This window comes from Schistocerca americana, chromosome 4 (genome assembly GCF_021461395.2).
Source record: "Schistocerca americana isolate TAMUIC-IGC-003095 chromosome 4, iqSchAmer2.1, whole genome shotgun sequence".
NCBI classification, from domain to species: domain Eukaryota; kingdom Metazoa; phylum Arthropoda; class Insecta; order Orthoptera; family Acrididae; genus Schistocerca; species Schistocerca americana.
In genome coordinates this window covers 265,695,447-265,767,535 of record NC_060122.1, presented here as the reverse complement: position 1 = coordinate 265,767,535, position 72,089 = coordinate 265,695,447, and the positions used below count along the sequence as shown (strand labels likewise).

General features: G+C 43.1%; 1 protein-coding gene across 1 annotated transcript; it reads left to right on the top strand.

The window, feature by feature from the left end:
- Positions 1-15,967: 15,967 nt before the first annotated feature.
- LOC124612821 (senecionine N-oxygenase-like) lies at positions 15,968-71,720 on the top strand. Its single transcript, XM_047141241.1, has 9 exons — positions 15,968-16,042; positions 16,145-16,290; positions 19,333-19,445; positions 25,678-25,816; positions 38,972-39,090; positions 43,219-43,396; positions 53,377-53,527; positions 55,424-55,587; positions 71,248-71,720. Exons 2-9 carry the CDS (start codon positions 16,213-16,215, stop codon positions 71,548-71,550), a joined length of 1,245 nt encoding a protein of 414 aa, XP_046997197.1. The 5' UTR covers positions 15,968-16,042; positions 16,145-16,212; the 3' UTR covers positions 71,551-71,720.
- Positions 71,721-72,089: the final 369 nt, after the last annotated feature.

Here is a 72,089-nt window from a genome sequence, read left to right as displayed (position 1 = left end):
ACATTCATGCCCGAGGCAGGAGTCGAACCTGCGACCATAGCGGTCGCGCGGTTTCGGACGGTTGCGCCTAGAACCGCTCGGCCACTCCGGCCGGCGTAAAGCTGATAGAGGAGATGGAGAAGATCCAACAAAGGGCGGAGCCTTTCGTCACAGGATCGTTTAGCTGGAGAGAGAGCGTTACAGAGATGCTGAACAAACTCTGCTGGCAGACGTTACAAGAGAGACGTTGTGCATCACGGAGAGATTTACTGATGAAATTTCGGGACAGCACTCTTGGGAAGGAGTCAAACAACATATTACTTCCCCCCACATATATCTCGCGTATTGACCACGAGGAGAAAATTCGAGAAATTAGAGCCAATACAGAGGCTTACGGACAATCATTCTTCCCGCCTACTATTTGCGAGTGGAACAGGGTTGAAGGGATCATATAGTGGTACTGAAAGTACCCTCCGCCACACCCCATTAGGTGGCTTCAAGTATGATGTAGAGTGGATTAGGGAAAGATGGGGAAGGGAGACGGGAGTGCCCTTTCAAGGAACAATCCCGGAGCGCTTTAGGGAAATCACGTAAAATCTAAATAAGGATGGCCGGACGCGGGTTTGTACCGTCGTCCTCCCGAATGTGAGTCGAATGTGCTAACCACTGAGGCACCTCGCACGGTTCAATACCCATGAAAAACTGGCTGTTATAGTTGTAAAGGCTACCCAGATAACCCAATGTGGGCACAAAGGTTAAAGCATCACTTGATGCACCAGTTAACAAACTCTTCTCTTCAGGTAAAATGTTCAACATTTACAATAGGACAAATACATCTAAAACTTAAATACCACTTTAATCCTACTCAATCAAGCTGACTGCTTCAACTGAGGTCACTAACTGGGGAAGAGCGCTTTCATGCTCGGCTTTATATTGACCTCCATGTGAGGGCGCTGTTGCTCTGAGACAGTGGACCTGTCTTCACAATGCCTCCCATTCCTCATTGCGGCGAGCAGCGAGACATCGGTAATGTCGATGATGTCGATGTGACTCACTGACATTGGTGTGGCATTGTGATCTCTGGACCACAAAAAGCGTTTAGGAATTAACTGGAGGAGGTTCGTGAATTCCCCTACCCTTGTCTTTTGACCAAAATAAGAAGCCTATCCATCAGTCCCCGACTGTAAATGTACGCTGTTGCCATACTGTCATTTCTTCAGCGCCATTTCATTTATCATTTCTACAGTACTCTTTCGTCCACGTAGTATAACAAAGAAACGACAACTTTCCAACAGATGTTTATCGCTAACAAGGTCTTATATGGCATGATTCCGCCTGGTTCAAACATCTGCCGCCCACGCAGCTCGCTAATCTTCTGCAATGGCGTTACTGTTGCCGCTTCACTACGGTATTGTTGGATATCAAAGATTGTCTAGCGAATGCTGGGGCAAATATTCTATTTGCTTGAAGACTTCCGACTGTAGATGATATCTGCCGGCTGACTGAACTATATGGTGAGTCTGGAAGAGTTGGACACTAGCTGAGACGGACCAGTGGCGTATATCACAAATGCGCCGCTACAGAGACGCTCTCGCTGTTCGCAAGAAAGCTATTTTGTGAACAAACGTGTTGCAAAAGTGACGCCGCAATTTTGGCGTTAGTTCTGGAGAAAGATCACGTTCCCTGTTCCTGTAAGCCGAAAAGTTTTATCGTGTGGTTACATAATTTTAGCATTAACACTTAGTCTGCACAGTTTTGGTGCCACCGAGTCCGCTACCTGCAGACATAGGTCGGGGTGGTCCATCTCAAACAGGCAATCGCAAGAGGTAGATCAGTGTTATTTGGGATAGGTGGACCACTTGTTTCAATGTGGAATAGATGGCGCACAATTAAATTTTTCTTCAAGGCATGTGGATTAATCTCAGTGAAGACGGCTGCAGTCTCGGACGCTCCTTATTTGTCGGAAGATAGTCCGTGCCAAAAACCGGAAGACCAGAATCTCACACACACAGACCTAAAAACCTCTTCAAAGTTCATCAACTGACGTATTTTTGATCTCAAGCTCATCAGAAGATTGGAGTTATCTGCTGCCACAAACAAAAAAAGTTGAAAAACACACAAATTTTATCCTGGAACAAAGAAAGTGGTCCAGCTTTCCCGGGCTTATCCTACAGCTTCAAAGAATTCAGAAACGCAAGGTGATATGGAAAACAGATCTCGTTTGTATCATTTCACTTCACCTGATCTTAATTACCCGTCAGGAAATTCCTTAAATGAAAGCTCTGTATCTAACCTGAAAAACGTCCAGCCGATTTTGGTATTAAATGTGACGTACTGATACAGCGCAGCTTGTTAACTAAAGAGCTGCTTCCAAGTTCCAGGTAAAAGAGGTGATCAAGAGCGTTGACAGCGATTCATGTTTAGATACTCTGAAATTTGTTTTAAAGCATGAGTTGCAATACACACGTTCAGACATTAAGGACACCAGTAACTACAGCACCTTCTGAACATAGTTTCAACAAATTATAGATGATAGAAACTACTCGAGATGGAGTTGAAAGCAGGCTGCCAAATTTTGTCAGTAGAACAGGACATAGCTGCTATTCCTCGCCACAACGACACGATCAATCACTTTACTCCGCCCAAAGTATGGAAATGCTAAGTAAAATTACAATAAATACAATTCCAGGAATAGAATGTTATCTCAACTCTCAGTTATAACCCTGTTTCTTTTATTTCTAAGTAATAATTTATGCACTACCGATAAAGAGCAAATAAATTATGTTCTTCATTATATTTCATATTAACACCAATGTGCAGTAGCCGCCCAAAGCGATAAGATACACGTTTATATACTACCAATATTTTTAGGAGTTCTTAAAATTGGTAAATTGTTTACTATAATTATACATTTAATTTGTTGTGTGGAATAGTTTTAATCATTGTGTTTAGTTCAGTCCAGTCATTTTTTCAGTAGTGAGTCATTTGTATAAAAACCACTTCAAAATTATAAAATTTGTTTACTCTGAGTAGAAAGCATTATAGAAAGGTAGTTGTACGGCGGGAAAAGGTGTAGCTGAGAGAGACGGAAGAGAGGGTCCAGGGCAGCTTTGACAGTTCTTCCAAGGAACCAGGATCACCTCGGTACGATACTGAGGCAGTGAATTAGAGCAGGCAGTTTACAGGAGTACCGGCCATATTTCACAAATTTTTGGATGGGAGAAAATTTCATTGGGCGGTGTTTACATTTATCCAGCAACTTACTCGTACGTTATACTTGTAAATGCAAACAAATGTGGTTGATGACGAGTTTGGTGAAATCCATAGTAGCGTAAAGAGCTTGGGAAAGACAAAGGTTATAATACGGAAATCGGTCTGCGGTGGATGTTGGTTGTAGTTTGTGAAGACAAAAAAATATTATTACTACGTGATGATTGACTGAGAGACCGTTATTATAATCCCTGACGAAATAATGATTTAACAGATAAAAATTGAAGTTCTTTTCTTTGACTTATAGACTCTGGTTTTTTTAGTGATTCCAAGCTGAGAGCAAACAGCATTGTGGCTAATGTATATTTCAGTTACTACGGGAGAAAAATAAGAAAGAGGAGATGGCACGACGTTCTTTACTGTCACTTGTTTCGTGAGCAGCAAATATGATTTCAACACTCGATCCGTTAATTTCCGAAACTAATCCGTGTAGTGGTCTTGACAATAGTATTTCTTTTGCATTCTGTTTTGATTAAACTTGAACGTACGTAGTTTAATCAGTAGTGTCTTATAAATAATTCGCACGTTCCCTTACAGCATTCGGCTTTCCGTCAGTTCATCTTCTGATAGACACCTAAGTACGAGTAGCATGGAAAAGTCGAAACCAGAAACGAAAAGCGATTAATGCTGTCAATGATGGCAAGGAATTCGGTTGTCATTTAAAGAAACATATTGCTGACTGCTACAAATTAAACACAAATGTGAACTGGATACACAGTATCGCCACTTTAACAACTGTTATGTATCACATGTGCGTCATCCTTCTTATCTACTCAGGACGCAGCTATGCTTAGTTGTTATTACAAATCTTAAGTGGTTACCGCTATCTCTTCTCACATACACAACGCAGTAGACAGCTTTCATCTTGACGTAGCTACTGCCAATTACTAGATAAGCTAAAAAACGCACGGCCACTGTTATCTAGCTTCTCTGCTTGTGCAGCCGCAGAAATCTGAAATACTAACGATATGCCCGTATGTGTGTGGCTTAAAAGATCCCTTCGGATCTTCATAAACGTCTGTCGAGAGAGTAGAATTGTTATTATGTAATCAAATGGAAAATTTTCATCAGAAAAGTCACGCGATTGAAAACAGAGATGATTGCGACCTTAGTAGGGAAATGATTTAAATTAGCTCACCTAGGGTCACGTGATAAGGAACAAATAAGATCTACAAATACAACAAGCAAAGAAAATTCTCACAGTTTCCTGCAATATTTATGCGATTTTGGTGCGCTCTAATACCATTAAGTAATAACAAAAATGATAAATCATGTGTTATTAATACTGTCACGACAAAAGAGGTACGTTTCTAGCAGCCCTTCGAGTGGGAAACTGTCCATAAAAGATGGAAGAATCAGCAATTACCAGGGGCATGAGGACGCAGAAGGCAGTGGAAATCACTAAACCATTGCATTAAACACACAAGAGATGTATCCACAAGACGTTGGTATGGAAAAGAAAAAGGGTCATGACGATCTCTCCATTGGCAAAAGTTTCCGAATTTTTGCCGCTTTTGAATCTCACGGAGGGGACTGCCAAGGGGGATGTGACCATGAGAAAAGGACTGAATAACCGACGAAAACCTAACGTTCTTCGAATCGTAGCGTGTAATGTCAGGGGTTATAAAGTGGCAAGGAAGCTAGAAAATCTGAAAAGGGAAAAGCAAAGACTCACAATCAGTCTAGATACATTGGGCGTCAGTGAAGAGAAATGGAAAGAAGGCAAGGATTTATGATCAGATGAATATAGGATAATATTAATAGCAGTAAAAAATTATTTATCTGGAGTAGGACAGAGAGTGAGTTACTGGGAACAGTTCAGTGTTAGGGTTCTTCTCATCAGATTCGACAGCAAACCAATACCGACAATACAATTCAGGTATTCATATGTATGTCTGAGATTGAAGATGGAGAGACAGACGAAGTATATGAGGATACTGAACAAGTGGTACGTAAAGGGAGGTGAAAATCTAACAGTCATGGGGGATTTGAATGCGGTTGCAGGGAAGGAGCAGAAGGAAGGCCAACAAAAGCAGTTCAAATTTACTTGCCGAGATCGCGAGCGAAAGGTGAATTGATAACGGAAGTATGTGACAATATTGAACGGGTAATTTAGTACGTAAAGGGAGATGAAAATCCAGTAATCGTAGAGGACTGGACACGGTTGTAGGGGGAAGGAAAAGATGAAAGCGTTGTGGAAGAATATGAGCATGATATTATAAATAAGAGAGGAGAAAGGCTAACTGTGTTCTGCAATAAATTTCAGTTAATAATATCAAATATGCTGTTCAAAAACCACAAAAGGAGGTGATATATTTAGTAAAGGGCTGGGGATTCGAGAAGATTCCAGCTGTATTACACCGCGGTCAGAGAGAGCTTCCGAAATTAGCTACTGAACAGCAAGGCGTAACGAGGGCCTGATATAAAATCTGATCACAATTTATATAGTAATGATGAAGAGCAGACTCAAATTTAAGATAATCTTTGTAAAAGGAAGTGGGATACTAAAGTACTGACGAATGACGAGTCGCGTTTAAAGTTCGCTAAGAATGTGGATACTGCGATGAGCAATACCATTGTGTGCAGTTCAGTTGAAGAAGAGTGAACATCTCTGAAAAGAGCAGTCACACACTTTGTAAAGACAGAATTGGAATGAAAAACACAGCTACTAGGAAGGTAACTGTGATGAAGCCTTGGGTAACAGAATAAATATTTCAATTGACTGACGAAAACGGATGTACAAAAATGATCACGGCGAGACAGGTACACCATCACCGTATAGGTCACTCAGGATTGAAACAAAGAACAAGTGCAGGTAAGGCAAAGTGAAACGGAAGCAGGAAAAATGTGAAGAAATCTAAAATGAAATTATCGTTGGATGAACTCACTCAGCATACAGAAACGCCAAAATAATCTTCGATGAAATTAAAATCAAGTGCTGCGGCGTCAAGAGTGCAATGGTAATATCACTGTTAACCGCAGAGAGAGCCGGGATAGGTGAAAAGGAAAGCCTCTGTGAAAAGGACGAATTGTCTGATGACTTGACGAAAGAAGAAATTATACAAAACATATAAGATAGTGGGGATTCAACAGTAGAATCAGAGTTTGAAAGAGCTTTGGAAGACATGAGATTAAATAAGGCGGAAGGGATGGACAACATTCCACCAGAATTTAAAAGCATTGGGGGAAGCAGCAACCGTACCATTCAGATTGGTGTGTGGGATCGAGGAGACTGGTGACATACCATCAGACTTTCGGAAAAATACCATCCACACCAGTTCCTAAGATAGTAAGAGAAGAAAAGCGTGAGAATTGTAGTACAATCATCTTAGCAGCTCTTACATCCAAGTTGTTGACAAGAATAATATACAGAGGAATGGAAAATAAAACTGAGGATCTATTTGATGACTGTAAGTCTGGCTTTAGCCAAGGTAAAGGTACCAGAAAGACTGTCGTGACGCTGTGGTTGATAGTAGAAGCAAGAATGTAGAAAACTGAAAGACGTTCATAGATCATGTCGACGTGGAAAAAGCCTTCGGGATGTAAAATGGTCCAAGATGTTCGAAATTCTGTGAAAAACAAGAGTAAGCAACAGCGAATGACGTGTAATATACAATATGCACAAGAACCAAGACGGAACAACAAAACTGGATGACAAAGAATGATTTGCTAGGATTGAAATGTGTGTAAGACAGGGATGCAGTCTTTTGCCTCTGCTGTTCGATGCAAATGTCGAAGAAGCAGTGCCGGAAATAAAAGAAAGGTTCAACAGTGGCATTAAAATTCAGGGTGAAAGGATTCCAATGATAAGATTCGCTGATGAGATTGCTATCCACAGTAAAGATTAAAAAGAAGTACGAGGTCTGTTGAACGAAGTGAATAGTCTAATGAGCATAGAATATGTACTGAGAGTAAACCAGAAAAAAGCCAAAGGTAATGAGAAGGAACAGAAATGAGAGCAGTGAGAAACGAAACATAAAAATTGGTGTTCAGAAAGTAGACGAAGTTAAGGAATTCGGCTACCTTTAACACATGATGGAATAAGCAAGAAGGACGTAAAAAGCAGACTAGCACTGGCAAAGAGGGCATTGATTGTGAAAATAAGCCTATTTATATCACATATAGACCTTAATTTGGGGAAGAAAATCCTGAGATTGTACGAGATTTGGAGTACAGTTTTGTATGGCAGAGTATAATGGACTGTGGGAAAATCGGAAAAAAATAATTGAAGCGTTTGAGGTGTGGTGCCAAGGAGGAATATTGAAAGTTAGGTGGAATGCTAGAGCAAGAAGCCAGAAAGTTTTCCCCAGAATCGGCGAAGAAAGGAATATACCGAAAGTACTGACAAGAAGATGGGATATGATGTTAGGACATAACAGAGTTTGGAATATGTCCAACAAATAATTGAGGATGTAGGGTGCAAGTGTTACTCTTAAGATGAAGAGAAATTCGTAGCGAGCCGCATCAAACTAGTCAGAAGACTGATGACTCAAAAAAAAAGTCTCAGCTTTTCCACGTTACAATCTTCTGGTCGCACTTACAATCGACTTACATAATATAGAGCAGCAAGGCATTTTCACAGATTTTTTTGTCGAGAGCCTTTACCGCTATCTGTGGCAAGGAAGTAGCTTGCAACAAACACTCACGACCCAAACATTATGACCACTTCCCACCACGTCGTTGGAGCTGCCTGGTGGCGTTGCGAGCACGTAACAAAAGTATATAAGCCGAGCAGATATGGACGGGTAACACCGTAGCGAAGATATGGGCTGAACATAGGGAAATACATTGAGATAAACAAGTCTGACAAAGGGCAGATTATTATAATGAAGAATACCTCAAAAATGACGAAGCTGGTCGAATGTTTACATACTACTGTCATGAGCATCTACAGAAAGAGTTAGAAGGGCAGTGAAAGTACCACTAAGCAGTAAGTAGTTGGACGTCCACGACTCTGCACAGAACGTGGGGCTTGGTGGCTTGTCTGGCCTGTAAGGTAGCATAGATGGTGATCTGTGGCATCTCTGCCAAAAGAGCACAATGCTAGCGCACGCACGTGTTTTGGAGCACACCGTTCATTGTACGCTGTTGAACATAGAGCTCCACAGCAGACTACCCTTACGCGTTCGCATGCTACGATTGCAGTGGGCACGTGACTATTGGGATTCGACTGTCGATCAATGGAAACGCGTCGGCTCTTCGGGTGAATCACATTTTCGCTACACTAGGTCGCTGGTCATCCCATAAGTGGCATCGTCGAGGTGAACGGCGGCTCGAAATGAGCAGAGCGCCACAGACGCTGGCTGGTGGAAGCAGTATTAGGATATGGCAGACATTCTCCTGTGCTTGCAAGAGACCTGTAGACACACTGACAGCTGCGAACCACCTGCATCTCTTAATGCTTTACGTCTTCCCCGACAGTGACGTCATCTTTCTGCAGTAAAATTGTCCATGTCTCGGAGCCAGAACCGTACTACAGTGGTTTGAGTGGCATTATAGTGAACCCATGCTTATGCCTCAGCGACCAAATTCGCCTGATGTAAATCCTATCGAAGCCATCTGGGCCGCTATTGAGCGCCATCACTGCGTACGCAAATCAGCGGCCCTTACTTACGTGAATTACATGACTTGTGCGTAGACACATACCTCCACAAAGCTAGTAACGTACTGTCGGATCCCTAATACGCAGAATCAGTTATATATTTAGTTCTAAAGAGGGACAAACAAGCTATTAAGCAGGTGATCATAAGGTTTCGGCTCCTCATAGCCTGTCTACACACCCAAATCGGTCATACCTGATGTCTCGCCAGCAACGCGTCATATCCGGCACCATAAAATCACAATGGAGGTAAGTAGTATCAGACATCCCCCAGGATCTGGTATTAGGTCTTGCTTTTTACTGTATGCCAGTGTGTGACATCAGCTTTGTCCTACTTGATGGGCTCCAGTTGTATCCGTTATTAAACAAGGCCTTTCTCAGAAATCTCATGCCGTCTGGCACTGTTTATCAAAGTCTGTGTTCGTTATATCTGTGATGTTCGACTCTTTGGTCCTATTTCACAATCGAAGGCAAAACTTACCTGGCAGCTTGCAGACAAGCGCAGAGATTTCATTACCCTCTGTCGTCTCTATTTTCTTTTCAACGAACACTGACGCCTCGACTATAACGCTCTGAACAATATGGCATTCCCACGTCAGAGGAAAATCCTTCCTGTCCCAATCCATCGTTCAGCTATTTTCCCGAAGTCCTTCTCAGGAGCCCGACTCTGGAGTAACTTCCTGCATCGTATTAGAGAGCTGATTAACATCTCCAGTTTCAGGAGACAGTTAAAGACATATCTACTAAGCAATAGTAATGGTTACTGTTGCCTCCGTACGCACTTGTTGGCTTTGTGTATCCTTCTTTCAAACCACATATATTCATTTCCCAGTATTTTTAGCTGGTACAGTCTCCTTAAATTTCCTTTCCTCAGAATCCGCTATGTCAGAAAACATCTATTTTATACACCTATAAACTATTTCTGTATATGCCACTATCATTACTGCCATTGTTATTGTTATTATTATTATTATTATTAGTGGCAACAGCAGCAGTAGTACAATTATTCCCAGTATTAACTCTATTAGTTCTTACGCAGTATCATTTACTCATATCGTACCGATAGGCGCTCAATTTTGAAGGCATTTGTCATATTAAAATGTTATTTCTCAGGTAACTATGACATGAAAAAGGCAATGTATGTGTGAAACCCTCATCGGATGAAAGAGAGGGCCTGATGGCCTTAATCAGATCAGGTGAAATAAATAAAAATAAAAAAAGTTAACGGAAACTGAAGATGATTTTCGCAGTCAGAGGTAAATTTTTCTAAGCTCTAATCACACGGTTGCCTTCCTGCTTTCTGTCACCATGGAAAGTTCAAATGAATCTTGTTGTATTCACTATAAGAATCATTCCCACAGTCTCCGATACTGGTACACGAAATCTTGTTAATTTTCTTATTTTCATTCTATTACGTCATACGGTGCTATGCTTTGGGCAGGACGCACAAAGAATGTTCTTGGCCCAGAAATGGGCTCTCAGGATGACTGGCGGTGTCATTTCGCGAACTTCGTGCAGGCTGCACTTCAGTTGTCAGTGCTGACCAATTCAAAAGAAATTATAATGCTGATTCAGTGAAAGACAGATGGAAAAACGATATAGACTTGCGTAACACCTCCTTGAGCATTGTACAGGAAGAAGAGCAATATTCAGCAGGTTTGACTTATAACAGGCTTCCAGTAGAACCCAAAGCACTGAGTGATAAACCTCAAGTATTCAGATCAAACGGAAAGGTTTCCTTGTGGCGCAATCCTTCTATGGTGCATGAGTAGTAGTTGAGAACGTGTCTCAGACATTTGTTATTGATTGATTGCAAATTTTGTGATCATCATTCTATCTGCTGACTCTTCCCATGATTAAGTATCTTTGGCTCGCATTGTCCCACGAAACCTGATAAATGCGTGACCTAAATAAAGAATGAATGAATACTACTCTTTGAAGAGTTGATATAATAAGGGAATGCCTCTGCTAAAAGCTGTTAATGCGAAGTAATTCCTCCAGAGTTGTAAGCCCAAATCCTCTCTTGAAGCCTAGCGGAGTGAAGTGATTGTAAAATGAGGTTGGAACGGAATGAAAATAAATGCGTGAACTTCATATCAACAACGACGTCATTAGAAATGGAGCACAAGTTTGTAATGGACAGGAATGAAGCAGGATATCGGTCGTATATCTGTTTTCATGTGGAATCGCCGCAGTATTTGTCTTAACCAGTTCAGGGAAAGATAAAAACCCTATTATGGCAGCAACACCCTGAAAGGATTCATCTGCTGTCCACTTTAAAAAAATGGCTCTGAGCACTACGGGACTTAACTTCTGAGGTCATCAGTCCCCTGAAACTTAGAACTATTTAAACCTAACTAACCTAAGGATATCATACACATCCATGCCCGAGGCAGGATTCGAACCTGTGACCGTAGCGGTCGCGCAGTTCCAGACTGTAGCGCCTAGAACCGATCGTCCACCCCGGCCGTTGCTGTCCACTTTGCTAGGTACAAATTCTAGAGAGTAGAGTGAACGAGGTAGTAACTTGTAACTCATTTATGGCACTAAGGCACGGAATTCGATAAACTGATTTTAAAACTATAGTAGAAACTCTGCTCATGGATCAGACTTTAGGGCTGTTCGATATGGACGACTGCTGCCTACAGGGCAGTACGAGCAGCGATCTACGACCGTGGGACATATGAACGGCAAGTCGCCCGTCCCTATAACCGATACTGAAAGTAGATGAATCCTGAGGGTGATATTGCCTATTTATGCAAGTAACTCTTTATTTGGCCTTACGAGGCAGAGCTGACTCGTTCCAGACCTCCCTGCCCCAGAAAAATATCTGTGGAGGCACCGGGAATCAGACCTCCGCCATCGAAGACATCGAAGCTAATCATTCGCCTATGGATGCAGTCAAAAGGAAGGACTGTTGTCGTTTAAATAATTCCCTTTCAGATTCATCGAGCCTTAATCAGCACATAATCGGAATTTAATGTTCACTGGTAGATAGACACCTTCTCTACAAAAAGTGAATTATTTAAGAACGAAAATTTTTATTAACTTGAATTGAATTTGGATTCAGTTAGTCTCTTAATATCAGAGCTAACGACCCAACTAGCCATCAAGAAACAAAACTGCAGTTATGTAATGTTTGTTACATCATGAGGGGTCAAAAGTCGTGGAATAGTGGTGTGCACGTATATGGATGGCTGTAGTATCACCCATACCCGGTATGAAAGGGCAGTTCATTGGCGGAGCTGTCATTAGCACTCAGATGACTCATTTGAAAAGGTTTCTGACCTGATTATGACCGCATGACTGGAATTAACAGGCTTTGAAGATGGAATGGCAGTTGGAGCTTGATGCAGGGGACATCCCATTTCGGAAATCGGTAGGGAATTCGGTATTCCAAGGTCCATAGCCTCAAGAGTGTGCTGAGAACATCAAATTTCAGACAATACCGCTCACCACGGACTACGCTGTGTCCGACGGGCTTCACTTAAAGACCAAGACCAACGGCGTTTGCGTAGAGTTGCCAGTGCTAACAGACAAGCAACACCGCGTGAATTAACAGCATAACTCAATGTGGAACTATGACGAATCTATCCGTTCTGATAGTGCGTTTAAGTCGGGCGTTAATGGGCTGTGGCAGCAGGTGACCGACACGAGTATCTTTGCTAACAGCGCGACGTCGCCTGCAGAGCCTCTTCTGATCTCGTGACCATATCGGTTGGATTACAGACAACTGGAAAACAGTGGCCTGGTAAAATGAGTCCGTATTTCAATTGGTAAGATCTGATGTTATGGTTCGAGTATGGCGCGGACCGCACGAAGCCATTGACCCAAGTTGTTGATAAGGCGCTGTGGAAGCTGGTGGTGGCTCCATTGTGATGTGCAATGTGTTTAGGTGGAATGGACAGGGTCCTCTTGTCCAGCTAAACAGATCACTGACTCGAAATGGTTATTTTCGGTGACTTGGAGTCAATATGCAGCCACTCATGGATTTAATTTTCCGATACAACTACGCGCCATGTCACTAGGCCACAGAGTTTCGCGATTGGTTTGAAGAACGTTCTGGACAATTCGAGCGAATGATTTGTGCACCCAAATACCTCGACATGAATCTCATCTAACATTCGTGCACAATAGCCTGCGCCGGCAACACTTTCTCAATTATGGACGGGCATAGAGGCGGCATTGATTTAATATTTCTGCTGAGAACTTCCAATGACTTCTTAAGTCCATGCCACATCGAGTTGCTGCAAAACCCCAGGGCAAAGGAGGTCCGATAGAATATTAAGAGGTATCCGAAGACTTTTGTCACCTCAGTATATGTATTAGTGCGTTTATTAAGTGGTACTCCTTTCTGGTATTGGAAGATACTCCCATGATTTCTGTAGTTCTGCGAAATGTTCTTCTGCTGTCCAACGTCACGCTTCTAAGTTCGTCGTAGTCTACAACTCAGGAATAGATTAGACTGATCTTAATGCACGGTTTGGAAATTGTCCATGCAGTGATAGTTTTGCATACTAGATTCTGGTAAGCATTGTCCGTTCTTGATAAACATCAAACAGGAGAAAAAGACTTTTGTGGTGAATAAACATTCTCCTAGTAAAGTTGAGACCGTGCGCAGGCTCTTCTTTCGCTACCAAAGTGCATGCTTTCGAAGGTCTGTTCTGATGAGCAATACGTCGGAATTCATATGTGCTGTATTACTAAAATAATATAGTAGTTACCTACACACATTAATAAATTGTATATTTTTCTATATTCTTCTTATATAGCAACAAATTTCGCTTCTCTCTCACTTCTACGATTTTTGCAAATCATTAAACTTTCTATCAAAACACGAGGATTGGAACCTTAATAATGGCAACTTTTTATTTAAAGACCGTACAAAATAGATAAGTGTTTCAAAATTTTGCTTACCTTCCAAGTAGTCACCAACATTGTGTATAACCCGTTGCCAGCTACGTGAAAGTCGTAGGATACTCTTAGCAGTGCCAGTTGTGTTGACAGTTCGAGCGGCAGGGTCTATTGCCTGACGAATTTGCTCTGAAGCGAATGCCATGAAGTATTTCTTTCAGTTTAAAAATCGAGTTGAACTTACGAGGGTTTAAGTCAGGGGAGTGTAGTAGGTGGTATAGCACTTAGAAGCCCAATCAGTCAAATAAATCAGTAACAGCCTGCACTGTACGTGCTTGAGCATTGTCCTGCATGGTCAGGTCCTGCAGAAAGTGTCATCACTTCCGTCTCTATGCTGTTCATTTTTGGAATACAACCTACGACCAGCTTAGAGACAGAGGTGATGACATTTTCTGCAGGACATCACAATCATATTGCGGGACAATGCTCAAGCACGTACTGTGCAAGCTGTTACTGATTTATTTCACTGATTGGTCTGCTAAGTGCTGTACCACCAACTGCACTCCCCTGACTTAAGCCCTCGTGAGTTCAACTTGTTTTGGACTGAAGGAAACACTTCACGGCATTCACTTCAGAACTGCTACAAATTCGTCTGGCAATAGGCGGCGCCGGTCAAACTGTTAACACAACCGCTAAGAGTATCCTACGACTTCCACATCGCTGGCAACGAGTTATACACAATGCTGGTGACTACTTTGAAGGCCAGTAAAACTTTGAAACACCTATCTATTTTGTACGAGCTGTAAATAAATAGTTGCCACTATTAAAGTTCCAACCCTCGTATCTGACTTCCAGCAGTACATTAACTTATCTTCAGACAAAAATTCATTGTATGTGAACTCCATCGGAGAACTAGCACCACAATATTATTTCATAATACATTAATCGCTTAATAACAAAATCCAAAGAGAAGCTCTGCGTACCACAGAGCGCGTAGCCTCTCTCTCGCACACAGAAATCGGAACTGTCTTTTATGTTGAAATTTCAGATAACATATTCGCGACTTGCGCGTAACCACGCCTGACTGGACTTTAATGTATATGAACGTAGCACTCGTACGCAAAAGGTGGTAAATATTAGTAGCGACGTAACAAACCACTTATGCTTTAGGCTCTTCGGCTGCACACATTCGAGGCGCTTCTGAATGTTTGCACATTCCATCTGTCCATCTTCCGTAATGCAGAATTCTCGATCCTTTCTTATCTCTTGGAATCAAGCTAAACGCTTGCTTGATTCACTAACAGCCATTCACCTCATTATACTTCCTGCCCACTTTCTTGGTCTGTCTAACAGTCATTCATCTCACTACGTGTACTGCTCACAGTCTTCATTATCACCAGTAATCCAGATTTTGAGCACTCAAACATCTGCCCCCCCCCTTCGGCCCTACAATTACAATCACAATTACGGCTTCCAGAAGCTCGATCCCTGGTCGTTCTAAGACGTTCACATTATATCGTGATTCGGAGTCAATGTCAAAATGCAGCTCCTCCTAGAACTGTCTGGTTAGGTCAGTTCAAGGGTTGCAGAAAGGCAACAGCATACCAACTCCAACAGGAAAACACTCTTGTGGCATCAGCCATCAGTTTCGGAACTCCCGATACTGATGGTTATACACATAACTTCATACTCTGTCTGAAGGCTTTATCTAAATTTTGATATTTCTGTAGATGGGCAGAGACCGAAACGCGTCAACGTATCACTTCTGAACAGAAAAGTGCATAATTATTTACTGTACTATTCAGCAGTGGTTAAAGATTCATGTTTACATAATCGTCCAACTTCTCCTACGCGACATCATATCGCACCTCAAGTCTATGTTAACTGATTCGAAAAGTTCAGGTCTGTTTGGGACGTCACCATGCATGTACAGTAGTTAGCGTATGTATGTGCGTAGATGCAAATGGTTGAATATCATTGTCGTCCGCTTGGAAAACAGCTACGTTGCCCATTCAGCGACGGAGTTTTGTCCAGAGGTATTCCGGCACATAAACAACCCATCCCCTAATCTTCCGCTTTCGAATCTAAAGTATGTCAGGCAGCAAACAAAAGATTATCACAGCAAGGATAGTGAGAGCAAAACAAACGTGCAGCTCCGCAGTCCCGCCAAGGTCAACGCATCAAACGAGAGGACTTACGTAACGTCTGTTATACAATCTTATTCCATAGCTCTCACCGTTTCTGCTACCACAGCGCATTCTGCTTCGCAGATAGGCAGACGGCGGCTGTGGTACTGCTGCATGACACGACATTTAAGAGAGCGACGACGAAATCTGCACGGTCAGTGTTTAGTGATCGACTTGCCCGAAATTTTTGAGGCCAGTGCACGATACTGGGGTAACGTCTCTAAAAAGTTCCTCGCCACTTGTCGTTACTGTGCAGAATCCCGGAGGATTCAAATAGACGAGAGGGGCAGCACAGTGCCAGACTAAGAGCGACTTTGGTGAAAGATGAGTGACGTCGCGGTTCTCGGAGCAGGAATCTCGGGCCTAGCGACCGCCAGACGTCTGAATGATGCTGGTTACCAGGTATGTGGAGTCTGCAGGCTCCTTTGAACTAAATAGCGTACTGTTTTCTTTCCTATCTCCGTTTGTATGCTCTACAAATCGTTAAACCGTGAGAGACAAAGAATATTTTCATTGTTCCACCTTTTAGGTTTTTTTCTGTTACCTCCACAGATGGAATGAGGGACGAATGATTCTACGAGCATGTGTGCAAACTATTATTAGTTTAATTTTATGTTTACCTTCCTTGTGAGATTGGTGTCTAAGACGTTGGAGAATATTAGTAGACTCCGCTCAGGAAACCGATTCATGAAACTTTCTAAGTAAGTTTAAGCGAGGAATAAGGCTTCATTCTTTGGGTGTTTACCGTTTGTAACTTCGTAGCGTCTCTTTTCTGCTCTTACGTTACTAAACTACGTGTCTTTAGTATTCGATCGACTCACCTTGTTACTACAACCCGACTTGCACCATTATAATAAAATTCAAAGATTTTTAAAGTAAACTTTAAAATTTGCCGATTTTTTCTTATGCTTCATTATGTGTACGAATGTCAACAAGCGTAATAGACGCCATATCAGTCTAAAGGCTTTCGTGAAATTTGTCACCTATGGTAAAATCTTCTTAGTCATAAGGCTACATGCGCAGCCATCCGTGAACACCACTGGAATACTGAAGAAGACCCCAGCGGTGTGCCGGCCGGAGTGGCCGTGCGGTTCTAGGCGCTACAGTCTGGAGCCGAGCGACCGCTACGGTCGCAGGTTCGAGTCCAGCCTCGGGCATGGATGTGTGTGCTGTCCTTAGGTTAGTTAGGTTTAATTAGTTCTAAGTTCTAGGCGACTGATGACCTCAGAAGTTAAGTCGCATAGTGCTCAGAGCCATTTGAACCATTTTGAACCCCAGCGGTGTGTCCCAAACGATGAGCGGTGAACAAATTTGTAGTTGAACATGGCGCCGCCTCACGACTCATAAGATTTAATCATCAATAATAACAGCTCCTCAATATTCATAGTTCCGTTTTACAAAGACGGATAAAGTGGCAAATACGGATCCATACACGCCGGTAGTAACTACTCTAACAGAAAAATAATCCTTAAGTTTTAAATTATTGTGCAGGCTAGTTGTTCTTGAACGATACTACTTATTACTTTCTGTTAGTATGCACACTATGCCCTCGTCAATAAATCAGGAATCACAACCTGTAGACAGCATTAATGTCAACATACGTCTCGTTTTATTAGTATTCTTGTGACCTGCTATTAGTTTGTTGATAGTGACAATTTGTTTCTCGTGAACGTCGAGTTGAGAAACCAAGAGTGTCGTGAAATCTGTCCATAATGTTTTAGTATCTTCCTTAAACGGTTTTTGTAAACAATGTCCCATATCGAATATAGGTATTTTTTGTTTTTGTTTCTTTTTTTAATATCTAATCCTAAAGTTAACTACACCAACATCCAAATCTGCAAACAACTGTAAAGTCCATAGCATAGGATATTTCCTAGAACACCCCATATTACATATTTCTACGTTCCATTCACGGGTGGAGCACAGGAAGAATGACTAATGTCCCTCTGCGCGTCGTAATTAAGCTAATGCTGTCTGTGTCCTTGGTACGGGAACGATCCACAGGGGGCTGTCGTATATTACTAAATTTCTCACTTAATTGCGGTTCTTTAAACGTTGTTAGTTGGATTTCGAGTAATAATGTGAGTCTATCTTCAAGGGCGTCGCAGTTAAGGGTTTTCGCCTTGTTCTTGACGGTCGCTTTCGTGGCACTGTCAAATAAACCTACGACAATGTTATTCTTGCTATACACATAATAACACTTGTTACATCTATTAGATTTTGGTCCCACACACTTATGCAATTTTCTAGAATTGGTCGCACAAGAGTTTGTAAGCAATCTACGTTGTAGACCGAAAATATTTTCCCAATATCCGACCACTGTGTAATTATTTCGCTTAATAGTCCCATAAACTGCTACACGCAGTGTTTATATGAGCTGACTCGTCGATACTGTAGTCAGATGAACTCTGTTTCTGTGTTTTGAGAACTCCACAGTCTCACGCTTCTGAACGTTTCAAGCAAATCACCACACTTCGCTTCTTTTTAAAATCTTAACGAAATCTGAATGAATATTTGTGCAGCTTCCTTCCAGACTGCTCATATAATCGTACGTACATCCACATCTACGTGATTACTCTGCTATTCAGAATAAAGTGCCAGGCAGAGGGTTCAATGAACCGCTCCACTCTCGAACGACGCGCGGGGAAAAACGAGCACTTAAATTTTTCTGTGCGAGCCCTGATATCTCTTGTTTTTTCGTGACTATCATTTCTCCCTACGTAGGTGGGTGCCAACAGAATGCTTTCGCAATCGGAAGGAAAAATTGGTGATTGAAATTTGATGAGAAGATCCCGTCGCAACGAGAAACGGCTTTGTTTTAATGATTGCCACTCCAGTTCACGTATGATGTCTCCCCTATTTCGCAATAGTACAAAACGATCCGCATTTCTTTGAACCTTTTCGATGCCATCCGTCAGTCACACCTGATGCTGATCCCACACTGCACAGCAATACTCCAGAATAGGGTGGACAAGCGTGGTGTAAGCAGTCTCATTTAGTAAACGTGTAGCACCTAAATGCATACAAGGCAAAAATTCTATGTTTCTTTCAGTATACTATTACCTTAGACCTGTGAATAAAGCGGGACCTCAAAAGAACGCGAATGAATATATTGAGAACGTTATTATGCAGCCTACAACTACGTACTGTATGTCATCGCACTCCACGTGGGAGTGTCTTACGTAGCTAGATTTGGACTTCTATAGGCAAGCAGATACCGATGTGAGGACGCTGTAATGTGCTCCATGTTTCTCCAAACATAAAACCCTATAATGTATTGTTATGCTACAAAAATATTGTTCCATTTTGTCTGAAGGGAGTGTAGAGTTTTCAGCCGTAGGTGTCTGTGCGTGTGTTTTTGTTTTGCTACCTACATTATGTGTTCATTGCACAATGAATAATGAGGAATGATGTACAAAGGATATTTCCTACTTCACTTTGCAGGTCACGGTGTTCGAACGATCAGATAAGCTGGGCGGTACTTGGGCATACACTCCCAGCACGTGGCTGGATGATGACGGCAGACCAGTGTACACCAGCATGTATGAGAACTTGGTGTGAGTACAAAAACACAACAAGAATGATAGTTTGCGTATCTGCAGTCGTATCACTAATCAGTGCGCAGAGAATCGTGAAATGTAGTTTAAAGAAATGTGGTTTCCTTTTGCATTGTATCTCTACTTTAGATTACCGTAAATTCCCATCTGCAACAATCCAGGGGAATCTTACGACCAGTTAGATGTACTTCTGCATTTCTTTTCTCACCATCGATATGTTTCTTTACTTCTGTGTGTACGCTAGTCTGAGGTTTCTTGTAATCGGAGGCCCAGCTATCTGTGATGCATGTAAAGGATGAATCAGCGATGACGTTCGAGTCAGGTAAGGGGTCACTGACACGAAAACGACAGAGTCGAAAGTTATACGCGAAAATCGTTATGGCAATGGACCTCTTCTACTCCAAGCTCTTTGCTTTCCAAATTTTTCGAGGATGAATTATGGACTGAAACAAGTAAAAAGTTTCTAATAAACATGGGCTCTGAAGTGCTTACGTTAAGAGCTATGTTCACTTGTTTAGTAAATGTGTTTCTCAGTAGCAAAGAAGAACTGGTTTTCATATCTCATAATGTACGTACTTTAAGCTCGAATTTACTGCAATTTTTTTCTTTTTTTGGTCAAAAGTACGATCACTCAAAATACGGAAAACAAAGCGCTTGCAGCAAAAGAGTTTCACCGTCAGTGATATCGGAACAATTTTGGGTTATACACTACTGGCCATTAAAATTGCTGCACCAAGATGAAATGCAGATGATAAACGGGTATTCATTGCACAAATATATTATACTAAAACGGACATGTGATTACATTTTTTTGCAATTTCGGTGCATACATCCTGAGAAATCAGTACCCAGAACAATCACCTCTGGCCGTAATAACGCCCTTTATACGCCTGTGCATTAAGTCAGACAGAGCTTGGACGGCGTGTACAGGTACTTCTGTCTATGTAGCTTCAACACAATACCACAGTCCATCAAGGGTAGAGACTGGCGTATTGTGACGAGCCAGTTGCTCGGCCACCATTGACCAGACGTTTTCAATTAGTGAGAGATCTGGAGAATGTGCTGGCCAGGGTAGCAGTCGAACATTTTCTGTATCCAGAAAGGCCCGTACAGGATCTGCAACTTGCGGTCGTGCATTATCCTGCTGAAATGTAGGGTCTCGCAGGGATCGAATGAAGGGTAGAGCCACGGGTCGCAACACATCTGAAATTTAGCGTCAACTGTTCAAAGTGCCGTCAATGCGAACAAAAGGTGACCGAGACGTGCAACCAGTGGCACCCCGTACCATCACTCCAGGTGATACGCCAGTATGGGGATGACGAATACACGCTTCCACTGTGCGTTCACCGCGATGTCGCCAAACACGGATGCGACCATCATGATTCTGTAAATAGAACCTGGATTCATCCGAAAAAATGACGTTTTGCCATTCTTGCACCCAGGTTCGTCGTTGAGTACACACACGCTCCTGTCTGTGATGAAGCAGCAAGGGTAACCGCATCCATGGTCTCCGAGCTGATAGTCCATGCTGCCGCAAACGTAGTCCAACTGTTCGTGCAGATGGTTGTTGTCTTGCAAACGTCCCCATCTGTTGACTCACTGATCAAGACGTGGCTGCACGATCGGTCACGGCCATGCGGATAAGATGCCTGTCATCTTGACTGCTAGTGATACGAGGCCGTTGGGATCCAGCACGGCGTTCCGTATCACCCTCCTGAACCCACCGATTCCATAGTCTGCTAACAGTCATTGGATCTCGACCAACCCGAGCAGCAATGTCGCGATACGGTAAACCGCTATCGCGATGGGCTACAATCCGACCTTTATCAAAGTCAGAAACGTGATGGTACGCATTTCTCCTCCTTACAGGAAGGCATCACAACAACGTTTCACCAGGCAACGCCGGTCAACTGCTGTTTGTGTATGATAAATCGGTTGGAAACTTTCCTCATGTCAGCACGTTGTAGGTGTCGCCACCAGCGCCAACCTTGTGTGAATGCTCTGAAAAGCTAATCATTTGCATATAACAGCATCTTATTCCTTTTGGTTAAATTTTGCGTCTGTAGCAAGTCATCTTTGTGGTGTAGCAATTTTAGTGGGCAGTAGTGTAACTTTCAACTTTGTCGTTTCCGGACCAGGATAGCTTACCTCAGATTGACGCATTCACCCTTCTCCATGATCCTTAGAAGTTTGCAACATCATCATGGAATCATCCTGTACATTTTACCTTCATTCTCTCCTGTTGTCCAATTAACCAGTCCTGCATGCTTAACAATTTTAAATAACACCTGTCCGATAGCGAGGATACTTTGTTTTTACTTTCTTCTTTCAGTACCTTTTTTCGTCTCTCCTAATAATATAATTCATCTGTCGTTATTCATTTTTAATATCTTTCTGCAAACTTGATTTAAACGGGTCTACTTTCTTCTTTCCAGCTTCTCAGTATCAAGCGAGTATTTTCAAGATCGTCTTCGTCAATGTTTAAAATTTGTAGTTTTTTTGAGGGTGGTTGGGGGGGGGGGGGGGATTTACCTTCAGCTTGACGACTGAGACGACATAATAATGAAACATGCTGAGGCATTATAACCGTAGCGGTATTTTCCTTACTGTTTTCCTAAACTCTCAGTACAGCTACTGGGATCGCGCTTCTAGTCCATTGAGTTTCATTGGAGTCTTTCGTATATTCTAGCTCTCCGCCTAGTAGAAATATGTATTCATTATTCACAAGAAGAGCTCTCCCACCACTCAGTAACGACAATTATTAACGTAGCGTGAGTCACCAGGAGATGTTTATTCAGCAGCTATCGTTCTGTCTGCTCGCTTCGCAATGTAGTTAACTGTTCTCCGTTACGTCACTCATGTTCACGAGGTCTGGAGACACTGAAAGAGTAGGCCGAGTTCACAAATGATCTCACACACTGCAGCAGATACAAGATAGTCACTAGGCTACGCAGAGCTGAAGCATGTAAAACGTTATACATTCTTAACAAGACTCCACTGTTTTCTTATGTCTTCTGAAAGTTCACTGCCTCTTTGGTTTCAGATTAAATTAAGAACTATATTTGATATATGCCTATCACCACATTAATTCGTTTCCAAGCTGAGAAATGTTATAGATAATCGTATTATCACCCATAATTCTCTACATATTTACCGAACTTTCTGAATGTGCTCTGGAGAATTCTCAAACAAACTGTATGATGGCTGCCACAGTAGAATTATTGTAATGCTTATCGAATAGCTACGATTTTCTACAGCACCTCAACGATTGAGATTGTCAGATGATATTGAGCACCAGCTTAGCTCATTAGTGTCTCAACCATTATTATTATTATTATTATTATTATTATTATTATTCTGTATTCTGTTTTCGCTTTTCTTTGTGCCCGACATCACTTTCATTCTCTGAGATCGGGCTCGTTTCCGCTCGTTAGACCAAGTTATTCCGTAATTTTTGGGTTTATCTGCCGGGCCAACAGTCCAGTTGTGAAATTTCTGCCTAAAAATTTTTGTTTCTGGTTCATCAAGTTGCGCTACTCTTGCTTCCTTCACATCTCCTTTTGCTGCACCGATCCATTCTGGAATTCCGATTTTAGCTTTACTGTAATTTCGTAGAGTTCCACAACTTGTCTGGTTAATCTATTCGTTTCCAGTCTTTTTTCGCGACCCCAAATTTTAACCTGCTCATTTTTATGTCCCAGCATATTTCCGAGTAGTATCTCTTTATTTGCTTATAGTCTGCACGTTCCTTCTTCACTGTAATTTACACATAACGATTTCATAATTACTTTTAGTTTCTGCTTTAAAATCTTTAATGTCTCTCTTTCTGTTTTAGTGAGTATTTCAACCCCTTAATGAAACTATCATTTGTTATTGCGCTGCAGTGTCTTTTTTGTTATAGACATCTTTCGTAAGCTTGAAAGGTGTTTCCATTCTCTGACACAGAATTTCGAAACTATTTCAATTCTGGAATCGTTTCGCCTAAATATTGCAACTGACGAACTCAGTCGATTTTCTCCTAGTTACTTCTTAGAACTTTGTATGCCAGGTTGTTACTAGATTTTTTTCGTTGATGTTTGGAGTCCTACGCATTCTGCTGTTTATTTAAGAATTTATGTTTACGTTTTTGCTGTTTGATTGTCCTAACATAGATAATTACTATTATTTTATACTTTTTATTCACAACATGCAAGGTAGTTTGTCTGAGATCTACCACATCGTAGTGCTTTGGTCTTTTCAAATCGGAGTAGAGCCAGGGGGGGGGGGGCAGGTGGGGGAGGAGGGAGGGGCGTTTTCACATGTGAATCCGTGGATGGCAATTACTAGTCTCGTATCTTGCCACACAACTGGGGAAAACCCTCAGAAACCTTTGGTCTGTTTTCGAAAGCGGAAAATTCTTGTAATTAGTTTGCATGGGGATCTATTGTGTCAAAGTGTATAAACCAAACTATTTGCTCGAGATGCACTGCAGTATCACCGAAAACTAGACAAAATCTAGGTTATCCAGTAATCAGGACTGCTGACAACCGCGGCAGAGGTCGATATATCGGTTCTATTTCAGGGCGCTCAGAGCGCAAGACCCTGTAGCACGCTATACGGTACAAAGTTCTCGGTCTACATTACTGTTCGTTCCAAACACATCAGCTTAGGAAAACAATTGCGTTCTTCTGCGAGTGGAAGTTTTAGCTTCGGTAAAGTGTTTTCCGTTAAGACCTGCTATATTTCAGGCGCAATTTGTCTCCAGCTTCCCTCATATTGAAAAATTATTGACACCGTTTTGGATAACTTATTGTGACACCTAACCAGTCTCTAATTCATCTAAAAGATGAAGGATATGGATTATGTCTGGACGGTGAGCAGACCAGCTGAATGAATCTACATTTCTTTACATTTCTTTATCACGTTGCTACAAGCTTGTCACAGTAAGATCCTGAAGATCAAGCTCTGTCACACCTTGACGGGCCGTTGTGTCACTGACGTCTTCACGGGGATTGCAATGGAAGTTCTTTACATCTGACAAGACCGTCTAACTTCCGTTCGTTCATTACGTTTTAGATTTCAGAGCCCACTGCAGTTAATACATTGAGCCTGCTAGAACGAGGGGCAGTCTTTGTGCTTCCTTGTCGTTTCCACTCCACCGTAAAAACACTCACAGAGGGCCTAGCTTATTCTTGTGAAACATCGTTGACGGGATACTGGAGTCTTTTACTCCCTTCATTCACAATAAAATGTATTTAATGGTGGCCTTCATCAGAAACAGCCACTACGAAAATGCCGCAGCTGTTAAAAAGGAATAAACATACCACTGATCTAAGAGCGAAACTCTATGTATATCTTTCCTGAACAATGGTATTTATAGTAGCACTTTCGTCGGTCTGTCCGTCTGTTAAGACCCCTTTTTCTCAAGGAAAGGGTTGAGTTATCAAGCTGAAATTTATGTCAAATACTGTAAGCTACTGTCCCTTGACAGTAAAAAAGTTTAAGCTTCGAAGTCAGTGCAGCCATTAGCTGCGGCCATCTATGTCACATATTTTGAAACACGCAAAATCACTCAATGGAACCTACATGGTACTTTCGGTTGCTGTAGATTCATGAAATTTGGCAAGCAGAAAAGTTCTCCGTAAACCGGAAAGTCGTTAATTTGTAATTATATCACATAAAAATATTTTTTGTCATTTGTTATCCCGTCTGTCTGTCTGTCTCTCTCTTAACACCCCTTTTTCTCAAGAAAGGGTTAAGGTATCAAGTTGAATTAATAACGTCTACGGCTCTTAGCGGTGTAAAACGTTTAAGCTTCTAAGTATATGCCTTCCAAAGAGGCCGTGCGGTTAAAGGCGCTGCAGTCTGGAACTGCAAGACCGCTACGGTCGCAATCCTGCCTCGGGCATGGATGTTTGTGATGTCCTTAGGATAGTTAGGTTTAACTAGTTCTAAGTTCTAGGGGACTAATGACCTCAGCAGTTGAGTCCCATAGTGCTCAGAGCCATTTGAACCATTTTTGAACCTTCCAAAGACACAGCCGCTTACGTTACGTATTTTGCATTCTCGCAAATTCATTCCTCAAACATATATATGTGAAATGTCTACATATATATAATTTAGCCATATTCACAATTTGTTTTTCTCCTGAAAATGGCACACCTTTTCTTAATCTGAAACCGCTGTTCTGTAATTATAGTGCTAGTAAGTAGCCAGATCTCACGTATTTTCAAACGCTGTTGCTGTTTCACAGCACCAACCTTCCGAAGCAGCTGATGACGTTTCCAGATTTCCCCTTCCATGATGTGGATGACTCATACGTGCGTTCAGAAGAAATACTAAAATATATCAACAGTTTCGCCGACAAATTTGGAATCCGAAAACTCATCAAGGTAAGTCGTAGATTTTGAGTAAATTAAAATTGACAGCAGAGGTAATGTAGACCCAATGTTTTCTTCATTGCTTTGTTTTATCTAATTTTCCAGCACCTAACGGCGCTAGTGTGTGTAGGGCTAGAAAACGGTTTTCTCAGCTAAACGTTCTTTAGTTGGCAGTGGTTTTCCCTAATAAGAGTCTTTTAAATATGTGTCTCCTATGTAGATCGTTCGTTGCTGATCACATTTATTTACATTAGCAAGAAGTCTCGTAATATATTTGCTTAAATTACAGTGACGTGAATTTTCCGAGCTAATAGATTGTGTAAACGGATGTTTCATTTGGTACAAGTCTAAAGCTACTCCTGGATGCTAGTAAACGGCGATAAGTACATTTGAGTAGTCCCAGTCAGGGTGACCTACGCGTTACCTCTAACGTACATTTGGTATCGGTATATGACTACTACGTGGGACTGGATACACCTCAGAAAACGTTGGGGCTACACACCATACGGACAATCCTTGCGGTTTTCATAGCCTCGTAGAGCACGTTGATATTACTGCGTCCCACAGTTATTTGCAGTCCCCCATCTCGGAAGAGAGTCGTCACGTTTACCCTACTGGCTAGTAGAAGAGAAACATTTGTTAATAGACACCATGTACTAAAATACATTTTAGGAAATGAAATGCAGACAAATATTAGCAATCAAAGCCATGCTGTCTTGATTTTCGCCCAGAATGCGTTAGACAGGGGTATTATTTGATGACTACACCTAACACCATCTGTCTGATATATGGTGTTTCATGATTTGCCTGTTTTATTTTCCATATTCTTCTCTCATTCAGTATTCGTGGCATGGTATTCGACACCACTTCCTACAACTGTGATGGTATAACACACGTCGAGCTAAATCTTCCTGGAAGCTCGATGCAATCTATCAGAATTATTTGATGCATAAATTCAACATATTTAAAGACTGTCACTTCAAAATACGCCACTCCATTACAGATAAATTCTCAATGTACCACAGGAGACCAATAAGTTTGCGTTTACCAACTGCGAGATTTTGTTTATTTACCAACAAAGGCACCATGGGTTCCAAGATTGTGTTAGTTTGTTGACTGTAATGCAGTGCAGCAGACATATTGCTGTGAAAAAAATTATTCCTTCATTCTTAAGTGCACTTTCTTAGTGTACTGGCCAAAATCATCTGGGATGTCGAAGGCAGTAACATTCCACGAATGCTCCAGTATTTCAACTGAGGAAATAATGAAGTGTCTCTCACGGGGACACGGGGAAAACAAGTTTAGCAACAACAAAATATCCCTGATTCGACGGCGCGAACAAAAGGCACAAAATACTGTGTCTCACTAGATACTGGTACGGAGGTTCACAATGCTGCTATCTAAAAATCGCCTGGCTGTTTCTAGTATGTAGCAACACCAGTAGTAGCTCGGTAGGAAAATATACTTGCAGGGAAATAATCCAACTTCCGAGACTGTCGCCAGGATTAGGTGCACTAGAGGCACAGAAAAGTCTGTCCTTAATGCAGAAAGTTGAGAGTAGCGGAGTTGGTCCCAACGATAGGCTTCGATAGCGTCCAGAGACGACGAGACGAGCAGCACCCACTCGGAAGCCAGAAGAGGCCCTAGAAAATGGAAGAAATGGCTCATTTAGTTTTTATCTCATTTATTTCATCCCCCTCGCTCCATATTGGCTGTCAGCAGTCCAATTCTCCACTGTTCAACCAAGCGAATTAAAAAAAATTTCAATGAGAGCTTGTGTTTTTTTGCTTTTTAAATTAAAATTCAAAGAGACAGGTAAAAAAGGGAAATATACACATTTTAAAGGTGAAATGCTGATAAAAACACTTAAAAAGTGATGGACCTGGACAATGGTGAGAGGTATTGTCGGAGTAAAAAGTAAGTTCCCTAGGGGTCAGTAGAGTGGGTAGTAAAACAGCGGTCTGTTAGGTATGAAAAACCAAACCATGAAGATGAGATGTAGGACCTGAACTGGATGGTGGAAAATATTGTCGTTGGGAAAGACAGAGAGTGGGGAGTAATGTGTCGTGTGGATAGGGCATTGGTTGCAAGAGGAAAGGGATGGAGAGGCAAAGGAGAGAGAAGCCTGACGAGGAGTGGGACAGGTGGGCAAGAGTTAAAGTCGGTGTGGGGGATATACGCTACTGGCCATTAAAATTGCTTCACCACGAAGATGACGGTTTACAGACGCGAAATTTAACCGACAGGAAGAAGACGCTGTGATATGCAAATGATTAGCTTTTCAGAGCATTCACACAAGGTTGGCGCTGGTGGCGACACCTACAACGTGCTGACATGTGGAAAGTTTCCAACTGATTCACAAACAGCAATTGACCAGTGTTGCCTGGTGAAACGTTGTTGCGATGCCTCGTGTATGGAGAAGAAATGTGTACCATCAAGTTTCCGACTTCGATAAAGGTCGAATTGTAGCCTATCGCGATTGCGGTTTATCGTATCGCGACATTGCTGCTCGCGTTGGTCGAGATCCAATGACTGTTAGCAGAATATGGAATCGGTGGGTTCAGGAGGGTAATACGGAACGCCGTGCTGGATCCCAACGGCCTCGTATCACTAGCAGTCGAGACGACAGGCATCTTATCCGCATGACTGTAACAGATCGTGCAGCCACGTCTCGATCCCTGAGTCAACAGGTGGCGACATCTGCAAGACAACAACCATCTGCACGAACAGTTGGACGACGTTTGCAGCAGCATGGACTGTCATCTCAGAGACCACGGCTGCGGTTACCCTTGACGCTGCATCATTGACAGGAGTGCCTGCGATGGTGCACTCAGCGACGCACCGCGGTGCACGAATGGCAAAACGTCATTTTTTTTTTATGAATCCAGGTTCTGTTTACAGCATCATGACGGTCGCATCCGTGTTAGGCGACATCGCGGTGAACGCACATTGGACGCGTGTATTCGTCATCGCCATACTGGCGTATTACTCGGCGTGATGGTGTGGGGTGCCATTGGTTACACGTCTCGGTCACCTCTTGTTAGCATCGACGGAAATTTGAACAGTGGACGTTACATTGCAGATGTGTTACGATCCGTGGCTCTACCCTTCATTCGATCCCTGCGAAACCCTACATTTCAGCAGGATAATGTACGACCACATGTTGCAGGCCCTGTACGGGCCTTTTTGGATGCAGAAAATGTTCGACTGCTGCCCTGGCCAGCACATTCTCCAGATCTCTCACCAATTGAAAACGTCAATGGTGGCCGAGCAACTGGCTCGTCACAGTACGCCAGTCGCTACTCTTGATGAACTGTGGTATCATGTTGAAGCTGCATGGGCAACTGTACCTGTACACGCTATCCAAGCTCTGTTTGACTCAATGCCCAGGCTTATCAAGGCCGTTATTACGGCCAGAGGTGGTTGTTTTAGGTACTGATTTCTCAGGATCTATGCATCCAAATTGCGTGAAAATGTAATCGCATGTCAGTTCTAGTATAATATATTTGTCCAATGAATACCCGTTTATCATCTGCTTTTCTTCTTGGTGTAGCAATTTTAATGGCCAGTAGTGTATATCACAGCGGATCTCATTGTCTGGGAGACGGAGTTGGTTTGAGTTGGGTTGGGATGGATTATGTATTTAGGTATGGAGTTGTAAGATGCTCTTTATATTTTTCTCTTTCTAAAATTGAGCCCAACTTTACAGAACTTAATATGAATTGAACTTTAACTGATCTGGATGCAGCTTGACTTTGTATTAAATACTTAACAGAAGTAAGTAATCAAACTTTCCACTTACCTCGCGTCTTGACAACACTGTTGCAGATTTCTCGAGAGTACAGCGGCAGACAGCATACAGGCAGCAGCTAAGCTAGATTTCTGTTTCTAAATTCATGTTCGAACAGTAGCGGTAATGCGTAATAATAAACAGTGTCTAAATTCGCGTTCGAACTGTAGCGGTAATGCGTAATAATAAACAGTGGAGAGGGTAGAGTAAGTATTCTTACGAAATGTTAAGCCAAGACAAAGATTTTAGACTGAGTAATACTTCGCGTCATCTTCACACTTAACATTAGTCTGAACAATACTACGCTTAACAAAGTGAACACTTACTGCTGATAATACTACTACTGCTTTGGCCACACAAACAGCAGTCGGTCTTTGGCCTCACCAACCAGCCTGCTGCAGCGTCCTCGGTCCGTGTATTCTTTTTCAGACAGCCCTGGCGTACTCATATCCTCTCTGACCTGATCAATCTATCGGAGTCGTGGTCTTTCCCGTGGTCTTTTGCCTCTATCTCCCTCCACTACCTGCCTAATCATCTGGCCTTTTCGACGAATTACATGTCCATACCACATACCACCTCAGTCTTCTTTCTTTGATCACCACCACGATGTGCATCGACCTGTATAGCTCCTGCAATTCACAGTTCTTTCTTTTCCTCCATTCATCTCCATCCCTCACTGGCCCAAAAATCTGTGTGAGGATCGCATTCTCAGATGTCAGGAGTTTTCTTTCCATCTTTTGGGTGATGGTCCAGGTCTCTGCTTCATATAAGACTACAGGTTGTATTATTGTCTTGTAGGTCTTGGTCTTTCAGGATCTCGATAGAAGCCGGGACTTCAACACCTTTCCCAGAGCAATCCTTGACCTCTTTTCTGTTTGTATTCGTGCGGTAATTTCCTGGTCTATCTCGTTTCTTTCAGTGAGTATAGCCCTAAGATATTTAAAGTCTGTTATCCTTTCAAAGACTTTCTCCTCCACCTTCAGGCGTCCGTCATTTTCTCCGCTATCTACGAGGTATTTTGTCTTATCCATATTCAACTTCAGGCCAAATCTCATTGCCTCTTCCATTAAAGTTCTTGTTGTTTGAACCAGGTCTTGCTCTTTGTCCGCTATTAAAACTACATCATCCGATAGGCCAGGGTGTTGATCCTTCTTCCCAGCTGTATTCCTGTCTCTAGGCTTGCTACCTTCCTCAGGGCTCTCTCCAGTACCAGATTAAACAGAAGAGGGGAGAGGCAATTTCCTTGTTGCACTCCAGTTCTCATCTTGAACTGTGATATGTTTCAATTTACTTTCACCATGCATGTTGTCTCCTGGGTGCATATCTGTTTCAGTTTTATTAGTTTTCTGGGAACTTGAGCCCTTTCGAGTCCTAGCCATATTGCTTGTCTATTCACTCTATTATATGCTTTTTGGAAGTCCACAAAAAAGCAGTGAACATTTTTGCGTGGTTCCCAGAACTTTGCTGACACTTGCCGTATTGTATGTAAATTGTCTACAGTTGACTTTCCCTTTCTGAAACCTGCTTGTTTGAATCCCAGTACTTTCTCGACATGTGGTGTTAGTCGCTTCAGTAACAACATGCTCAACATCTTATAAGCTTTACACAGTAGTGTGATTCCTCTGCAATTGCTACAACCCATTGGGCCCCCTTTCTTTAGTATACGGCAGATGACAAACTCCTTTCATTGTTCTGGGATCCTTTCCTTCCTCCAAATTAAGCAGATTAAGTGGCATAGTCTCGCTTGTAGGGTAGCCCTTCCCTCCTTCAGCATCTCTGCTGGTATGCCATCTATTGTGCCTTCAAGGCGATGACGCATAAGAGAAATTATCTTCGCCTTAATATGTTGAATTTCAACCTGTCGTTGAACAGAGGGAGCATAGTTTGAGAGCTCCCGGAGAATTGCGAAATAGCACTCCATGGTATGTCGTTGCCACAGCATTTTGTTGCGACCGTAATTCATCATCGAACGACGCAAAGCAGGCTTGGTGCAGTCGACCCACCACCCGAGAGTTGAAGGATACGCTGGAAGGCGTCTCACACAGTTGTTCCGCGTCGTTTCTACGACCTGCCTGCATTCCGGATCCTTGAGATGGGCAACATTCAGCTTCCACAGGTCTCGACCGCGCCACACCTTCTGCCTCTGGAGACTTGCTGAATGGCTGGTGACGTACGTATATCCAGGCCGATAACCATGCACGCGGTCCCAACTATCGGTGAGGTTCAGCTCATGCACGAGCAGCTTGAGTTACTGACATGTGGTGAAATGAGGATGTTGGTTCTTCTGGAATAACACACAATTGAAGTCACCGCCAACAATAATATGGTCGTAGCGGCCTACAAACAAAGGAGCGACCTGTTCTGAGTAGAGTCGCGACCGTTCCCGTCGCTTGGCCGTGCCCGAGGGAGCGTAAACATTTATGACTCGGGCACCGTGGAAAGTCACAGGAAGACACCTAGCCGAAGGTAGGTAAATCGCGTCGTCTACCTCAATGCCTTCCTTTAAAGGAATAGCTGTCCCACTGCCTTCGTCAGCACACGGCGTGAGGTAGGAAACATAGCTACAGATATTAGGCAATTCACGGAGCAATTGTAGTTTGAAAGGGTTGCCAATGGTGTTGACATTGATGGAGCCAATCCTGTAAGCTTTTCGTGGAACTGGCACTAATGGGACACTCATGGAGGCACGAAGAGCAGCAGCGAACAGGAATGTTGTCCCAGTAGGCTGCACATTCCCATCCAGCAACCCCGTCGATTACCAGTCGTGAGTTGGAGCAGCAGCATTCGCTGCTGTCTCAACGGTGGGTGGTTCGTCGTCTACATCGTCAGACCACGCAAAGATACGTGGATGGTGTGTCTCCGGTGGAGTACCTGTGGAGTCCGAAGGCGGCGTCACGTCAGCGGTGGAAGAGTGGTGCTGGCTCAGCTGCTGTTCACCGTCCATAGGTACAGCGTCTGGTGCATGCAAAGATGGTTGTACCTCCGACGGGGTGCAGACTGGTGTTTCCAACACGGAATCGTCCATCGGGGCAATATCTTGATAGGTGTCATCCTCATCGTCTTGAGGCTGCGTCCTGCAGGTGTCAGAGGGGGCGATCCGCCATTTCCGACGTCTCTTCGACGACCGTAGCTTGCGCCCGTGATCTTCAGTGTCCGAAGACGCCTGGGAATCGTGATATTCGGGCACAAAAGCATCGGTAGGCACAACCATGAGGTCAAGGGCCGCCCCCTGCCCTCGGGATGCTCACCACTGCACATGTCGCGAGGAGGAGGCCAAGGCGTCGGTCCTTGCGCTACAGTCGGAGGCATTACTGGAGACGACGATGTGGCAGTAGTAGGAGCCAGTGGTGATAGCGGTCGGGGGTCTTTATGGAGAACTTCGACAAACGTCAGCGGTAGCGTCGTCGGAGCAGTCATAGCCGGCAGGTCCTCAGGCGGTAACTGCGTGATTCTGCGTTGCAGCCACCTGGAAGGAGGTGTCCTTCTTTGCCACATCCCGAACATGTCTTCGGCTGGCCATCATAAATAATAATTGCACGGCAGCCACCAATATATAAGTATGATGACACATGTTTGGTTAGCTCTATGCGGATCTGTCGTACTCCGTTGAGACCCGGGTATATAGTGAACTGAACCCACTTTTCAGCATTATGACTAATCACCTTTCCATATGAGCGGAATGCAGATACCACCACCTCTGAAGGCACCTCGAAAGGGAGTTCAAATACACGTATCGTCCGCAATCCCACCGTCCCCGGGCTACGTTGCCATTTGGGATCCGTGTGCAACGTGTTCTAGAGTCGCTTGGTGTGGAGTCTGTACAACCCCAAATCCAGGGTTTTAACCACCTGCCACCCTGGTTACTGAAGAGGCCCAGAGTGATTTTAGATTTATTGCAGTACAAGAGGGGTTGCACTCCTGCCACCGTTTTTCATGCAGCATTTTCTGCTGTTTTATCTGAGCACCACGACTATGTAGCGGTTTTTACGGATGGGTCGAAACAAGGGGATTCCGTTGGCTGCTCCGTTGTTTTTCCGGATCGTGTCCTTAAGGTCCGACTGCCTCCGCCTTTCACGGTCTTTGATGCAGAATTGTCTGCGATCTTGCGGGCGCTGGAAGAGATGAGACATTCTTCCTCTCCTAAATTTCTTGTCTGTTCCGATTCCCTCAGTGCCCTTCAATCATTGCACCATTTGTATCCGGCAGTTACAGTAGTCCAGACCATCCAGGATGCCCTCCTCCGACTACAGCGACTGGGGAAGGTTGTAGCTTTCTGCTGGGTTCCGGGGCATGTTGGCATTGCTGGGAATGAAGGGGCAGATCTCGCAGCCAAGGAAGCGTGTCTTGATCCACACGTATCTCAGTGTGCTATCCCCTTGCACGCACTCACCTCGCTGTTGAGCTCCCGAGTCATGTGTCGGTGGGAGGACGAGTGGCTGGACGTGACTGACAATAAGCTCCGTCTAGTCAAGCCCACAACGCGTGTGTGGTGTACTTCCTTTCAGCCCCATCGACGGGACGAGGTTCTCCTCACTCGGCTTCGAATAGGCCACAGCCCTATGACGCATGGCTTCCTGCTCCGGCGGGAGGACCCTCCACTGTGTGGTGCTTGCGGCGTCCAGGTCACTGTGCGCCACGTTTTATTGGATTGCGTTTTATTTTCTGACCAGCGGGCCGCGGCTGCCTTGCCAGCGGACCTGCCAACTCTTTTAGGCAACACTCGGACGAATGTGGTTAAAGTTTTAAAGTTCTGTGCCATGTCGAATGTTTTTACAAAGATTTTAGGGAGGGGATTTTAACTTGTTTCCTGTGTGACAAGCTCGCCCATATTTTATGTAAGTGGCCAGACACTGACGGTTTCCTATGTCATTCTTGTCGCTATGTTATCCCTTACCTTAGGTTTTACCTTCTCAGGTCGTATTTTCCCTCTTTCCCTCTTTTCCTGCTTTGAGTGTGTTTTTCAGTTTTATTAGGTCTCTCCACATTCGTTCCTTTTACTGTGTGTCAGGGCGCTGATGACCTCGATGTTGAGCGCCCATAAACCCCAACACACACACACACCGAGTCCCGCATGTTCCACAGTTACGTCACCGATGTGTCTGTCAGAGTGACGGAACTTAAGACCGCTTCGAGTTGCAATTAGAATTTTGTCAAATATGTCTTCGTTAACCAATCACACGTATAGTACACTGTTCACTAAAGACAGGTGGATGCCAACAAGACCGTTGCAATCAATCTTGACTTCATCTCTGATAAACCGTTCGATTTCCAGTGCTTTTGGTCGGGCATATTCAGGTGCAAAGCTAATTTTCAGTGTAGATTTTCTGTGGGCATAAGCCATTCTCTGTGGAAGGAAATCAAGCGCGCTAAGACGGCAGAATTACGTAAACAACTCCGCGAGCGAGCTGCGTGTCGAGGACGTAAACAAGACGTCCGTACCGCTAACGTGGCGAAAGGTGACTCTCCATCTGAGTCACCGAAGGCACAGAGGATAGTGCGTCTGCAGGGACTATCTCGCGCACGTCTCCTACGAGTCCCACATTCTCGCCTTACATGTCCACACACTACATTCATTGTGTCCCTACCCAACACGCCCGTCAGCAGCTGAAGGTATCAATATATAATTCTAATTTCGTTCTATACGGCTGCAGGTCATCAGTGATGTCTGTTCTTGTGGACATGTCCGAAAAAACGGACACCATATCCATGTAAAAATAATTAATGTCGAGAAATGAAATTTCGGAAATGCATTTGTCTAGGTATCTTATTAAACCGACTAAAATTGCAAGATCACAGATTAATGTAAGCGCAAAGTAAGCCATCGCAAATGTGAAATTCTACTACTTTAACAACCGGTGTATACGAGAGAATGCTGAACGCAAACATGTAAGCGTGCATGCATTGTGTTGTACAGTTGCCGGATGTCAGTTTGTGGGACGAAGTTCCATGCCTCTCGCATTTCGTCGGTCGACAGGGATACGGGTAATGCTGTGTCTGGATGGCGCTAGTGCTGTCGTCCAATAATTACCCAAATACACTCTTTTGGAGACAGATCTTGTCATCCAGAAGGTCAAGACGATATGTTGGCACTCTGTAGAGCATCTGAGCGTTAACCTGCTGGAAAACAGCCGATGGAATGCTGTCTATGAATGGCAGCACAACCGGTCGAATCACCCACTCAGAGTGCGTGGTACAACCACGAGAGGGCTCCTGCTGTGATACGGAATCGCACCCCAGGTCATAACCCGCAGTACAGGTCCAGTGCGTCTAGCACGCAGACATGTTGGTTCCAGGCCCTCAGCTGGGCTACTTATATCCAACAAAAAGCCTCTCTGGCGTCTTAGCGGAACCAGCTTTCATCAGAAAACACGACAGACATTCACCCTGCCCTCCAATGCGCTCTCGCCTTTACACCACTGAAGTCGCAAATGGCGGTGGTTTGAGATCGGTGGAATGCACGCTACAGGGTGTCTGGCTCGGATGTGCCGTTGAAGTGACCGATTTGTAATAGGTTTGTGTGTCGCTGAGGTGCCAATTGCTGCAGCTACAGATGCAGTACGATGCACCAGTGCCATACGTCGAACCGTATGGTCTTCCCTTTCGATAATGCCACATGCCATCCGCAGCCCGATCTTCTTGAGACCGCACAATCTCATGAACACCGCTGCCACGTACGGTGGTTACATTCCTGTCAGTATTTCTGCAGTATGGCAGAAGGGACATCCAGATTCTCGTAGCCCTGTTACACGACCTAGTCCAAAGTTAGTGAGGTGTCGATAATGGCATCTTTGTTGACTTAAGGGGATTCTTCAGCATTAGCTCACTACGTCCAGTCTCAAAGCTAACCGACTCTCATGCCCGTTACAGCCCGTATTTAAAGCAAACCTGATTTGCATCCTCTTAGTTGCGTTATTAGCACCACTCTTATGCGACCGGCGTGAAATTTGAATAGATAACATCTTGCAGATGGAGAAATACGCTGTCGCACAACTCTATCGCAGTATTGCGCTTTTTTCCCTTGTGTGTATATTATATATAATATATACATGGTGGTCCATTGATAGTGACTGGCCTAAATATATCACGAAATAAGCGTCAAACGAAAAAAACTGCAAAGAACGAAATTTGTCTAGCTTGAAGGGGGAAACCAGATTGCGCTATGGTTGGCCCGCTAGATGGTGCTGCCATAGATCAAAAACAGGAACCCCCATTTTTTATTAAATGATAGTGTAGTACGTAAACATATATGAATGTTTTAGACCACTTTTTTCTCTTTGTGATAGATGGCGCTGTAATAGTCACAAAAGTATAAGTACGTGGTACCACGTAACATTCCGCCAGTGCGGATGGTATTTACTTCGTGATACATTACCCGTGTTAAAATGGCTCGTTTACCAATTGCGGAAAAGCTCGATATCGTGTTGATGTATGGCTATTGTGATCAAAATGCCCAACGGGCGTGTGCTATGTATGCTGCTCGGTATCCTGGACGACATCATCCAAGTGTCCCGACTGTTCGCCGGATAGTTACGTTATTTAAGGAAACAGGAAGCGTTCAGCCACATGTAGAACGTCAACCACGACCTGCAACAAATGATGAAGCCCAAGTAGGTGTTTTAGCTGCTGTCGCGGCTAATCCGCACATCAGTAGCACACAAATTGCGCGAGAATCGGGAATCTCAAAAACGCCGGTGTTGAGAATGCTACATCAATATCGATTGCACCCGTACCATATTTCTATACACCAGGAATTGCATGGCGACGACTTTGAACGTCGTGTGCAGTTCTGACACTGGGCACAAGAGAAATTGCGGGACGATGACGAATTTTTTGTACTCGTTCCATTTAGTGACGAAGCGTCATTCACCAACAGCGCTAACGTAAACCAGCATAATTGGGCAACGAAAAATCCACTGTGGCTGCGACAAGTAGAACATCAGCGGCCTTGGCGAGTTGATGTATGTTCGGCATTATGGGTGGAAGGATAATTCACCACCATTTTATCGATGGCAATCTAAATGGTGCAATATATACTGATTTCCTACATAATGTTCTACCGATGTTACTACAATGTGTTTCACTGCATGACAGAATGGCGATGTACTTCCAACATGATGGATGTCCGGCACATAGCTCGCGTGCGGTTGAAGCGGTATTGAATAGAATATTTCATGACAGGTGGATAGGTCGTCGAAGCACCATGCCATGGCCCGCACGTTCACCTCATCTGACGTCCCCGGATTTCTGCCTGCGGGGAAAGTTGAAGGATATTTGCTATCGTGATCTACCGACAATGCCTGACAACATGCGTCGGCGCATTGTCAATGCATGTGCGAACATTACGGAAGGCGAACTATTCGCTGTTGAGAGGAATGTCGTTACTCGTATTGCCAAATGCTTTGAGGTTGACGGACATCATTTTGTGCATTTATTGCATTAATGTGGTATTTACAGGTACTCACGCTGTAACAGCTTGCGTTGTCAGAAATGATAAGTTCACAAAGGTATACGTATCTTATTGGAACAACCGAAATAGCATGTTCAAACGTACCTATGTCCTGTATTTTCATTTAAAAAACCTACCTGTTACCAACTGATCATCTAAAATTGAGAGCCATATGATTGTGACTATTACAGCGCCGTCTATCACAAATAAAAAAAAGTGGTCCCTCTAAAACATTGATATTTCTTTTCGTACTACATGAATATGTAATAAAAAATGGGGGTTACTATTTAAAAAACGCACTTGATACGCGTTTGACCTATGGCAACGCCACCTAGGGTGCCAAGCATAACGCCGTCTGGTCTCCCTATTCAAGCTAGACGAGTTTAGTTCTTTGTAGTTTTTTCGTTTGACGCTTATTTCGTGAGATTTTTGGCCCGGTCACGATCAATGGACCAACCTGTATATGTTTGAAATCGGATTACGAAGTCTTATGTAGACAATGATCTTCCTCTTGTCCTGAAGGGCAGATTTCATCAAGGTCGTAATAAAACTATAGATTTGTATGAATTACAAGCAAACAAATGAACAAACGGACTCTCTTCTTTACGTACTCGTATATACTCGTAGACAGATGCAAGGTAGGTGGTTGTTTCTGGTGTGAATTACCGAGCAAAGGGAAAGAGATAGTAACTTATTTTACTTTCAAGGAACCGATTATTATAAACCTTACCTTCCCATGAGCATTCAGGAACAGTGGCTTAAGTACTTCTTCACTATTAGAACACACAACGCCTCACGATTGTTCTTTTTCTGAAGTGTATCAAATCACGTTGAAAGACAATGACTGGGTGGTGGTACATAAATGCCAAAGACAGCTGAATTGCTTAGAGGAGAAATATTTTGTGGTGAGAAGCCATTTCTTTCTTCACAGTTCCAGCAGCACGTGGAGAAGGTGAGCCCACGCGGCTCACGCTGGGCAGTGGAAGTCACCGACCTGCGGACACGCGAGTTGCACACCTACGAATTCGACTCCGTTGCTGTGTGTACCGGGTGAGATGCTCTGCCCAGTTTGCTACTTTTCAGTTGCTATATACAGCTTTTCAGTTGTGCTTGTGCGATTGCATTTTCCAGTGAGCCATTGTATTAACCGCCAATAAATCCCAAAATAGATGAGCTGTTTTAGCCTTTTGTAAGACCAAACAACGATACAAGACTAAGAGAATAAACACTGTAGTTGAGGCATGACATTCCGCTTTAGCTTAAAAATAACTAAGGCTGCAGAAAATTGTGAGATGAAAAGCACAGTTGGCTTACCACAGAAATCATGTTCAGCATAAAGGGCATGAAAGAGAAATGTAATAAAGTGTGATACAACCTCATTGAAAGATACCGTATATTACACTAGAGACCTACCTGCCCTCGTTTCGCTCTATAAGCACGAAATATCTACCGCCTGCGACGAGCGACTTCATAATGTGTACAGAACCGGGAAACATACCGTGGATGCACATAATCAGATCTAAAAGCAATTATATTTATTCCTTTTGCAATTATAAATTCTGTGAGGTCAAATGAAGCTCCAAACAACAGTAATTTACATATACATGATTCCTATGCAAGTCACGCTTAGTGAGAGGGTTCATGCAACCACTATCAGACTATTTCTCGACCTTTCCACTCCAGAAAATCAAGTGGGAATAACCAAACTTTCCCGTGTCAGCCCTGATTTCATATACTATATTCTGATGGTGATACCCCCTTGTGTAGATGGGAGTGAACAACGTAGCTGGCCATTCGGAGATGAAAGTCAGTGTTTGAACATCCGTAAAAAGGTTTCGCCCCAACGAAAAACACCTAATGTTTTAGTGATAGGAACGCGGACTCATGGTACCCGTGACACTCTCTCCCCAGTTTGCGACAGTACAAAACAACCTACCGTTCTTTGCAGTTTTTCAATGTCCTCTGTCAACCCTGCCTGGTAAGTACACAATATGCGCAAGAATAATCCCGAAGGCGATGAACAAACGTACTGTTCGCAATGTATTTCGAAGATTTGTTCAATCTTCTAAGTACCATGACGATTCTCTATATTTGCTTTAGGAAGGGTTCGGATGTTGCACTTCATAATGGAAGCGAGAATAAGGAAAAATCAAGATATGCTTTTACGATTTGTAGACCTACGTTGGACAATGCAAATTGGTCCAAGAAATCCTCACAAAAATGGTGTAAGCTGTAAGGAAAGACGGTTAATATACAAAACATACAAAAACCAAGAGGAATCAATAAGAATTGAAGAATATGAACGAGTTACTCGGATTATTTTGTTAGCTCCATATTCTTGTTATTATTACAGTTGTATAAGTTACCACCATAGCCTTTTGCAATCACATTAAGTCAGTCACTTACACATGTTCTTTTAAGAAATTTTAAAAAAATTTATTTATCTATTTTTGTTATATTTTATATAATTACTGTAACAAGTTATAATACATTTTAGTTAATGAGTAGATTTTCACTTAATTGCATGTAACAGTACATACTCGTGAAATACACTCCTGGAAATTGAAATAAGAACACCGTGAATTCATTGTCCCAGGAAGGGCAACCTTTATTGACACATTCCTGGGGTCAGATACATCACATGATCACACTGACAGAACCACAGGCACATAGACACAGGCAACAGAGCATGCACAATGTCGGCACTAGTACAGTGTATATCATCCTTTCGCAGCAATGCAGGCTGCTATTCTCCCATGGAGACGATCGTAGAGATGCTGGATGTAGTCCTGTGGAACGGCTTGCCATGCCATTTCCACCTGGCGCCTCAGTTGGACCAGCGTTCGTGCTGGACGTGCAGACCGCGTGAGACGACGCTTCATCCAGTCCCAAACATGCTCAATGGGGGACAGATCCGGAGATCTTGCTGGCCAGGGTAGTTGACTTACACCTTCTAGAGCACGTTGGGTGGCACGGGATACATACGGACGTGCATTGTCCTGTTGGAACAGCAAGTTCCCTTGCCGGTCTAGGAATGGTAGAACGATGGGTTCGATGACGGTTTGGATGTACCGTGCACTATTCAGTGTCCCCTCGACGATCACCTGTGGTGTACGGCCAGTGTAGGAGATCGCTCCCCACACCATGATGCCGGGTGTTGGCCCTGTGTGCCTCGGTCGTATGCAGTCCTGATTGTGGCGCTCACCTGTACGGCGCCAAACACGCATACGACCATCATTGGCACCAAGGCAGAAGCGACTCTCATCGCTGAAGACGACACGTCTCCATTCGTCCCTCCATTCACGCCTGTCGCGACACCACTGGAGGCGGGCTGCACGATGTTGGGGCGTGAGCGGAAGACGGCCTAACGGTGTGCGGGACCGTAGCCCAGCTTCATGGAGACGGTTGCGAATGGTCCTCGCCGATACCCCAGGAGCAACAGTGTCCCTAATTTGCTGGGAAGTGGCGGTGCGGTCCCCTACGGCACTGCATAGGATCCTACGGACTTGGCGTGCATCCGTGCGTCGCTGCGGTCCGGTCCCAGGTCGACGGGCACGTGCACCTTCCGCCGACCACTGGCGACAGCATCGATGTACTGTGGAGACCTCACGCCCCACGTGTTGAGCAATTCGGCGGTACGTCCACCCGGCCTCCCGCATGCCCACTATACGCCCTCGCTCAAAGTCCGTCAACTGCACATACGGTTCACGTCCACGCTGTCGCGGCATGCTACCAGTGTTAAAGACTGCGATGGAGCTCCGTATGCCACGGCAAACTGGCTGACACTGACGGCGGCGGTGCACAAATGCTGCGCAGCTAGCGCCATTCGACGGCCAACACCGCGGTTCCTGGTGTGTCCGCTGTGCCGTGCGTGTGATCATTGCTTGTACAGCCCTCTCGCAGTGTCCGGAGCAAGTATGGTGGGTCTGACACACCGGTGTCAATGTGTTCTTTTTTCCATTTCCAGGAGTGTATGTGTGAAGGAGCGACATCTGTCGATTTTACGTCACAAACCTGTTTTGCATTTCGCAACTGCACTCTTGTTCGCTGAGAGCAGGAACATCGTTCTTATTTTGACCCGTCCTGCACTGCATTATTATACCCGTACGACGCGATTTTTAGGATTAATCATATGAAAATAAAGTAAGGCTTCTGTAGTTTTATTCACGTGCACCTCAAAAATATGTTAACCACTAGTATTCTATCTATATTAAATTAGTGGTAATTTATTACTTTATAGTTGATTGTTTACAAGAGGTATACAGGGTGAACATTAATAAAAGCGAAAAACTGCAGGGACAAATGCCTGACTTGAAATGGAAGAAAAGAGGTGTCCGGAAATGGACAGTGTGTGCAAATAATAAATCGTCCCTGAACACAGTACAGAGTAGAATTGGATGCATGTCACATGCTCAAAGTCGCCTCCATGGTACTGCAGGTGAAAGGGATAGAATAGTGTATCATTCAGGGTACACATAATCGTACTTCGGCTTAAACCGTGTTCGCGGACCGCTTGCCTGGAACTTGTACTAGGGTTCGTCTCAATATCTGTAGAATCCGGTCCTCCAAATATGGTGTAAGCTCAGTTTGCCGCTTCCCTACGCGTCAACTATCTGAAAGGACTCATGATCACCCAAATGCCCAATAAGTGCTTGAAATGTTATGTGATGTGGTCGGTGTCTGTGACGGTACTTGTTTTGGTACAGCTGCGCTGCCTCTCGACCGATTTCGTCAGCTTTCCCGCACACAAATATCATCTCGGCTTGTTGTCGACTTGAATACCGGGCCATTCTGCTGCTTATAGGACGCTGCATCAATCACATAACCTGCAACACACGAGGAACACATGGCACGTGGTCAGAGGAAGTGTATTCCGTCAGTCAGCGCCATCTACTGTGGCAACGGTGCATTTCCGGACACATATTCAGACTACCTTTCTCCTTCTCCAGTCAGGAATCCGTCCCTGTAGTTTGTCGGTTTTGTTGATGTTCACCCTGCATATTTCAGTAGCTCTGTTTTGTTGTTTTTTCTTGAGATATGGTGATTATGCACCGAAATCGATAGTCTGGCTCAAGTTTGTTTGTGATCATTAACTGGAATTGCCGGGCGAATTCTATGTCATTCTCTTTCTTATCTAAGAGATAACTCTGGACTGAGACATCTGGCCTCTGTTCGCAGACAATTCTGGTGTCCCAAGTACCCAGCGGTGGAGGGGCGCGACCTGTTCCGCGGCCGGCAGACGCACTCCCACGAGTACCGGAGGCCGGAGCCCTTCAAGGGCCGCCGGGTGCTGGTGGTGGGCGGCGGGCCCTCCGGCTTCGACCTCGCCCTCAACATATCGGCCGTGGCTGAGCAGGTACGGTACACCACTCCTGTACTACTCTGGCTTTGCTTATAGCCACAGTGAATCTAATTCAAAAAGTGTAATACCAGAAACTTCGTAGATTTGTCAACTGTCAGATGTAGGGGAGAAGGAGTGAGAGGGGAGGCGGAATGGACTATAGAGTCAGAGAAGTCTCGGTCGTCTGACTTCGTCTGGAGGTGCTAGGGTGCGCTCAGACTGACACCAGTTTAGCAAACCAATGTCTTTATGGTTTAGTAAGGTAGCAACTGCCTATAAAAGTAAGTAAATTTGCTGCTCTGTTGTAACTTTCCGGATCGTTTCCTGCTGAGGTAAGAATGTCATATTTCTCTCTTCACAATCAACATTTATTCTACCTAAATCACCGTGTTCTTAGCTATCTTTGTTTTACAGTTCAGTAGTAAAAAAATTTAAACAGTGGTTACTGAATATTTTCTTAATACAAATGGGTATGGGAGGAAACGGTCTGCTGGTAAGGTCCATTCCTCCCCGGTCGTCTGTTTTCTTCATTTGACAAAACGGAGAGATATGATTGGTTCAGGAAAAACATGGAACAAGCTGTTGAATAGGTAATTAATAAAACGATGACTCATGAAAAAGCATCGAAACCATCTGTCGCGCCTTTGACTACATTAAAACGATACGCAGTAAGGAAAAATGGCAATCCCCTTTCAACAAATGACAAAACCTCCACAAAAAGTCAGTGTGTTTTCAAAGGGTAGTAAGGTTTAGAACTTGTCATATACCTTAAGGATTTCAAAAGTTATATATCCTTCCACAACTCAAGTATACAGTTATACAGCGTGTTTTTTGATGTTTCTTATTGTGTCATAAACGCTATTGAACGACAACCATGCCGTGGTTATCGTGTTTGCGTACAATTGCAGTCGACCTGACAAAGTCAGGCTCACACGTCACGTTTTATTTAAGATTGGTGCTGCAACCATGTTGTAGTTAGAACAATATTGCATTGGATTCTTATTGCAGATAACATGCTTGGTCATCATCTGGTTCACTGCCGGTGATAATATTATGTTTCATTCCGTAGTATAAACACAAAGGTTAAAAACTGAAAAATAATTCATTTAAACTGCTCTTTGTGTGCAGAGAAACCGCTCGTTATCTCGCCGCACTTGACCGCGCCGTTCGCTAACGGTGTGGGTCGCTTTCTTATCACCTAACTGACGCTCTCCGGTACCAAATGAGTCTTCCCACTTCAGTGGCTCTGGTGTTCTACCAGATTCACTCAGTTCATGACGACTGGCAGTTCCTTACCTGTGATAGTTTTCTGGATCTTTTCAACACTGACACTCAAGTATAATGTTATGATGTCTATAATTTTGAAAAGTAATTATTAATTACTTAACGCTGAGTGAATGCGTGGCTCTTACATAGAGTGTGACATCCTCATGTTTGGAACGATGGCAAACTACATACAAAACCCACATATTCATAATACTGAAGGTAATCACAGATTATTTTTCAAAGTTATAGAATCGTGATATTTACCATACACTAAAAAAAAAACATTCTATCAGATGTTAACAATTAGGTCGAGACTAAATGCGGAGAAATGCAATAGACTTTTAGCAGCTGGTTGTGGTTATTTTACAACAAAATGCCTTTTATGTAAGCTGTTGCACACAAGTTTGTGAAGGAAATACAACAGTTGTTCATGGCGTTGCTGAAGAAATCCATTGTACAGTTTCCACGGGAAGCTACACGTAAAGGACTCACCTCTCAAGGATCGTAGGATATTCAGGATTTGTGGCGACTGAAGTAGGAATGGTACCTTGTCAGTCGTCACGTCTCTAGAGAAAGTTGATTGACGCTGAGATTATAATCTCTATTCCTGTTTCCCATCCGCCAGACAGTTCCATTCATCTGATATTCCTGCCCCCAGACCATGCAAACACCTGCCTTATTCATCTACTGTTTCTTCGCCGAAACTAATGATGCAATTAAAGAAAAGTGACAGTGGAAAGCTGCAGATGACTAATAGACAGTAATTTAACATCCAATATATTAAAAACTAAGACTAACTGTGTGGTAGTGCTGTTACGGTGTTTTATGGAGTCCACTCACATTCTGAATCACATGTCAAGATGTCACGTTGCTGTAGGACAAATAAGGAAATGGGAAATACACCTAAATACAATGGAAGCTAAACAAGAATGTCTCCAGTCCCTAGAGAGAACAAGAACTGTTGAACTGAAATAAATTAAGAAAAGTTAAGAGGTCAGTTATGAGTTACGAAATAAAATCACAAAGACAGTGGCAGATTGACGAAGCTTATCACATTGCTATCGGTAGAACTGCAATGCCAGAAGCTCGCGGTGCAAATGGTGTGACTGCACGTTAGCAAGCAACATAGTTGCTTCACACATACTGTCAACAAAACATGCCAATCAAACAGGACTACCTTCACACAAAGATGATCCCAAGATAATGGACGATTCCCGACGGGGTCAGGGATTTTCTCTGCCTCGTGATGGCTGGGTGTTGTGTGCTGACCTTAGGTTAGTTAGGTTTAAGTAGTTCTAAGTTCTAGGGGACTGATGACCATAGATGTTAAGTCCCATAGTGCTCAGAGCCATTTGAACCATTTTTTTGATAATGGACGACAGTGCTTGTGTATCAAAACTGTGATAATTTGCACACTACTAGTATCCACGATGCGAAGACATCCAGGAGATGCATCCGAATGGGGTTAGAATAGTGATCTCAAACGGATACAAAACGTTTCCCATTGCCAACATGACCGGGGATGGAGGCTGCCACACACAGACGGAGCGGCGCGGCTTTTTGGACCACAAGTTGAGTGACCTGTCTTGGCCCCAGTTTTTGGAACAGGGAGGAATAAGTTCCCATCAGTGTTGGCACGGCTCCAACTTAAAGTCCAATATAATGGCTCCAAATCTTTTCGGATTTTCGCCATCTTGCATAATTTCGAAGTTAACCAACTGGTGAGTGTGAGAACTAATTCACACCCATCAGTCGATGGTTGTCCATCCAGGCAAGCCAAGGGTGGTGTCCGTTGGCTAGTCAGAGAAAAGTTACAACATAAAATGATCGATTTATTTTAATGACCTTTAATTAACTGGCAGTCAAGTCTCCAATTTCTATCAACGAACTTGGAATTTTACGAGAAACTCTCTTTCTTTGTGTTGAGAACTGGTATGGACTGCCGTTGTGGCTTCACCACATGCATTGTATACCTTTGAAAATCTCCCCGTTACAGATCCACTTCTGGAGGCAATCTCCAGAAATGCAACAAATATTTCTCTCTCACCCTTGCTTCGTAGATCAACCCTAATAAACTAGCAATACTCTTCTTTGAATTCTCTTTAAAGTTTTGTTACTTCATGAATAGATGACTTTGTTATACTCCCAATTCTAACAGTAACTCAGGTTTAGGTAGTATTAGCTGATAATGAGCTATCATTACAAAGATTAATTCACAAACTGTCCAGATCCTGTACTTAACATACTTTACCTTAATATCTCGAGTAATAAGACGAAAGGCAAAACATTTACACCACTATAACATACTAGATGTAAAATACCCCTTCATAAAAAATAATAGAAAGGAATTACTTATTTTTTAGGACACACTATATCCTTAATAAAAGAAACGGCCGCTAAAAATAAACAAAAATGACTAAATCATATCACCAGCGCATAATCTTTGTATAGTAACAAACGAAACCGGTTCATGGTTAATTTTTCTTGATTCGGTCACACTGTATCCTTTATAGAAGAAACGGCCTTTGAAAATAAATAAAAAAGGTTAAATTATATCAACAGCACGTAATCTTTCTTACTAACAAACTGAACGGTTCATGGTTCATGATCCGAGTTTCAGGTTCCCTATCTATCGGCCTCAGAGGACAAAACCATATACATTTCAGAAAGATAGCATACTTTTCGATCGAATGTAAAAATCAAAACGCTGTATAATGTTATGATAAAGGTTCAACACGCCACAAGACAAGTACCGTATTATTGTGTATATATTTTGAGGTAGCGTAGATCACTATGCGCAGATTGTTGTTGTTGTTGTTGTTGTTGTTGTGGTCTTCAGTCCTTGAGACTGGTTTGATGCAGCTCTCTCTCTCCATGCTACTCTATCCTGTGCAAGCTTCTTCATCTCCCAGTACCTACCGCAACCTACATCCTTCTGAATCTGTTTAGTGTATTCATCTCTTGGTCTCCCTCTAAGATTTTCACCCTCCACGCTGCCCTCCAGTACTAAATTGGTGATCCCTTGATGCTTCAGAACATGTCCTACCAACCGATCCCTTCTTCTAGTCAAGTTGTGCCACAAACTTCTCTTCTCCCCAATCCTATTCAGTTCCTCCTCATTACTTATATGATTTACCCAACTAATCTTCAGCATTCTTCTGTAGCACCATATTTCGAAAGCTTCTATTCTCTTCTTGTCTAAACCACTTATCGTCCTTGTTTCACTTCCATACATGGCTACGCTCCATACAAATACTTTCAGAAACGACTGCCTGACACTTAAATCTATACTAGATGTTAACAAATTTCTGTTCTTCAGAAACGATTTTCTTGCCATTGCCAGTCTACATTTTATATCCTCTCTACTTCGACCATCACCAGTTAGTTTGCTCCCCAAATAGCAAAACTCCTTTACTACTTTAAGTGTCTCATTTCCTAATCTAATTCCCTGAGCGTCACCAGACATAATTCGACTACATGCCATGATCCTCGTTTTGCTTTTGTTGATGTTCATCTTATACCCTCCTTTCGTGACACCGTCCATTCCATTCAACTGCTCTTCCAAGTCCTTTGCTGTCTCTGACAGAATTACAATGTCATCGGCGAACCTCAAAGTTTTTATTTCTTCTCCATGGATTTTAATACCTACTCCGAATTTTTCTTTTGTTTCCTTTACTGCTTGCTCAATATACAGATTGAATAACATCTGGGAGAGGCTTCAACCCTGTCTCACTACCTTCCCAACCACTGCTTCCCTTTCATGCCCTCGACTCTTATAACTGCCATCAGGTTTCTGTACAAATTCTATATAGCCTTTCGCTCCCTGAATTTTACCCCTCCCACCTTCAGAATTTGAAAGAGAGTATTCCAGTCAACATTGTCAAAAGCTTTCTCTAAGTCTACAAATGCTAGAAATGTAGGTTTGCCTTTCCTTAATCTAGCTTCTAAGATAAGTCGTAGGGTCATTATTGCCTCACGTGTTCCAATATTTCTACGGATTCCAAACTGATCTTTCCCGAGATCGGCTTCTACCAATTTTTCCATTCGTCTGTAAAGAATTCGCGTTAGTATTTTGCATCCGTGACTTATTAAACTGATAGTTCGGTAATATTCACATCTGTCTGCACCTGCTTTCTTTGGGATTGCAATTATTATATTCTTCTTGAAGTCTGAAGGTATTTCGCGTGTCTCATACATCTTGCTCACCAGATGGTAGAGTTTTGTCAGGACTGGCTCTCCCGAGGCTGTCAGTAGTTCTAATGGAATATTGTCTACTCCGGGGGCCTTGTTTCGACTCAGGTCTTTCAGTGCTCTGTCAAACTCTTCACGCAGTATCGTATGTCCCATTTCATCTTCATCTACATCCTCTTCCATTTCCATAATATTGTCCTCAAGTAAATTGCCCTTTTATAGAGCCTCTATATACTCCTTCCACCTTTCTGCTTTCCCTTCTTTGCTTAGAACTGGTTTTCCATCTCAGCTCTTGATATTCATACAAGTGGTTCTCTTTTCTCCAAAGATCTCTTTAATTTTCCTGTAGGCAGTATCTATCTTACCCCTAGTGAGATAAGCCTCTACATCCTTACATTTGTCCTCTAGCTATCCCTGCTTAGCCATTTTGCACTTCCTGTCGATCTCATTTTTGGGACGTTTGTATTCCTTTTTGCCTGCTTCGTTTACTGCATTTTTATATTTTCTCCTTTCATCAATTAAATTCAATATTTCTTCTGTTCCCCAAGGATTTCTACTAGCCCTCATCTTTTGACCTACTTGATCCTCTGCTGCCTTCACTACTTCATACCTCAGAGCTACCCATTCTTCGTCTACTGTATTTCTTTCCCCCATTCCTGCCAATTGTTCCCGTATGTTCTCCCTGAAACTCTGTACAACCTCTGGTTTAGTCAGTTTATCCAGGTCCCATCTCCTTAAATTCCCACCTTTTTGCAGTTTATTACCCCGACAATATTCTTCCAGCATTAGACAGCGAGAGCACTTACCGACCGCCAACAAACTTTAAATGTAATTTGAAGCCTTTATGAAACTTGATTTCTCTGACAAACCCAAAAAAATTGTTAAAAAAATAATCACTTAAAAGATTTTTCACTGCTCTTGCAGTAAAACTTTAGCATCAGAGATGAAACTTTAATTTATTGCTTGTTTACTGTTAACTCTATTCGCAAAATATTTTTCATGCCGAATTCACACGTATCACTAAGTACCTGCAAAATTACATAATTCATGAGATATGGCATTGAAATTATTGAGATGCTGGAAAAACTAGCTCTTGCGTAAAATAGAGCACACATTATCGTCACTTTAATCATCCGTTGTTTTTCATAATGAGAATACATAGAGACCTCCAACTAAGTATAAACACGATTTCAAACCTTTTCTAAACTTCTTCTTCCTTACATGCTTAACGTCGAATATTTAATACATTAACTCATTTGTAAGGAAATTAGTCATCTGAAGCTGTTTTGTACGTGAAAGCTAGATTCTTTAAAAGACTGGGGGTTTACTGGTTTAGGACTGCAATGAAATCCAGTAGGTTTTCCCAAATTTCCATACGACATTGAAGAACGGAAATAAGAAAAAAGAAAGGTTTCAGACTTTAGTAACAGGTTTATAAGAAGAAAGCCATCAATTAGAATGGGACGTACAAATATTCCGCAATGAAATTCATGTGGCAGCCAAGAGGTCTAAGGCCATTACTATGGCCAAAGAAAGGACGAGAAGACGAGCAGTGTCAATCAGTGAACAAGTTTCTCAAGAGTTTGAACTTCCTGATGCTCGACGGAAGAAGAATCGTGTCATGGGCTTTCGGATCGTGATGTGAACGTGATGTTTCCGACCACGAATGTTTTGACCGAGGGTTTTCCAAGTGTCAAAGGGAGCCGCAGCTGCGGTGGAGGCTCTGACGACCGTTTTGTAATAAAAATATCCCTTCTCGTTTCATCCAGGTTTAGGGCTGGCTATGCACATAATAACATAACCAAGTTTAATTGCTATTTTTACGTTTTCATCTTTCTACTGCAGCGTATGATTAAACTTCTTTTCTTATTTTATGAATTTTAATTTCTCAATAAATTTTTTTGTAAGAAAGTCAGATAGCTTAAACATCTTAAATCCCCCAAATCGCTATAATTCTTATAGTGACTTAACCTGTCGTATCTTTTTCCTCTTCTTTAAAGAGGCAGGCCCATGGAATCTTTTAATTTCAATTACACCATTTACTGTTTCCTCCATTTTTTCCAACCTTCGACACTGGTCCCGCGCTGCTGGTTAGGAACATTTCACGTTTCAGTTGGCATGCTAGGATTTTCCATCCATTGGTTTGACTATATAGTAGCAAATTTCATGACCTTTTCTTTACTGGACGTTTCTTCCACTATTATCATCCACGCTTCAGCAACACAGTTTGTACGAACATCTACCACGGCAGCACACATGCAGCAAAACAATAGGACTTCTTCTCTATCCCTGTATTTCACAGTTAATCCCAGGTTTCGTATTTACTTTCACAGACAGCCTAAGTGAAAACTGCAAACGGAAAGGTATGTTTCGAGGACCACTGTTTTCATAGTTTTAATTTTAATAATTTCTAACTAGAAAGCAGAGGTTTCGATGGCTACCTAGGCATCTCGTCTTTCAATCCAGAAAAAAATCTTTCAGTGTATATTTACTTGTCACGGAGCAAAGTAAATAAAACAGGAAATACGTCCGTCTGCTCTCATTTGGTTCCGTTGTCAATGTGTATGGTGTAGAGCTGTTTGAATTGTTTCGATCGTCAAATATCCGCTCCACAACAAGAGGTCATTTTTCACATGGGATTTTCTTCACTTCTTCGCAACTATGCTCCAGAATTCTTTTGTCAGGAACACATTCATGGTCATTTTTGAAAAAAACTGTTACCTTCTGTTAATTTCTAAATATCTTCGCTCAACTCAATCTTCAAACTAGTGCCAGGGTTTTGGGTCGTCCCAGTAGCTCCGTTCCTTGCTTTAAACAATGTAGCCTTGGAATTCTCATAATCTGGCATATCTGAAACGAAATCTATACCTTTATGTTTCAACTCTTCAAAAATCCTCTAAAATTTAGAAAACAGGCGCCATTTGTTCTTCGTGGACTCTTTCCCTGCAGTTATGCATTCGTTTCTTAAGCAACACATCCGCTTATTCAGTAGGGCAAGACTGTTGCCGTCCAACCGAGATTTGCCATTTGCATTTTTTAACAAATTACATACCTTATTACACATTCGGCAATTACATTACAATCACTAAAGTTATGCATCAGCGAAGAGCTTTTTAACTACGATGCATTGAGGCCAAAAGTAGTCCACGTTTATTGTTAAAAACGTACTATTGACGTAGGATGAATTGTAAATATTTTTACAAATGCTCTACGTGTCCACTAGCAGCAGCACGAACAACACCTAGACGATAGCTGAATTCGTCTTAAACTTAACAAAATGTACCTGCTTTTACAGAAGTTAGGGCAGCTCTTATTTTATTTCCCCCTTCTTCTATGTCATGAGATAATGGGGAGATGAACACACTTACCTTCACATATCCCCACAAAAAAAATCGCTAGGGGTACGCCTGACGATCTTGGGCGCCAAGAGTGCAGGATAGTGTCTCAGGGGTCCGTGCGTCCTATCCAGCGTTGAGGCAGACTCACTGAGAAACCGACGTATATTGTGGCAGTATGGTGGAAATCGTCCTGTAGTTGTGGAAAAAGCCAATTCTGCAGCGTTTGAAGACAGTTCGTTCCAGTTACTGTGTTTTCCTCAGAAAAGAAGGGACCATACATTTTTTCACGAGAAATGACAAAAGAAACTCTTACCTTAGGTGAGTCTCTTCTGTGCGCAACAGTGTCACGAGGATTCTGGAGTCCCCATAAGTGCACTTTACGTCGATTTGCTTTACCGCTCACATGAAATGTTACTTCATAACTGAAAATTAACTGTGGTAAAAATGTGTCGTCTTCCATCTTTTTTAGCTGAGCTTTACTGAAGTCAACCCGTTTCTTTTTACCACCAACCCGAAGAGTTACGCTAATTGTACTCCGTATGGTTTATAGACCCAACGACGCCGTAACACTCATAACACTCACCAGACAGTTGTATGGAGCATTGCGAGTTCTCTACTTCAACGGCGAGTAGACTTTCGTGGACTCCACCCAAACGTTCGCCGAATTCTTTCCATGACGTCATCAGAAGTGCGAGTTCGACCTGCACTCTCACCTTTGCACAAGCACCCTGTCTTCTCAATTTGGGGATACCAACGACGAATATTTTTGGGTGCAGATGGATGAATTCCAAAACGCCGAAGAAAAGCTCGATGGGCCGAAATAACTGACTCATTCTTTGCAAACTGCAGCAAACAAAACGCCCTCTACTGAGCGGACACCATCTTCCTTTCGACTGATTGCAAACTGAGAAGACACGGTGATGATTATCTAACGGTGATTTGCTGAAACTCTAGGCCCGCCTATTCAGACAACACACTTTGTTTCAGCCGTTTTCTCCCTCTGGTAGAGGGCTAAATCTTGGTACTCTAGACACTGTGTCGCATAAAACTGGTTTCCTGTTATGAAACGGAAATGCACTTTCTGGCACGCGTAAGTTGTATAACTATTACAATTTCTCCCATAACATTATTTTTTATGTACTACTCTATGCAAAACAACGTTAAATGTCTTTCTCATAAATGTTATATTTTTTTATCCAGGTAATCATCAGTTACCATCCAGAAACTGCTCAGAAAGGCCAGTTCCCCGATAATGTCATCGAGAAACCGACGCTGGTATCTCTGTCTGAGTACGCTGCCACTTTCGAAGACGGGACATCCGCAGAGATAGACGATGTTTGTTACTGCACTGGTGAGCGTCGCAGTATGTTTCTGTCATCTGTACGTTTCTCAGGGCGATCAGCTTTCGCTATAATCAGACAAAGGAAATTTTAATCTGATTCGAAGCACTCGCGGAAAAATTCTAACAAATTCACCAAATTCACACCCAAGATAAAAATGCTGTTCCTAAAAAGAGACTTAAAATTGCTTGATTAATGGTACTGAACTGACACTAAAGAGACAAAAGGTGAAGTGATAGGTTAGACGTGTACTTTATAATACTAATAGCGCTAAACTCCACGTCAGACTTGCCATTTCTAAAAAACACCATTTTCCAAGAGATTCATAATGAAGGAAACCTATTTCACACATTATTCTTGACGTTTGGAATGGCCTGAATATAGTTAGGTTATATAGTAGCACGGCAACTTCGAATATGTATAAAGGTAGCACCCCAACATTACGATGAACATATCTCTTCGTGATTGGCCTTCTTTAGGTCGTCTGTACACATGTTCGTCGGAGGATATCCGCATACTGACATGCCTTAATTCATATGAGACGGTTCTGAAGCGTAAAATTGACATAGTGTTTTGTTTTTCTTAAGTTTTCAAAAAGGTATGAAGATTAGCACATCGCTAGATGTGACAATAGCGAAATTCCTACGTTTTTTTCCTGGATCCGCTATAAATATGACATAATTCAACTAATAAATTCTGAAGGTGGCAGGGGTAAAGCACAGGGAGCGAGAGGCTATTTACAATTTGTACAAAAACCAGATGGCAGTTATAAGAGTCGGTGGGCATGAAAGGAAAGCAGTGGTTAGGAAGGGAGTGAGACAGGATTGTAGCATATCCCCGATGTTATTCAATCTGAATATTGAGCAAGCAGTAAGGGGAAGAAAAGAAAAATTCGGAGTGAGAATTAAAATCCATGGAGAAGAAATAAAAACCTTGAGTTTCGCCGATGACACTGTAATTCTGACAGAGACATCAAAGGACCTGGATGAGCAGCTGAACGGAATGGACATTGTCTGGAAAGGAGGATATTAGATGAACATCAACAAAAGCAAAACAAGGATAATGGAATGTAGTTGAATTAAATCGGGTGATGCTGCGGGAATTAGATTAGGAAATGAGATACTTAAAGTAGTAGTTGAGTTTTGCTATTTGGGGAGCAGAATAACTGATGGTGGTCGAAGTAGAGAGGATATAAAATGTAGTCTGGCAATGGCAAGGGAAGAGTTTCTGAAGAAGAGAAATTTGTTAACATCTAGTATAGATTTAAGCGTCAGGAAGTCGTTTCTGAAAGGATTAGTATGGAGTGTAGCCACGTATGGAAGTGAAACGTGGAAATAAATAGTTTGGACAAGATGAGAATAGAAGCTTTCGAAAAGTGGTGCTAAAGAAGAATGCTGAAGATTAGATGGGTAGATCACATAACTAATGAGGAGGTATTGAATAGAATTGGAGAGAAGAGAAATTTGAGGCACAACTTGACTAGGGGAAGGGAGCGATTGGTAGGGCATATTCTGAGGCATCGAGGGATCACCAATTTAGTATTGGAAGGCAGCGTGAAGGGTAAAAATCGTAGAGGGAGACCAAGAGATGAATACGCTAAACAGATTCAGAAGGATGTAGATTGCAGTAGGTGCTGGGAGATGAAGAAGCTTGCACAGGATAGAGTAGCACGGAGAGCTGCAGCAAACCAGTCTCTGGACTGAAGACCATAACATCAACAACAACTAACTACAAGTTAATTCACCCTCTATCTGCATTTTCCACCCCTAATATTGATAATTATGATTATACACACAGTCTCACAAGAAAATTCGGTGAATGGCAATAGCGACTCACAGAATTACAGTTCACTGCATATTAACAGTCCTGAGTGACAATGCTGAGAGACTCTACTTTTTGTTTCGCAGGATACCGGTACAGATTCCCATTCTTGACTCCGGAGTGCGGGGTCACTGTGGAAGACAAGCATGTGCGCCCTCTGTATCACCAGGTGGTGCACATCGACCGCCCGACGATGGCCTTTATCGGTGTGCCGTACTACGCCTGCCCTTGCATGCTCTTCGATGCGCAGGTGGGTTACAACGCCACAAAATGTTACTTACCTTGCCTCTTACACTGCTGTGCATCAATCTAAGATATAATTTTCTCTTTTGAGTGAATAGTCTATCTGTGTAGCCCACGATACACTATGTGATCAAAAGTATCTTGACACCTGGCTGAAAATGACCTAAAAGTTCGTGGAGGCCACCATCGGTAATGCTGGAATTCAATACAGTGTTGGCCCACCCTTAGCCTTGACTTTCGCAAGCATACTTTCAATCAAGTGCTGCAAAGTTTCTTGTGGAATGGCAGCCCATTCTTCACGGAGTGCTGCACTGAGGAGAGGTATCGATGTCGGCCGGTGAGGCCTATCATGAAGTCGGCGTTCCAAACCATCCCAAAGGTGTTCTGTAATATTCAGGTCAGGACTCTGTGCAGGCCAGTCCATTACAGGCATGTTATTGTCGGGTAAGCACTCCGCCACAGGCCCAGCATTATGAACAACTGCTCGATCGTATTGAAAGATGCAATCGCCATACCTGAATTGCCCTTCAATAGCAGGAAGCAATATGGTGCTTAAAACATCAATGTAGACCTGTGCTGCGATAGTGACACACAAAACAACAAGGGGTGCAAGCCCGCTCCATCAGAAACACGTCCACACCATAACACCATCGCCTCCGAATGCAAATTTTACTGTTGGCACTACACACGCTAGCAGATGACGTTCACCGGGCATTCGCCACACTCACACCCTGACATCGGATCGCCACATTGTGTACCGTGATTCGTCACTCCACACAATGTTTTTCCACTGTTCAGTAGTCCAATGTTTACGCTCATTACACCAAGCGAGAGGTCGTTTTGCATTTACCGGCGTGATGTGTGGCTTATGAGCAGCCTCTCGACCATGAAATCCAAGTTTTCTTACCTCCCGCCTAACTGTCATAGTATTTTCAGTGGATCCTGATACAGTTTGGAATTCCTGTGTGATGGTCTGGATAGATGTCTGCCTATTACAAATTACGACCGTCTTCAACTATCGGCGGTCTCTGTCAGTCAACAGACGAGGTTGGCCTGTACGCTCTTATGCTATACGTGTCCCTTCATGTTTCCACTTCACTATCACACCGGAAACAGTGGACCTAGGGATATCTGGAAGTGTGGAACTCTCGCGTACAGACGTATGATACAATGACACACAGTCACGTGACCACTTTCGAAGTCCGTGAGTTTCCCGGAGCGCCCCATTCTGCTCTCTCATGATGTCTAATGACTAATAAAGTCGCTGATGTGGAGTACCTGGCGGTTGGTGGCAGCACAATGCACCTAATATAGAAAACGTGTGTTTTTTGGGTGTCCGGATACTTTCGATCACATAGTGTATCATGATATTAACTAGCTTAACAAGTAGTACACATGTGGTAACTGCTTTTAATTTTACGGAAGAATTGTCTTGCATTAACTGGATGACTGTGATTGTGCCACTTGTCAATATAGTCGTTCTTTCTTCAAGACCGAAATACCCTTGGAAACAGCAGTTTGCGTGCGCTCTAGTATTAGAATTCGCTGTCTAGTAGTAGTTCTCTACTGCGTTGTTGCTGATTATGATGTGAGGTCTGTTGTGTGACCAGCAGGTGCGTTCCCCTTGCTGTTACAAAAGCGACACAGAGGCCGAAAGTAGACTGCGCTACTTGTGTTGTAAGCTCACTGTACAAAATGTTAGTCATACCTTAAAAGCGCAAACTGGTCGCACGGAGGCGCTGCAGATGGTGTTACCATGGCAGTGAAGTGGTGTATATGTGTTAGTCAGATGTTTGCAATGTGTGCAGTAAGATGGGTGGACGTGCAGACATGAGAGGGCGGCAGAATGGAACTATTATGTTTGGACGTGCCCATTACCAAACCCACGCGTTGGTGTCAAAGCGAACCGCCTTATTTGTATTCAAGGAATGATGAACCAACCGCAGCCATGCAACGTGGCGTAAAAACTGTGATCGTGAAGTGTTGCTAACCGACAAGAGTTGGAGACGAGTGTCACTCTCTAACTCGGCAGGAATTTCGGCTGTCAGTGAGTGCATGCGAATCTCGTTGCAAAGGGAACTCCACGCAAAGGAAATTTGGAGGTATTTCGCAACATTCCATGCCACACAGCGGCACATAACTCTGCATGTCTTCAGTGGGGATATTCACTGAGCATAGGATAGCAGTAAGTGCATATATAGACGGCGGTAGTATCGCATACACAACATATGAAAGTACAATGCACTGGTGGAGTGGCCATCTGTACTCAGGCGACTCACAGAATAAGGTTTCCGGAGTGATTATGGTCGCAAGACAAGAATTATGGTTCAAATGGCTCTGAGCACTATGCGACTTAACTTCTGAGGTCATCAGTCGCCTAGAACTTAGAACTAATTAAACCTAACTAACCTAAGGACATCACACACATCCATGCCCGAGGCAGGATTCGAACCTGCGACCGTAGCGGTCACGCGGTTCCAGACTGAAGCGCCTTTAACCGCACGGCCACACCGGCCGGCAAGGCAAGAATTAATAGCCTTTGAACGCCGAATGGTAGCTGGAGCTAGACGCACTGGCCATTCCATTTCGGAAATCGTTAGGGAATTTCACAATGTGAAGAGTGTGCCGAGAGTACCAAATTTCAGTCACTACTCCTCACCACGGACAACGCAGTTGCCGATGGCCTTCACTAGGCTGCTCGTCTGCATAGAGTTGTCAGTGCTAATAGACAAGCAACACAGCATGAAATAACCGCAGAAATCAATGAGGGACTCATGTAGAACGTATCCGTTAGGACATGGGCACAGCAAATGACGGACGTGTGTGCCTTTGCCAACAGCACGACATCTCCTGCAGCGCTTCTCCCGGGCTATTAACCATATCGGTGGGACGCTAGACGACCGGAAAACAGTGGCCTGGTCAGATAAATCCCGATTTCAGAGGAAAGAGCTGATGGTAATGTTCCAGCACGATGCAGACCCCACGAAGCCATGGACCCTAGACGTCAAAAAGGCACTGTGCAAGCTGCAGGTGACTCCGTAATGGTATGGGCTGTGTTTACCCAGAATGAACTAGGTCCTCTGGAAGTTCGGCTACTTGGAGACCATTTGCAGCCATTCATTGACATCATGTTCCCAAACAACGATGGAATTTTAATGGATGACAGTGCACCATGTCACTGAACCACAGTTGTTCGTGATTGGTTTGAATAACATTCTGGACAATTCGAGCAAATGATTTGGCCGCGGAGATCACCCGACATGGATCCCATTGAGCATTCTCTATTTTTTTTCAGGCATCAGTCCTCTGACTGGTTTGATGCGGCCTGGCATGAACTCCACTCCTGTGCCTACCTCTTCATCTCAGGGTGACACTTGCAACCCACGTGGTCAATTATTTACAGGATGTATTCCAACCTCTGTCTTCCTCTGCAGTTTTAGCCCTCTACGGCTCCCTCTAGAACTACTTAACTCGTTCTCTCACGTCCTAACAGATGTCCTATCAATCTGTCCCATCTCCCTGTCAGTGTTTTCAACGTATTCCTCTCCTCTCTGATTCTGTACTGAGCCGTCTCATTCCTTACCTTATCAGTCCATCTAATTTTCAACATTAGTCCGTACCACCACATCACAAATGCTTCGATTCTCCTCTGTTGCTGTTTTCCCACAGTCCATGTTCCACTATCATATATTGTCAGAAATTTACTTCTAAAATTAAGACCTATGTTTAATAGTAGTAGATTTCTCTTAGCCAGGGATCTCATTTTTGCCTGTGATACTCTGCTTTTGATGTTCTCCTTCCTCCATCTGTCACTGGTTATTTTGCTTCCTAGGTAGGAAAATTCCTTAACTTCATCTGCTTCGACCATCAATTAGAAAGTTAAGCTTCTCGCTGTTTTCAGTTCTGCTACTTCTCATTACTTTCGTCTTTCTTTGATGTGCTCTCAGCCCATAATCTGTACCGTTCATTCCATGTAGCAGATCGTGAAACTCTTCACTTTCACGGAGTGTAGAAATATCATCAGGGAATCATATCATCGATTTCCTTTCATCTTGAATGTTAATTCCGTTTTTGAACTTTCCCTTCATTTCCGACATTGCTTCTTCGACATACAGATTGAGCAGTTGTGGCGAAAGACTACATCTCTATCCTTGTCAGCTTAAGTACTTTCATGATTCATCAGCAAAGTTAACTACTAACACCATGAACATTCTCGTCACATTTTTATCGTCTGTTCCGGCAGCTTTTTAAAGGATAAAATTTACTGCCACGACACTTCCCGGTCGCCGGTAACAGGCTGGCTATCCTTGCTTCCATACCTCTTTTGTTTTATACTGTTTGGAGCAGTGATGCACAGCACGGATACGTTGTGAGTTGTAATATAAATTATTCCTTCCACCACACATTAACCCGAGCTCTGAATACAAAGCTTTAACCAAAAACACTGAAAGGTGACATTCAGGTTCATGGAACAGTCGAGCCCAACTGAACCCTGTACTTAAGGAAAAATCGGTGTTTCTTACTAACTTTGCTCCTGAGATATGAATGAAAAAAAATAGCAATTATCTGTGTTTCAACAAGCTACAACATTACAGAGTTAATTTCGTTCGTCGTATTCAGCGTTTTATCAAAGCCAGAAATTATTTAAATAATATTAAACAATATTGCTTATTTAAATCATGACGTAGATAGTTAATTAAGCAAAAGTTCATGAGGCAATGAAGTCTTTTGTTTAACATTATACTGGAGACAGTTCTTTGCAGTAAAAAAGTCAACGTAGTTTAGATGTATTCGTAGCATGAGTTCGGCTACATGAGTGGTTTCCATCGTTTCCGAGACCCTTACCCCTGAGTGTAATCATGTGTTAGTTAGTACCCCCAACCCCCCACCCCCTTCAATTCCCTTCACTCCTCCCTTCCCTCACCCTTAGCCATCATCAATATTAGCGCGTAACTAAAATTTGATATGAAAAAAAATATTTGAACACTTTTAGATTTAAAATGACGAAAGACTAACGAGATTTAGTGTCTGTAGGTGATTTATTAAACCACGATTTAATGAGCCAGTGAGACAATTCGTATCGCTTATTTCTACTAACCTTTTTCTGAAATGATGAACAAGTTCTCAGTGAAGCACGATTTATACCTACAATACCTTCTCAGAAAAACAAGCTAACTGTCTACACTGAGGGCAGATGCTTATTACAGAACATCCTTCGAATGCATCACTTTGCCGGCCGCTGTGGCCGAGCGGCTCTAGGCACTACAGTCTGGAACCGCGCGACCGCTACGGTAGCAGGATCGAATCCTGCCTAGGGCATGGACGTGTGTGATGTCCTTAGGTTAGTTAGGTTTAAGTAGGGAAGTTCTAGGGGACTGATGTCCCATAGTGCTCAGAGCCATTTGAACCATTTTGAATGCACCACTTTCTTCTCGTACGACTCTTGCTTCACCACACCCCCACTTAAAATCAACCGAGTTAGAACATGTACACTATACTCACCGCTTGTAAATCACAGCCCGCATCTCGTGGTCGTGCGGTAGCGTTCTCGCTTCCCACGCCCGGGTTCCCGGGTTCGATTCCCGGCGGGGTCAGGGATTTTCTCTGCCTCGTGATGGCTGGGTGTTGTGTGCTGTCCTTAGGTTAGTTAGGTTTAAGTAGTTCTAAGTTCTAGGGGACTCATGACCATAGATGTTAAGTCCCATAGTGCTCAGAGCCATTTGAACCATTTTGTAAATCACATTATAGCTGGACTCCTTATTTCTAAACTCACAGAAATTGAAAGGCTTCAGGCTGCCAAGGATTTGTGTCTGGTCGCTGCCAATAATAGCAAAAATAATAATGAGAGTCTTGAAATTTTCCCAGCATAACGAGTACTCCATAAAGTTTCGGGTTCGCAGCCGGATAATGTAGACTTCTTGCCACGATGTTTCGGCTGACCACCGTTCAAATATCTTCAGGTGAGTGTTTTGCACTGGAGATTGCTAGTTCACATCGCTACCTTTATACAAAAAATTGGCCCGAAGAAGCATGTGCAAAGACAGCCGTTACATGAGAGACCTCAGTCGAGTTACGTGTCCGCTTCGAATATTGCTCCATATATGGCGAGCAGGCAAACGCTCATTCACAGTCGGATCGCGCATTGGTGGAACCAGATTTCAAACGTCAAAATGTATATATTTCAATGACTACATGCAGCCCGCACTGGGCAAATGAAATAAAAGATAAGAAAAAAGATATCGCTCGATATGTCATGAGTTCAAATTGGTTCAAATGGCTCTGACTACTATGGGACTCAACATCTGTGGTGAACAGTCCCCTAGAACTTAGAACTACTTAAACCTAACTAACGTAAGGACATCACACAAATCCACGCCCGAGGCAGGATTCGAAACTGCGACCGTAGCGTTCGCGCGGTTCCAGACTGTAGCGTCTAGAACCGCTCTGACACACTGACATATTACATGTCAAGAATGTCATCTGATCGACTTTCCCACTTTCCTGCCGCTAGAGGGCTCTGAAGCTTAGCGTGTAAGATGACGGTGTGTAACGTAATTACATCGGCACCTGAGAAACAGCTCAGAACCCTAAGATTAGTAATTCGAAGAGTTCGTCCACACATGGAGGACCCTTTCTCACAGCATTACAATGCCAGAGCACACACAAGCACTATTCGTCGCCTTGGGTTTACTGCGTTCGATCGTCCTCCTTGGCCCCATACGATTTCCATCTGTTTCCAAAGCGTAAAGAACACCGTCGAGGAGTTAACTTTGATAGCGGTGCAAGCAGAGATAATGCTGTGCCTCCGTCAACAATTTCAAACCTTCCACAGTGACGGTATCAAAAAACTGGTGTCTCATTGGGAGGAATGCGTTTTTTCCCTAGGGTGACCCGGCTGAGAAATAAGCATATAGACATGTTGAATAAAGATGCAGAATATTAATTGCCGGCCGAAGTGGCCGTGCGGTTAAAGGCGCTGCAGTCTGGAACCGCAAGACCGCTACGGTCGCAGGTTCGAATCCTGCCTCGGGCATGGATGTTTGTGATGTCTTTAGGTTAGTTAGGTTTAACTAGTTCTAAGTTCTAGAGGACTAATGACCTCAGCAGTTGGGTCCCATAGTGCTCAGAACCAGAATATTAATAAAGTTGGTTTATTTAAAAAGCTTTAAGAGTTTTCAATAAATTTCGGAGCCATTCCTTTTAAGAACATTCTCGTATTAGACCTAGTGGCACCAAACAAAACTGACCTCTCAGTGACCATGAGAAAGCTATAGCAGCCATGAATTCTGAACAGAGTACAAAGAATTGTTGAAAGAATTAGAAAGATCCGTATGTTCAGTAAATGCGACAAAGAAACCGTAGTGTCATATCCAAATGAGGAACTTAAAACTTTAGCTCAGGACAGGAACATGTAGAGGAACTATAGCTCAAGTTTAGAAGAATAGTTGATCATGCACTGAGCAAATATGCGACTAGAACAGTTGATGGTGGTAGCGACCCTCAGTGGTATACAGTCCCTGTAAAGAAACTTCTAAAGAAACAGAGACTACTGCATAATAGGTATAAAACAAAGCTTAGGAATACATATTGAGAGATAATTGAAAACATACGGCTGTCAAGAAAGCAACGCGTGAAGCCATCAGTGACTGCTGTAGCAGAACACTACGAATGAACTTTCACAAAGCCTTAAGATATTCTGGTCGTATGTAAAGGCAGTTAGTGGCATCAGATTTAGAATCCACATACTCATGGACAAGACAAGAACTGAAACTGTGGGAATGAAGATAAAAGCAGAAATTCTTAACTCTGTTTTCGAATGTTCCTTTGGAAAGGAACACGCAGGAGCATTGTCAAAATTTAATTCTTGCATCACTGAAAAGATGAGTGAAATAGATATGTTTCAGTGACGTTGAAATACATCTCACGCGGTTCCAGACTGAAGCGCCTAGAACCGCACGGCCACACTGGCCGGCTATGTCATGAGTCCTAAACCGTTTGCGTTCTGAAGAAATTAAAGATATCTCCGGGTCCCCACTCTTTAACAAAATGAAACCCGGCATCACGATTAATAAGATCTTGTGCTAGACGTATTTCCACCGATTCCTTAATAATTAAGTCCAGACAGATCTCATACAGGCCAAGATTTCCGTGGCAGAGTAATCCATGGAGTGTCCTGTGGAGATGCAATGCTCGGCTATGGATGACCCACTGGGCTGCGAAAGGCGAGTTTGGCGGTCACGTTCAACGCTTCTTTCAAGTAGTTTCGCGCGTTGCCTGACCAATGTCAACTTTGCTGCACTGCCAAGGTATTCTGTTGATTTTAGTCTTCCGCAGTCCCAGATCGTCCTCTGCCGAAACGAGAAGAGCCGAATTCTATTCTGCCTAATTTCGACGAAATATTGCCTAGCCGACATACGGAAAGAGTGCCTAGGACTTGACTTGCTACTTCTCCTCTTGACTGCATGTGTGGTCACGTTCCTTCTTCCTTAAAGCTGTGCTGATCTGGCATGGAGAACGTCCATTATCTTTGAACACTGATTGTAGGTGTTCCAGCTCCTAAGCAAGGCTGTCTGCATCAGATACAACATGTTCCCGGCGAACCAACGTCCGAAAGACGTTTGTGATGGATGGTGGCAGCTACGAGAAGAACCTTACACGGTGGTCCTTCCAGCGAATGCGGGAAACGCCTCTATGCTGTTCCCACGTGGGGGCTATGACGAGAAGATTTATAGCTTGCTGATTGAATCAACGCACAGGAATATTGATAAAGACCCCACATGGAGAGTAGAAAGAAAATCGACAGCGTTGCTGAATTCTTCTCCCCTTCTGCAAGAAATTGAGAAAATATTGAGGCCTCACAGCTCCGTCCTTCCAAAAATAATCAAAAAAGGTCTTCCATTATGTCCTATTGTGAACAATATGGGAGCTCCAACGTAAGACTTAGACGTTCTGCGTCCTTACTGAATCATTTTTTTGGGAAAGTGTTCACATTGTCAGAATGAGATTTTCGCTCTGCAGCGGAGTGTGCGCTGATATGAAACTTCCTGGCAGATTAAAACTGTGTGCCCGACCGAGACTCGAACTCGGGACCTTTGCCTTTCGCGGGAAAGTACTCTACCATCTGAGCTACCGAAGCGCGACTCACGCCCGGTACTCACAGCTTTACTTCTGCCAGTACCTCGTCTCCTACCTTCACATTGTATTCGGAACTCCGGTAACTTTATTAATAGACTGAAGTCTATTCATTGTTATGTGTCTCACTCTTTATAATGGTGCTTCTCATGGACTTATTGTCAGTCATGAAAAGTAAGTTCCAAGCTGATATGACTGCACTGTCTCATCACACACTTTCCTCCACCTACTTTTTATTCAACAGCGATAATTTTGAACGAATTGAATGTGTTGCCATGAGTTGTCCTCTCTCCCCCTGACAGCAAACTTTTTTGTGGAAGACAATGAGGAGAGTGCACTTGATTCCGTAGAACTTAAGCCAAACGTCTTCTGGCGTTATGTGGATGATACTTTTGTAGTTGTAGCTGCACTACAATTTATTATAACTACCCGGTATCTTGTTTTCGATAACAATTTTAGATAGAACTGCGTATTTTCTGTAGTAGCCCATAACTTTCGTTTATACAACAGATTTTTAGACAGTAATATTTTCTTCCCAACTCATATAACTTTTACTACCTTACACATAGAGTGTTGTAAGCCTACTTACGTATTTTGTATTCCGTCTGCATACAGAATAGCACTTAGCCAGTAATTTCTTTCCGGCCATAGTGGCATCGTCAAATGTTAAATGCCACTATGGCTGCAGTACTTTAGGACATTGTTTGCATAAAACAGACCTGAAGATGGTCATTATACAACGAAACTGGTAATCTGTTGGCGAAAAGCTTGTGACCATAGACGTAGAGTAAAGGAAATTTATTGTTTTTTCTGTTGTTAAAGATGCTGTGTTTATAATTATTTTGGTGTGTTCACGTATACCTCTCATTACCTGCATAAGATGCATAGGGTGTCCTCGCTTAAGCATTATTGTCCATTGTCTAATGCCTGATCGAAAGGTATTTTCGAAGTCAGTGAAAGCAACATTTGCTATACTGACTACTCTTTATGGTAAAAATATTAATCCTGCACGAGACTCCTTTCCTGAACACAAGTTGCAATTCTCCAAATCGTGCATCTTTTATTATTTCTAGGCGATTACTTTTCATTTTTAAGTAAGATTTATAAATTGTTTTCGTGGGATTTTTACCTCTTTAATTGTCACATCCTTTTCTTTGACTCTTTTTAAAAATATGAATTATTTCAGCTGTTTTGCAGTTATCAGCAATTTTATAACTTTGTCAGCATTAATTAAATAAATGTAATAGTATCCAAAGTTCCACACTTATAACGTCCAGTCTCAAAAGCTATTGATCACAGAGCAATATTTTTTTGTTTATTACTAAAATATCTCTCTCAGAAACAAATATTTTCAATGTTGTCTACTGCATTGCCTTCCCTGCATATACAAAGGTCTGAAACGCCGTTTTCATGTAGTTGTGTCAGTTTTTAACACGTAACAAATGTGAAGTTTTGAACTCTAACTCTTACAAAAGCAACGTAAAAATCCTGAAATTCATGTTGGTATTCGTCTCAGTAGTATCGCTAACACGTCAAAAATATTTCATTAACTTTAATTAGGCCCGTTAGTATGTTGATTACTGAAATAGGAAAAATTATCGCGACCGAAGAAGTTTCCTTCTCATCACTTTATATCTTGAAAACTATGGCATTCGCTGAATAATAACTTGGTGTCCACACAAAATTAAATATAATTAAAATGTAGTACAACTTACAATTAGGAAGTTCTGAGAGTTGGCTGAACAGTATTCCATAGTCTCACAACAAGGAAGAGACAGTGACACAAATAAATCCATAAACGAAATATTTAATGGAAGCAAGAAGTTCATTTAAGTACACTACACACATGTCAGACAATGGGAAAACAACGCAGTTCAGTGTCAGAGCCAGAGACTGTGGAACTATCGGAGTCTCTGCTCGTAGTGTGAGATTTAATCAAATCTTCGGCTCACTGTTCCAGTATACCTTCAGTACTCTCTACTTCCTCTATCACTCATTTCAGATGTTTCACTGATTTTTTTCAGTCTTTTGGTGTCACTTTTTCAGTTTCATCATACAAAAGGCGTTGTACTTCAGCGGCATAAGTCGTTTGACATGAGATCAATCATTTCTATTGCGTTGAAATGGCAACTGGTGGGAGTAAACCTTAGCGCTTCATGTCCGTATTTTTTTAAATTTATTTTTGCGTGTTGTTACTGTCAACCAGTTTGTAACGCTTCTCCAGCCACCTGACGATGTATTTATCCCTCGTCACTTAAGTGGACGTCTTATTATGTATTATGTATAATCAAACGATATGAAGCATTGTAACAATCGTGGAATTTTTCGTTACGTTTCTAATCAGGGTATCCTAACTATGTCACCAAAGTATTGTGGTTCATCACTTCGTGTTAGTCGTACTTCTTATTTGAACAGAATAACAGCTAGAAATGAAACATTTTGAATATCCGGAAAGCGCTACAGTTATTCTGTTTGCATTGCCGATCGGAGCTGCCGTATTACAGCTGTCCACTCATTTCTTACCACGTTCACGCCGGCGCGCATTGCCGGTGACTCACGCTAGATCCTCATATCGGACAGCGTGTACCTCCAGTTGCTCCCGCTCGACTGTCAGTTACGCTACTACCATTACACTAACGCATGATGTATTACCTATGAGCCGGTGCAACAAACAGCAGAGAATACAGGGTGCGGAAAATAAAAATCCCGGAGATCAGAGCTCCAAGGTGCGAAGAAACACAGCAGAGGAAAGGAAATACAGTAGTAACCCAATTATAGCACATATTGCCTGGTCAGCAAGTTACTGGAGGCGGATCATTGCCAAACTATTGGAATTGCTGCAGTGTCATCCGAAATATTCTGTAGCAGTTCTTGAAGCCTATGAGGGTTGTTGCGATGCAGCTTAGACTTGAGGGCTCCCCGCACAACACAATTTCACAGTGACATATCAGGTGACATGGGTTGCCAGCTAGGGCCGCGACAAGACTAAACTCTGCTAACAACCCTGTCAGGCTTGAAGATTGAGTAAATGTGCTCCAAGGTTCGGCCGGCTGTATGCGCAGTTGCTCCATCCTGTTGGAAATAACTGTACCTCCTTCGTTAAGGTTGCCACAAATAGTATCCACTCGTCCGGGTCACTTTTATTTGCATCATCCTGTGCAGTTTTGTGTGGCCCTTCAACGAGAGAGCTTTCCGAAGATATGAGATGCTATAATTTGTGATTAATATACTGCCAAATCATTTTATGAGGTCTCCCGTTGTTTTGAAATAATGGACTTAAGGTAATTTCGAAATAAACCATTATATTAAGGCAGTAACCTAGGGCGTTTGAATATGATCCCTGGCCCATGGAAAGAAACAGGGAAAGTAACGCTGCCAGACGAAGGAAAGTATGAACACGCATTCCGTCCCACAGCGAGAATCACATTTCTCTGCGCCGGCATAAACATGTGAAATTATGTTCTGTATTCACCCAAGTTTGACGAAACTAAACGGTATCGTCAAAATTTATACCTACTAATTTCCAAAGAAAGTCGCAGCACTAGGTTTTAATAACTGGCGACCACAAACAGATTTAAAGTGTAATCCAAACGTTTTTGCAGCTCTTAGCAAGGACGATTTTCTGCCTAGTAACTTTCTGTGTATCAGCTCTAACTTCCTTGAGCAGAGCTCGTATGTTTCATGACGAATTGCATCTTGCTGCAAAGAGACGCGCTTTACACCCTTCTTTCGAGTTGTCTCTTCCTCTCAGGCGTCGACAATTTAGATGATTGACCTAAGACTTCTTTCGCAAATTTCTCCTAGCTATTTCTTATTACTAATTGTTCACTAACTGGCAGATCAGCTACAGGTCGCCACTTTATCCAAAGGAAAGCGAGTCGCTCCTGAATCCCTCTCTGTGTTCCAAGATGCTTCCTGAAGGAACATACGAATTCACGCGAATGACGACGTATAACCAAGCCGCGTCCGACACTTTTTTAAAGTGTCGTATAACTGCACACACTCGGACTGCCTCTCCATCGAATGATTGAATCATTCATTGTAAGATACTAGAAGCTAAAAATCACCCGAATCGCTTACTACAACGACACAGCAAGACTGGCTAGCACACTGCTATGAGCAGCGGATCGTAAGTTGCAACACAGTAATACCCAAGAATGCGAGAATATCTCCCATTGCCGTTTTGCTGGCGGTAGCAGTCCTGCCCGCTACCTTTCAAGTGACAACTAGTTTGAATCTACCTGTACAGGGTTGTTGTTGTTGTTGTGGTCTTCAGTCCTGAGACTGGTTTGATCCAGCTCTCCATGCTACTCTATCCTGGGCAAGATTCTTCATCTCCCAGTACCTACTGCAACTACATCCTTCTGAATCTGTTTAATGCATTCATCTCTTGGCCTCCCTCTACAACTTTTACCCTCCACGCTACCCTCCAATACTAAATTGGTGATCCCTTGATGCCTCAGAACATGTCTTAAGAAGCGATCCCTTCTCCTAGTCACGTTGTGCCACAAATGTCTCTTCTCCCGAATTATATTCAATACCTCCTCATTAGTTATGTGATCTACCCATCTGATCTTCAGCATTCTTCTGTAGCACCACATTTCCAAAGCTTCTGTTCTCTTCTTGTGTTAACTATTTATGGTCCACGTTTCACTTCCGTACATGGCTAACTCCATACAAATACTTTCAGAAACGACTTCCCGACTCTTAAATCTATACTCGATGTTAACAAATTTCTATTCTTCAGAAACGCTTTTCTTGCCATTGCTAGTCTATATTTTATATCCTCTCTACTTCGACCATCATCAGTTATTTTGCTCCCCAAATAGCAAAACTCATTTACTACTTTAAGCGTCTCATTTCCTAATCTAATTCCCTCATCATCACCCGATTTAATTCGACTACATTCCATTATCCTTTTTTTTTTTTTTTGCTTTTGTTGATGTTCATCTTACATCCTCCTTTCAAGACACTATCCATTTCGTTCAACTGCTCTTCCAAGTCCTTTGCTGTCTCTGACAGAATTACAATGTCAACGGCGAACCTCAAAGTTTTTATTTCTTCTCCATGGATTTTAATTCCTACTCCGAATTTTTCTTTTGTTTCATTTACTGCCTGCAACGGTATAAGTGCAGATATTTTTATTGGTGTCTGAGGGGCAACATTATAACAGTATTTACTTCATTTTCAGACTAGTGATTGAAGCTACTAGGAGCGGTATGCCTTTAGTTTGGTTAGTAGCTCCAAGAGGATGTGGCAAGAGCAAGCTACTAATATTTACTTTCTGCAGGCAATAGGTCAGTTGCTGAAGGATGGATGGATTGATGCCAAACGGTTGGCTATATTCCAGGTGTAGCCCTCGTAGTGTTGGATCTGAAACCATGCAAAAAAACATCAGGTATTAATTTATATGGTGTATTTGTAAGAAGATTGTTTGATGCAGAGAAAAATCGAGGTATTAAGGCACCAACGATCACAATATCGCCATTCATTCTCCGAACTCCCTGTGTACTGGTTGTCCCAGAAATACTCCTATAAATTTTAAGGGTTGTAGAGGGTGTATTAAACAAATCGAGGATAGAAATCCGAATTCGAAAAAGTCCTCCACCGACGTTACAGAGCGTCGTATTTAAAGGCACTGGTGCCAGCCACTAGGCCACACCTCCGGTAGTAAACGCGACTTCGTACGCTTACTCACTGTATGAGGACCAACTCGCAATTCTGTTTCTTGTTCAGTGATCGCGCCTGATTGCCACTATCGCCAGTGGAGAAGGTGGAGCTAGCTGCTGGCTATAAAAGCTTTGTCTCCTACGAAAGAGCCGGCCGAGGTGGGCGAGCGGTTCTAGGCGCTGCAGCCTGGAACCGCGCGACCTCTTCACTCGCTGGTTCGTATCCCCCCTCGGGCATGGATGTGTGTGGTGTCCTTAGGTTAGTTAGGTTTAAGTAGTTCTTAGTTCTAGGGGACTGATGACCACAGAAGTTAAGTCCCATAGTGGTAAAAGCCATTTGAACGATTTTTGAATCTTGCGAAACCGATGCTCTGTTGACTCGGTGGATGACGATTTGGGGTATGAGTTTCCATCTGCGGTTTTCCGCCTGAAACCCTCTAAAATCTCGAATTCTTTTCCGTATACAGGAAAACTATGTTCAAAACTGTTATCCATCGAGGCAACAGAGTATAACATTCGTAGGAGACAAGGCCTCTCCATGCATCAGCTAGCTCCATTCTCTACAACGGCAGTCATGGGAATCAGTCGCCGTCACTGACTAACAAACACTGTACACAATCACGTTTGCTACCAAAGACTGGTCTAGTGGCGGGCTCTGGCGTCCACAACTTCGACACTCTGTGGCCTCGTTGGATGACGTTTTGTTCCTCAGCACACCCTCTACAACCCGTCGATCTTTGACCCTGCGTTTTTTGGGACACGCCGTATAATGTTTTGTCCGATGTGCTTACCTGCTTAGGCAGTGAATGCTTTGAGTCACAAGTAGGCATTCTGGCCAGTGCAGTGACTACGGGTGTGCACCACAGGCGCAGTTCTGGGTGGCGGTGCTGGACGGCAGGTGCCGGCTGCCAGACCCGGCCACGATGCGCCTCCAGGAGCTGGAGGACGTGGAGCGGCGGCGCTCGCAGGGGGTGCTGCCGCACAACATGGCCACCTTCCAGCGAGAGTACGTCGACCGGCTGGCGGAGCTGTCGGGCGCCAGCCTCACGCCGCGCTACTACCACAACATGTTCGACGCCGTCGGCTTCGAATTCCTCAAGGACCTGCAGAACTACAGGAAGAACAAGTACAGGATCGTGGATGACGAAAATTACGAGAAGGTCCTGTGAGGGCGGAGGAGTGAGAGACGCTACGAATTTTTGCAATTATTATGCCCTTCACCTATCATCGACAATACCCTTCTTTTTACATGATTTAGATAGCTTTCCCTTGTTTGTAACCTTTTTTGTATCTCTTTAATGCTTACTGATTAATAAAAAGAAATCATAATGTAAAATAATACACATCTTAGTTCTCTTCCTACTTTCCACTCTTTGAAATATGTTGAACATTGTGCAGCAGTGAAAGCCTGCAATAGAAATTAATATCACAAGTTTTACATGGGAACAGGACATTCATGCTCTAAATGAACGTGGTTATGGTTAGAAATCCCTTGGTCCATCACTTATGTGACTTCTGAAGGCCGGACGGTGTGGTTGAGCGGTTCTAGGCGCTTCCGTCTGGAACCGCGCGACTCCTACGGTCGCAGGTTCGAATCCTGCCTCGGGCATGGATGTGTGTGATGTCCTTAGGTTAGTTAGTTTTAAGTAGTTCTAAGATCTAGGGGACTGATGTCCACAGATGGTAAGTCCCATAGTGCTCAGAACCA

Coding starts and splice junctions, on each gene's coding strand:
- LOC124612821 (XM_047141241.1), top strand. CDS start 16,213: ATGAGTGACGTCGCGGTTCTCGGAGCAGGAATCTCGGGCCTAGCGACC. Junction 19,446..25,677: donor AGCATGTATGAGAACTTGGT/GTGAGTACAAAA, acceptor GCTGTTTCACAG/CACCAACCTTCCGAAGCAGC. Junction 43,397..53,376: donor TATCGGCCGTGGCTGAGCAG/GTACGGTACACC, acceptor TTTTTTATCCAG/GTAATCATCAGTTACCATCC.